The sequence below is a fragment of the Pyrus communis genome, chromosome 3 (assembly GCF_041283825.1).
Source record: "Pyrus communis isolate YQ-2024b chromosome 3, ASM4128382v1, whole genome shotgun sequence".
NCBI lineage: Eukaryota > Viridiplantae > Streptophyta > Magnoliopsida > Rosales > Rosaceae > Pyrus > Pyrus communis.
The window spans coordinates 19,612,689-19,673,636 of record NC_142567.1 but is presented as its reverse complement, the minus strand read 5'-3'; the positions used below and the strand labels follow the sequence as shown (position 1 = coordinate 19,673,636).

Sequence of the window (60,948 nt, the reverse complement as noted above, 5' to 3'; positions counted from 1 at the left end):
GTTGCTGAGTCCGCTCCAAAAGGTCGGTGAGCAAGGTCATTTAGCACTCCCCAACGGAGTCAAGACCCTTGCATTGGAGAACTTAGGAGGCAGAGAGGGATAGGAGTATGGTGGGAAGTTTATTCCTGGTTACCTCAAGGTTTGACCCTCGAATCATTTCTTCCTTGGGGATTTGACCTATCCCTCGTTAGGCACCAACTTTTTTTTATATGTCCCTTGGCCTCCTCCTTAGTTTCCTTAGATAAAGCTTAATACAGATGATTTGTCTAAAGGAAATCCCGATTCTGCCCCGATTCTGCTGCTTGGGGAGGAGTTTTCAAGAATTGCCATGGTCATTGCAACTTTTTTTTTTTTTTTTTTTTGTGCATAATTATCAGTAATTATTAATGGTGTAGAGTTTGCATATCATCAGGGTTGACATTGTCTTTGGTTGAAAATTGATAGTTCTAGTGTTGTTTCTGCTTTTCAATCGTCTGATTTTGATCCTCATTGGCCACTTTGTACATAATGGTCTATTTGTTTGGATCGCACTCGGAAAAAGACTTTCTACACATCCCACATATATCACGAAGGAATCTTGTTGCAGACAATTTTGCTAACATGAGTTTGTCTTCTTCATCTTTAACATTGCATGATTCTCCCCTATCGGGGGCTCATGCTGCTTTGTTTTCAGACTATGTTGGCTTGCCTGGCTACCACTTCTCAAATTAATGTGCATCTTGGCATCCAAGTTTGTCTCACTTTTTTTTCTTCTAACTTTATGGTGTTGTTCGACTTGTTTTGCAGGTTCAGAACTTTAGGTTTGGTTTTAGAAGAGTTAGGTTTCATGTCCCCTCCCCCCCCCCCCCCCCCCCCCCAAAATCTTTTCTTTGTATCCTTCTTGTTTTTGTTTCTAGAAGAGTAAGGTTTATGTCCTTCCTTCTTTTTTGTGTATTCTTTTTTGTTGTTTCTGTTTTTTGACCTTGACTAAGTGTAACTTATTTTTTTTTTAATCAATAAAATTTTCTTTGTACCATTGAAGTTTCTCAAACGAAAAAAAAAAAAAAAAAGAATTAAAATACATGACTTAATTAATAACAAAACACATGTGGATTACATGCACCTATAAACAATGATCAAACTTAACATTAGTGTTTTTTTTTTTTTTTTTTTTTTTTGAAGAAAAAATCAATAACACGTGTTGAGAGTATATATATATATTCATTGGATAAAAAGAGAATTTGCGTTTGCTTATAAAGAGTGAGTGAGATTATTTTATATGGACCCGGCTTCTTTGCCCTCCCACTTTCCATACACTTCCATCCCCTTCTATTCTGTGCGGTCACGGTTAAGTCACGTCAACATTTTATATTGATTTTTTTTATAGAGATAATAAGATAAAAAGCAATAGTAATATAAAATGTTGATGTGGCTTAACTGTGACCGCACAAATAGGAGGGGATGAGAGTGTATGGGAAGTGAGAGGGCAGAGAAGCCAGGTCCATTTTATATATCGTCAATTATTGTTGGTCGAACTACAGTAAGTGATCAAGTAGTAAGGGTGCGGATTGTGGCTCCCGAATAAAACAAAAAATTATGGGAGATCCTGAGTTTGATACTTTGAGCTAGTGAGTCTGCTTGACTGTGACTACGAGAACCTCTCCGGCCCAAAAGAAGTGCAATAGTGGAGCTACTAAGGCCATCTCCAACCCAGGGCTGGCTAGAGGGCTCGTTTTAGCCCTCTGGCCCTAAAAGAATTAATATTTTAATGAACAGTACAGGGCCATATTTGCCTCCGTCTCCAACCGAGGGCCAAAAGGCCATAGGGCTCGTATTAGCCCTGCCACAAAAAACCGTCTCCAACCAAAGGCCATAGGGCCAAACATAATTTATTATTTAAAAACTACAACTTAAATTCAAATCCAATGGCTAAGTGACGTCAGCTAGCCATTAGTAGTTGACATCATGCTGACGTCAGCTAGCCGTTGGATTTTAATTTTTCTTTTGCTATAAATAGAGTGGATATTGGGCTATAATTCACACAACTTTGAATTCAATTTATTTTAATTCAATCTCTTTCAATTCAAGTTTGCAAAAAATTCCAACTTTAGATCCTCTTCGGATTCCAACTGGGAGTCCTCATCCAATTCCAAATTGGAAGCAAAATGGGCTTAAATGAGACAAGAAGATAAGGAGTCTGATGAAGAAGTTGAAGTAAGGCGCAACAAAGAAAATAGAGTAGCAACCATGGCTGCAGCCATGGTGTGTCAGCCAACTGAGGAACAACCTCAATGGGGTGGCTCTATTGCTGGTCGCTCTTACAAACCACGAAATAGAGCGATGTCGCATGCCAATGTGATGAACAACTACTTTAACCCTAACTCAATGTACACAAAAGAGGATTTCAGACATCGCTTCCAGATGAGGCGTTATGTCTTTAAGCATTTACTTCATGATGTCCAGCAGGTCAATCCATACTTTCAACAAAAGGGAGACAGAGCAGGCTGCCATGGTTTCTCACCTCATCAGAAGGTTACTGTTGCACTTCGAATGCTGGCCTATGGCTCCCCAGCTGATTCGATGGATGAAACCCATGGTATGTCTGAGTCTACATGCCTTGATACTCTTGAACAATTTTGTGACACAATTGTTCAGGTTTATAAAGACGAGTACCTGTGCGAGCCAAATCAAGAAGATCTGAATCAGCTCCTTCGCAAAGCTGAAAACTGTGGGTTTCCGGGCATGATATGGTCATTAGATTGCATGCATTAGGATTGGAAGAACTGTCCCACTGAATGGCAATGAGGCTTTAACGAAAGGTCGAGAAAGCCAGCTATTGTGCTAGAGGCGGTTGCCTCATATGACACATGGATCTGACATGTTTTCTTTGGAGTCCCTGGATCCCAAAATGACATTACAGTTCTTGGGTGTTCACCCCTCTTCAATAACTTGATGGAAGGTAAAGCACCTCAACTTGACTACTACATCAACAACCGTCAATATAATATGGGGTATTACTTGGCAGATAGCATCTACCCAAAGTGGGCAACACTTGCCCAAGCAATTCCAAACCCTAGGAATGACGTAGAAAAGTTGTTTACCTTACACCAAGAGGCATACCGGAAAGATGTTGAGAAAACTTTTGGTATTCTACAAACACGGTGGAAGATCGTTAGCAAACCAATAGGAGGGTGGAGTCGAGAAAATTTGGACTCCATCATGATGTCTTGCATCATATTACACAATATGATAGTGGAGGATGAGGAGGATGAGCGAGATAGGTATATTGATGGAGAGTCCGATGACGACCAAGAAGATCCAAATAGGTCAAGAAGGGCTGGTGCAAAAATATATGATGGGCCTAATTTGCCTTTCAATCCAAGAACTGGTAGTATCTATAAATGAGTACATGAGGCGCTATAGAATGATACGTTCTCGTGCCACAAACAAGTACCTACAATAGGATCTTGTTGCACATCTTTGGGCCAAAAGAAGCATGGAGTAGTCGTTTAAGATTTATGTTGTTAAATGTTTTTAAAAATATTGTTTAAGTTTCATGTTGTTAAATGTTTTTTTTTATGTTGTATAATTTGTAAGTTGGTTAGTGTAATTTAATGTTGTTTCATATTGTTTAATGTTGTTTCATGTTACTTAATTTAATTTAATGTTGTATAATGTTGTTTCATGCTACTTAATTTCATGTTACTTAAATTTGTTTTGTTTAATTTTCGAAGAGGAAATTGGGTGAGAGCTTTTGGAGCTCTAGAGAGACTGAGAGTGTAGAGAGAGAGAGAGAGAGAGGAACTTCAGAGAAAAATGGAGAGAAGTGAGAAAGATAAGTGGAAAGAGAAGGAGTGACGTGAGGGAGTGGAGAGGTGCACAGGAAATTCCAAACAATTGTAAAAAATATTATTATTTTATTTACCTGTTGCCAGGGCTATTCAAGTGTAGGGATGAAGATGCAAAAGGCAATTACTGTTCATTAAGGGCAATTATTGTTCACTAGGTGGATTAAATAGTGGATAGCCTGGGGAGCCTTTCCCACGGTGGGACTGCTCTACGGTTATTGACCATACAAAATGAGCAACTTAGCTTCAATTAATATGGAACTGATCATAGATAAAATAAAATAAATATAAAAAAAAAAATAAAAAAAGGGTTCATGATTAATTAATTACTTGCATTGGTCACCTAATTAGGTTTTTTTTTTTTTTTTTTTTTTTTTTTTTTTTTTTTTAATTTTTCGAATGATTAGATATCTATTACAAGATAAAAGAAGATAATGAAAAAAAAGCAGAGCTAGAAGAAGGAGATGATCGATACTGGAACAATTTAATAGAAGAAGAACTACACAACAAAGATAAGATGATGGAAGCCTAGAAGAGTTGAAAGCAGATAATCAAAAGTTGAAAAAGCAAATAATAATGCAACAAGTGGGGAATATGTCACAACAGCACTGTGTAAAATTACATACAATAACTCAAGCATTAGACAAAAATATAAACATCACTGTGAGACCCACCATAATAAATGGAATAATGACATAAGAGTAAATAAAAAAATGTTTTATCCATTATGGACATTTTCCACCAAAAATTCCCTTGTAATTAAAAATAAAACTGAAAAGGGCTTTCATTAAATTCCCATCAAGGTCTAAAATATCGATATTATCGGCAATTTTTGAGAGGGTGATATTTTCACACTTATCCACTAAATTATCATCAATATATCGATATTATCGGAGACGATATTTTTAGCATTTGAATGCATATATTTGGGCAAGATATCGCGATATTATTGATAATCGCGAGATGAAACCCAAAAATACTTGAAAAATGCTGAGAAGTCTCAATCTTGTGCATAGAGGATTCGAATCCCTCCCTTTGTCAACCACGCACCAGGGCCTTATCCAACTCGCTACAGATGTGTTTGTGATTACATATTCAGCCTGTAATATTTATATGGTCGTTAAGATGTCTACAAGGCTTGCAAGCTAATATTTATTATCTAGGATAAATTTCTATATTTAAAAAAACACCATGGGGATTCGAACCCCTCCCATTTTACTCCTTCAACACCTTGACCACCATATCACTTATGTTTGCTAGCTCGGATAAATTTCTTTCATTAATTACTTGGATGAATTTCTTATCTAGGATAAATTTCTTTCATTAATTACTACATATTTTCTACACTCACAATGTTTGCTAGCTCGCTATATAATCAACTTAAATCAGTTAAATCCATCATGCAATGCATTTCGTTCTAATTTTTTTGTGATAAACTAATAGATAATTGACTAAATAAACATCCTGCAAAGTTTCAATAAAAAATTCCATGGTTTCTATTCAATTTTTATCAATATCGATAATATCCCGATATTTCCATTGAAATTTCCGTGTTTTTGGACTACCGATATTTCCGATATCATCGATATTTTAGACCTTGATCCCCATTTTGTAAATGATGAATAAAATATTTTGTAGATTCCATATTTTAATTTTATTTTTAATTTGAGAAATGATAATCAGAGTGAGACTATCCATGGACCCACTATCACCTCAAAATTGAACATTTATTCTCGTGCCAACATTATAAAATATTGTATAAAAAACATGAGGTGACAAAGAGTCGCTAGAGACTCCACCTTTTGAGAGAGCATTCTTAGCATTTCTCAAATTGAAAAATGCTAAAGAGACTCTCTCAAAGTGAGACTTTTTATGGACTCAATGTCACCTGACAGTTTAACGTTTCTTCTCATGCCAACATTATTAAACATCGTACCAAAAATATGACGTGGCCAAGGTTCTAAAAGACGCTAAACGCTAGTCGGACGGTGGCCTAGAGACTAGCGCTAGACGGGGCCTAGGAGGATTTACGTAAAATCGTATAAACAAATGCTCATTTATACTTTAAAAAATATATAATTGTACTGAAATACATAGATTACAAAATAAAGTAACATATAGATTGTTTTAAGTAAATTTATTACATATATGTATATATAATAATAATAAAAATAAAAATAAAATATGACTTATGTGCAAAAGTTGAGGAATATTTCTTTTGGTTTTGCAACATTTTTTCTTGGAATGGGATCCTGTCCAGATCACTTCCTCCTAATCCACCAAGTTCGGAGATCTGGGCCATTGAAATTTGATCTAATGGCTACAAACAGGGGCCCATTTTAAAGGTTATAATAACTTTAGATGTTTGATCAAATTTCAATGGTCCATATTTTCCGGATCCCTTCCCTTTTTTCTTAGCCTAATATGTTTTAATCATTGTTGGGCCTTACTTTTCATTAAAAAAGGATTGAGCCTTGTTTTCACATTAAACAAATAAATAAATAAAAATTTATTCCCTAATTTTAAAAGAACTATCAGCCAACTTTAAAATCTCTAACTTTAACCCTAGCCAACATAAACTTTGCGTTGTCGCACTTCTTCTTCTACGCAATTATAGATTTTACAGAGCTCCCTTTCTCCCACTCTCGCTTCTTCTCTTGTCAAATGTTTTATGTCGACTCCTCTTCTTTGTACATAGAGGAGGGAATAGGCACAGCAACATGATGGCTACCTTTGCAGTGATATTTTTTTCTTGAGTTACAGAACCGCCTGGGGGTTGCCGAGGCCGCCTAGCCATCCCAGGAGGCCGTCTAGGCACCGCCTAATAGTCTAGTTGACTTGTTGAACGATTTTGGTGAATTCATGGCGATCAGCCGCTGTTGAGCACCTAGGTTAATTTTTAGAACACTGGAGGTGGCAGAGAATCTATAGAGAGTCCCACTTTTTGGAGTCTCTTTTGCACTTCTCATATAATTTTTGGAAAGAATTATTTTTTGGGTACAAATTTCTAGAAAGATATTTTTTGGAGAGTGTTATCCACGCGCCTATTTTTACTTCTCACACACCCTTCTTAATTTCTTACCGTCAGATCAAATGAATTGAAGAAGATCAACCAGAAAAAATTAAAAAGAGTTTGTGGGAGGTAAAATGGGTGTGTGAATAGCACTACTTAAAAAAAAAATTAAAAAAATTAAAAAAAAATCCCAAAGTAGCTTGGATTCAGTAAGTGGGATGAATTTTTATATGTTATTGGGTAAATTACATAAAATCTCAACTATTGGTCACACGACACTATCATACCTCATTTTTTATAATTGACAATGTCATACCTCATTTTTAGAATTTGGTCCAATGGTATGCCTCTGTCAATTTGTTTGTTAATTTTTCTATTAAATGCTGACGTGGCTTGAGAGGGGACCCACTTCCTAGCCAAGTGGATAAAAATATTAATAAATTAAAATAAATTATTTTATTATTTTTATGTTAAAACATGTGGGACCCACCCCCCCTATAATTCTCACCCTTTCTTCCCCTTTTTCTTCCTAATCCGAACCCATCTCTCACCCGCCTCTTCTACACCAAATCCTCCTTCGACGACGACCCATCTGACCAAAAGGACCCTTCTGACCCAAAGGAACCCACAGACCCAAATCCCCAATCTCACTCTTCCTCTTGCTCTTCCTATTTCAGAGACGTCAAAGCCAGCCTTAGGCAACACCAACAACACCAACAATCGCCACCACCGGCCGAATAGAGAAGACCCACTCCTCAAAATCCATCATATACAAACCTTTCCCCTCTAGGATCTCCAAAGTTGCTTCCTTGGAAGAAATCTGCAAAAACCTCTCGAGTTTCAGCGCCGATCCTCCGTGCCGAACCCCACTGAACCAGGCCCTACATCCTCGTCACCTCGCCGACCTTATCCCCAGGCCCGACAAACTCGTTACAAAAAAAAAAAAAAATCTGGGTTTTTTTGGTCCAAATTTTTTTCTAAATAAAAAGGTGAAGAATGGATGAAGGAAGAAGGTGAAAAATGGAGGTGACGAATGGATGAAGGTGAAGAATGAAGGTGAAGGTGAAGGTGAGAAAGATAGGAGAGAGAGAGATGGAACGCATCAGAGAGCTGAAGGTTTGGATCATGGATCTCTGCCGCGTACTTGCCCCACGGTCTTTGTCGGGCCCCTTGGTAGTGCTTCTTCTTCTCTTCGTTTGAACTCACTTTCTGAACCGCCACTGGCTTCACGGTGGCTTGGTTCAAGTTGGCAAATTGGATCCACACAGTTTTGTTGGGAAGTGAGATTGTGAATGCAGGTTTTCGGACCGGGTTGGCAGGTTTAGGTTGCAAGGAGGGCGGGGAGAGGTGGGTTTAGCGGGGAAATGTGACGTGGGTGGGGAAGGGGTCGGAGGTTGCAGGAAAGGGGAAGGAGAAGGAGAAAGGATCTGGGTTTTGGAATTGGGTTGCAAGGAAGGGGAAGGGGTCGGGGAAGATGGGTGTTTGGGTTTTATTTTTTTTTATTTTTCTTTAAGGGTACATTGTTATTTTGAATATTTTATTAATTTTTTAATAAAAAGTGGATCCCAAATTAACCCACATCAGCATTTAACTGAGAAATTCACAGCCAAGCTAACGGAAGGTATAGCATTGGACCAAATTCTAAAGATGAGGTATGACATTGTCAATTTTAAAAGATGAGGTATGATAGTGTCGTGAGACCAATAGTTGAGATAGTTTTTTGTCATTTAACCTATGTTATTATATTTAGGAAGTGCTATATCCATACTCTTTTTTACTTTCTATACACCCTTACTAATTTTTGGTCATTAATTTTCTTTAACTCATTCAATTCAACCGTCGAAAATTGAGAAAAGTGTATAAAAAAATACAAATGAGTATGTGGATAGCACTAACTTATATTAGTAGCATTGAAGGACGTAACCATTTGCTTGCCGATTTTGCTTTGTTTTATAGTGTTGAACGACGCAACCATGTGCTTGCCAAATTTGCTGTGTTAGTTTAGACAGTCTCATATATATTCCAATGTCGGTGGGCTGATAAGTTTTGACCATGCTTTCTTGCTTAATTTCCTGCCCACGTCGTGTACCCGCAGGAATCTCACGATTCCAGGACTCCTCGCAAGTCTTGAGAGCGCAAAATATAGCCATAGATAGAGATCCCAGCCAGATTTCACCCTATCATATTCTAAGGATCCGAAAATCTGAACTTTTGAAATTTAATCCAACAGTTAAAAACAGGGAATCCTTCTAAAAATAATTTGTAGCAGTTGAATCAAATTTTCAAAAGTCTAGATCTCCGGATCCTTAAGACTTGGTGGGGGGATCTAGTTGGGATCTCTGTCCTACATAATTTTCATAAAAGGTGGATTGGACAACATACACGTTGATTTATAGCTATATTTTAAGTTAAAAGCCATCATGTCATGGAAGACCATGGGTAATGCTACACTTACCATAATATTGTACCAACACTTGTATCATATATCTAATAGAGGTGGGTCTGCCAACGCATGTGAATCTCATCTTTATTAGAAAAATAATATAAGTAATGATACAACTAGATGATGAGAATAACATTTTTGCATAAAATATGATTGATATTTTGACTTGCATAAAATATGGGTGATGCCGGTGGCGCTCTCAAGACTTGCGAGGACTTCTGGAATCGTGGGTTTGAAACCCGTTGCTGGTGTGGAAGCTAGACTTGTGGCTAAGGAGAGGCTGAAATGCCTCTGTGAGTCTTCCTCCAAAAATGATGGATAATCGTGGCTTGTCATCAGTTTTCCTCATTTTTAAAATAAAAAACATTGTTGAAAAGGAAGAACTGATCTTTGATTATCAAACTGATTGGATACTCTTGTAGACCTATTATATAACTCTTATAGACCCATCATTCATCTCAGAAACTTCATTTTGAAATTGATTAGTTTAGTACTTAAATATATTGTAGAATAATTAGATAGCTAAATTATCAAAACAAAAAAAGAAAAAAACTACTTAATTCTTGTAGACTGGTCATTTCAATGTTATTTGTTTATCTCGGCAAGTATGAGATGGTTGGCCACCGACACCAAATGAATTAGTGATTCCTAAGGCTGACTTCTGGATTTGGACCCCATTTGTACCCTTTTTGTGATGATCCTAAGAATTAAATTTTATGCGATAATCGTTCATCATGCGATCAGAAATTATTTTGATTTTTTTATTTAAAATTAAATATAGTGCCTAACAAAAACTAATCGCATAATGTACGATGAACAAATAAAATATGAGAATCCTCACAAACAAAATCCGGAGAAGATCCTCATCCCTTACTTCTCACCACAAAATATCGCCATACATAACTTTCGTAAAAGGTGGGCTGCACAACATACACGTTGATTTATAATAAGGATTATGAACACGAGAAATTTGATGACATACGTTCCAGCTTCTCAGTGTCTACCTAGCTCTATAAAAAGGAACCATTTCCTTCATTTATCATCACAAAAGTTTCATCTCTATATTCTTTTTACTCATCCTCTTCTGATATACATAATATTCTCCGAGTCCTTGAAATTTGAAGGTATGGCTCCAGTTGCTACTCAAACCATGGATGTAAAGAGCATCAAATCACTTGCGGAATCACCCGCTCTCAGCTCTGTTCCTTCTGCTTATGCCTTCAACATAAATTCCAACGATGAAGCAGATCCAAACGATCCCGAATTTGCAATCCCCATAGTTGATATGTCTCTTCTCACCTCCGGATCTCCTGATCAACGGTCCAAAATAGTCCACAACCTCATCAAAATTTGCCAAGAATGGGGCTTTTTCATTGTAAGTAGTTTAACTAAGTACTAACTACTTCAGTTATTTTTTAGGAGAAATATTTGAGTGACGGTTGCTAGTGTTTTAGAGTTACTTGTAGCAATTTGATAAAGAAAACAACAAAAATGATACTTTTGTCACATTTTCAATAAAATATTTGTATCATCTCTCTAATAGAGATCAGTCCCATATGCGCATTTATTGGAGAGGTGGGATAAATATGGTATGAAAAATGTAGTAAGCATAGCATTACTCGAAAAAAAAAAAACAGAAGCAAGCTAATTAATCATGATCACGATTATTCATTGCAGGCAATTAACCATGGAGTCCCAGAGAGTCTAATGAAGGGGATGATTGACGCGTGCCATGGATTTTTCAGCCTCCCAGACGAAGAGAAGGAGGAGTTCAAATCCGGAAATGATGTGCTGGAGATGTTTAAGTACGGAACCAGCTACAATCTTGCATTAGACAAAGTCCTTCTCTGGAGGGACTTCTTCAAGGTGAGAGTACATCCCGAGTTCTACTCCCTCTACAAACCGGCTTGCTTCAGTGAGGTTTCAATGGAGTTCAGCAAGAGAACAAGAGAAGTAGCATTGGAGATAACACGTGCAATCTCCGAAAGTTTGGGACTGGAGCCCAACTACATACATGATGCGATGAACATGGATCGCGGCCTACAAATGCTCGCCGCCAACTACTATCCGCCTTGCCCTCAGCCAGAACATGCAATTGGTATACCACATCACACTGATCATGGCCTTGTCACCCTCCTTATCCAGAATGAGATGAATGGTCTCCAAGTTGAACATAACGGCAAGTGGCTCACCGTCAATGGCCCTGCCAACGGTTTCTTTGTCAACCTCGCTGACCAAATGCAAATTCTTACTAATGGCAAATACAAGAGCGTGATGCATCGGGCAACTGTGAACAGCAAAGCTACGAGGATATCTATTGCCATACCACATGGACCATCTGTTGATACACTTATCGCACCGGCACCGGAGTTATTGGAAAAAGAAGGCCAAGCTCCGAAATACATTGGAATGAATTATAAGGAGTATATCCAGCTTCAACAGAGCGGCAAGAACTACATGAAATCCACCTTTGATCACATACTAGCGTAACTGAGCTTTATACAGTCCCATGGCTTGGTCACACTTCAAACGATCTCAACCATATTGAAAGAGCTGCAGCTTCCTTTTGATTTCTTTTTCTTCGAACTGTTTTTAGTCTAAATTTCTCTTCTTTTGTTTCAATGATCATGTCATATCGGAGTTGGCTTGATGTGCTATTAGCACCAAACAGCCTTTTAGTTCAATAATATTTAAGGAGTTTTAACGAAACACTCTCGGTACTATTCACTTTTAATGAAAATCCATATTTTTACTTTTTTCTAGTACTATTTACTACACCTTTATTTATCATTTTTCATTAAAACAAAACTTTTTTTAAAATTTTCGTTAATATTTATATTATCAAACATCGCAGACTAGCAGCCAGTTTCGATTTAAAATAGGCTTCGGTTTTCAGGGGATGGGGCTTTCAATATATTTGGTCTTTTAAGCCAATGATTGATTTGAAATTGAGCATAGAAAATAATACTCAATATAAATAAATAAACAAACAAATAAATAAATAAAATATGAATTTGTATATATTTGGTTCAATTCAGTTTTGAACCATCAAAATCGGAATTGAACCAATAGTTTTGGTTTGGTTTTCTAATTTTGATTTGGTCTTTCTCAGTTTCAGTACAGTGTTCAGTCCTTTTTTTCGGTTTTCAGTTTTCCAAGCCCACTCCAAATATATATACACGTACAACAAAACAACTTGATAATGTAGAGTTGAATTTATACAGTTTCCTAAGTTATCTCTCATTAAACGAGAAAAGAGTAACAGATTGTTTAGTTTTCTAATTAACTTATCAATACGTGCTTTTGGCCATCACCGGATTGTGGTACAGCTTCCCCGTAATCAAATTCCGTTAGAGGTTAGATATGCCGTACGTACATTTTGTTAATTAGATTATCAATTCCATTAGTTTTACATTAATTGTTGTAAAATTAACCATGTGCTTGCCTTGTATATTATTATATGTCGAGGACTTAAAATCATAGTATAAAATCTAGTTAAAAGAAAAGAGCGTACAATTAAAAGTGACAATGTACTTGCCCGATTGCTTTCATTTCCTTATGTCATTGATTATCTCACAATTCAAATGTTGGTGAATCACAGCAAGTAGTTAGTGGTATGGGCAAGAACTACGGCTTCCTAATAAAAAAAAAGTGGGAGGTCCCAAGTTCGTTGCTTCGAGCTGATGAGTCTGCTTGACTATGGTCACAGGCAGGGTGAAATTCCCTATAGCCTCTCTGGGCTCGGAAGTGATGGATAACCGTAGCTTGCCACTAGTTGTCTCATTTTTAGAGAGAAAAAAAAAAAAGGAAAAAAATGTTGGTGGGCTGTTCGGTTTGATTACACTTCCTTTGCTTTCCAAGCATCCCACGACAAAGAAAATATGCAGTAGATCCATAACCATATGAGAGGGACCCAGACTATCAAGTGACAAATCAACTCATTAGATTGTTAATCGATATACATTTAGACTCGTTTAGTTTGATTTTATCATAATAGGATGGTGAGATTGATAGGGGAGATGGCGGTGTAATATCTTATTATGATGAAATCAAACTAAATGAGTATTAATAGTTTCCGTTAACGTCCAATGAGTTGATTTGTCAATCTATTTAGCTAGCTATTCTAGAAGTCCTTGAAAGTCTTGAGCGCAACACCCCACTTGTCAAGATACATGTGCGATATAAGTTGGGATATTTGGAAATATAGCCATTTTTGAAATGTTGAAATATAACCTACATTTTCTAATTTTATAAAACTAACCAAAATTAGAATTAAAAAGACTTAATTACCCTTAACCTTCTCTTAACACTCATGTGCTGTCTCTAGACTCCTCATCTCCATTGAAACACCACCACCAAACTTCTCTTTACTCAAATGTAATTGAACCAAGTGATCCCGCCAAGCAGTAACTGCAATACTGGATGAAGAAACAGTCAAAACTAACAAAAGTTTTCTGAAAACTTATTCGTGGTGTGGCAATGAACCCAGTTGAGCATCCTCACGGAGGAGGTAATCACCACATATTAGATCGGCTACAAGAGTATGGCGTAACGCTTCTCCTAGGAAGAAGGTTGGTTTCATTGCTGCTAGGTGGACTGGTGGTCTCAGAGGACAAGTTGCTGCAAACGTCTCTAAGGCAGACAAGTGATGAGATTACATTTTCGATTTTTTCTATATTTGCCGTGTTTGGACTGTTTATATTTTATTCAAAACTAGTTTGGAGCGTTTTGTGGAGGAAATTTTGTTGAAGAAAAAAAAAACAATTGGGACGAAGATTTAGAAAAGAAACACCACGATTCTGGAAGCAGGGAAGGTTTTAAACCTAGGGCAATAAGACTTTTTGACTTCAATTTTGGTTAGTTTTATAATAAATGAAAAATGTAGGTTATATTCCAATAGGTGATCTCTAAAATTTCCAAGTTTCCCAAATAAGTTAAGGCTTTCAACAAAAGTTTCAACTGACTATTGTGTTTGTTGAACTGCATTGCTGATTCTAAGGTTATTGACCAACTTAGCTTGAATTAATATGGAATTGAACATAGATAAAAAGGTCATCATCAATTAGTTACTTGCATTGGTCACCTAATTAGGTATTTTTTTTTATTTTTTTAGTTTTGCGAATGATTAGGTATGCATCTTAATAAAAGAAGGGGGGTGTGCTATCCACACATTCCTTTTTACTTCTCACACACCCTCTCTTAATTTCTATTCGTTGATCTTTTTCAATTCATCCAATCCGATAGTCGAAAATTAAAAGGGTGTGTGAGAAGTAAAAAAGGATGTGTGGATATCACACCCTTAAAAGAAAATGTTACACTTTGTTTAGGAAAATTATGAGGTTTTCCACCACGCATTAATATAAGAGTAATTTTCATCTTCATGCAGTCTCAGTACTACATGAAGTGCGTGATGGCGTACTTTTAGCTCCTAGGTCAAATGATATGCCAAAATAGAAATGAATTTATAGGAGTTCGAACTCAAATTGAGAGTTTTAGATCTTTACTCACTTTCCACTAGACCAACCCAGTAGAGATGCATACCCACAGCCGACTGATTGATTTGAAGGTTGATATTGGTAGAACTGTATTTCCAAATCTTGATCTTCCCAGATCTCCTCAAAATTTCAAATTCAATTTATATATTCTTCTTCACATCCTTTATTCAATCTTCATGCATGAACGATGCACATTGGAGTAAAACAAAACCACCTTTGATCATTTATATGCTGTTTGATCCCTGTTGAAAAAATTAATATTCCACCACACAATAATTTTTATTTTCTTAAAAAATAAGACAACTGGTGGCACTACTACAAATTTTTACATACATGACGCATTTTATGGGTCATGTTAAAAGTTTAATGACACAAGGGTTTAGCGTCATCTTTGTGGGTGTCATTAAAGATATTTTTTATGACGTTGAAAGAGTGTCATGTATTACTTTTAAGGACGCCCAATAAGTGTCATTAATTTAAGAACTTGTGTCATCTATTACCATTTAAGACACATAATAAGTGTCATGAACATAGGAATGAGCGTCATGGTATACTAATCATGACATACGCACAATGTCATTGAATTAAAAAAGTGTGTCATCTATTTCAATTGGAGACCAGAATATGTGTCATAAACAGAGGAATAAGTGTCATGGTACAGTAAACATGACACCTGTATAACGTCATGTACTATAACACTCCAACGTCATTGAATATTAGCAACGACACACAAAGCGTGTCATAAACAATTTAATACATGTCCTGAAATATGTATGATGACATATATAAAAAGACTTAACATAATTCATCGAAGAAGCAAGATATTAAATTAAACAGTATTGCTTCATAAATTTGTAATTCATCAAGTACCGAAGTATTACAAAAGACAATATAATGTGTAGAGTTTCCTACCAAAATAAAACTATAAGTTCACTTAATTTAAAATTTCACAAACTAGCTAATCTAGTGTTTCATCTATTGGGATGAAGTCATCAACATACTCAGCCCACTCTATTCTTAATGCATCAATTTCCTGTTGAGTGTATGTAGCTTTTTCTTTGAACTGCAACAAATCACAACCAAAGAGAGCATGTTACAACAAAAACTAATTTCAATCATTAACTAATAAGGAAGTGGTCAATTAGCATCAACTAGCCCAGAAAGAACAAGGGCTCTGTACTCGCTGATGTGTTTTTTTTTTTTTTTTTTTTCTCACTCGATATAGAGCTAATAAAATGTCAAGCGAATACACCTGCTTAAGTGCTCTTTGTAACAGTAGTACTAACCTTGGTAATAATTGAGCAGTTCGGATCATCAACGATTTCCTTCATGTATTTCATCACATAATATCCACATTCTACAGTTCCTTCTTGCAAAGGGCACTGCATATAAAAATAAAAAAAGTATAAACAAAGAACTTTAAAAGGATGTAAGATATCATGACCATAGCAATTCAAATAATCATTTCCACATATCGTTTGGCGTAACATTTCAAATTTTGTGCTCCTACATACAAAACGCAAATAATTGTCGGCAACATATCCATACATACAGTCTTGTCCAGAACACCATTCAGTATTCCAGAACACCACCAAAATATTATCAAGAATAATGAGAAGCTTACAGGCATGCCGATCCCGTGAGACAAAGATTCCTTACCTTTACTACTTTCCAATTAATATTTTTTCGACCCTTTATTCCCTTTTGAGCTTTAAACATCTTCAATGCTCTGCACGTAGAGGATAATAACACATGAAATATATACAAATCTTGAAATGCATTAAATAAAGACAAACGTATATCCAAATACTTACAGTTCAACAATGTTCTTCATTCCAGGATCTATCTGTATCCAATTAAGCGAGTCCATATAATACACTAATTCCTCATAGGGGTCAATAATAGCCAACAACCAATGAAACCTACAAAACATAAATAATTGCATTCTTTATCACACAATGGTCAACTACTGATTTGTTAGGAACAAAAGTTCAAAACACATAGTACTAATAACCCTTTGTTATACGGAGCAAAAATTAATTGTCCTTTTTTGCAGTTCTGTAATCTAAGAGCCAGTGCATTTGATCTTTGTTCCTTTTTGCCAGCCTTCTGGGAAATTCTGCCAGGATCTACAAATCCAAACATTCCATCAAGATTGTTCTTCTTCAACGTTGACCAAAGTTGCCTACAAAAAATGTGGCAATTAGTATCTTATCATTACCCAATGTGGGTGCATGCAATAAACTGTATTGTATATAAATTTAAGATTATGTCAAACCTGATGTAAATTGAAATGCAAACAGTCGATATTTCAGCCATGGAACAAAATTGAATGATGTCATCTCCACCAATAAATGTTGTGTGCTCATTTCCGAATAGGTCAGATTCCATAATGATAGGTACAGTAACATCCTTATGCATGTTTTGAGCTATGAGCATAAGTGAACGCAAAGCCAAAGGTTGTTTTTGGGATCTTTGCCTGAGGGGTGGATTCGTTCTCAACTTTGCATAGATAGATAAATATGGTGAAATGAGACATATTAGTACTATAAATTTTTCCACATATTCATAAGAAAATCACATAGGAGTACCTCATCATTTATCACGACAAGATGTCGTGGCCAAGCTACGTGACTCCCAATTGCTTGTTTGATATTCACAGCTTCACAACTAGGTATTGGAAGAAGAGCATCTTCTTTAATTGCTAAATCAATAGAAACACGTAGGTTCTTAGGCCCAAGTGGAATTCCATGTATTGGCCCGTCTAATGGGATGACTGATCCATATGCAACAATGTTCTTAGCAGTGTCTATAGCGAGCTTGCACTGTTGTACCTTAAAAACAATATTTCATTAATCAACTATTGTCGGGATTATAGCATAAATAGGAATTGTAAAGGGCATGTACCTTCTTGATATCAGATATTTTTTCCATGGAATTTGTAATTTTGTTTGTCTTATCGTTGATGTTCACATCATATATGTTCTCTTGGTCACTTTGCTTTACCTTGGAAAATTAAATTAATTAATAATCGCTACTTAAAATAGCCAAAAAGAACAAATACTACAATGACTATGTACCTTGAAATGGTTCTTGATATCACTTTCTTTTTCGTTTGAATTTGCAATTTTGTCCGTCTTTTCCATGATGTTCAAATCAAATATTTCCTGCATATCCTTTTGCTTGACCTAAGAAAAGTAAACTTAAATTAACATTGCTACTTATTATAGTTAAGAACGAAACTTGCATGACTAGTACATACCTTCTTAGCTTCAATCTTATCCATGGTTTTAGTATTCTTGTTAACCTTTTGTTTCGCTCTCTTCTTAGACATGAATTTCGGCACATCGTCATGTTTTGCTCTCTTCTCAGAAATATGATTGGACTGTACCACATTATATTGGACCAACTCTTGCATCTTGCTCAACTGATCTGGAGTTAACAAAGAAGCAATCAAATTGAACTTCTTATTTAACTCCTCAATGTGTAAACTTTGCTGCTCCAAATGTGTTTGCATCATTTGTTGTTGACTCGATTGAGTTTTGCATCTTGGAGTCTTGAAGTACATTCTATGACTGACACCAGTTCCAACACCTCTTACACGACCCGAATATTCAGGTGTTTCCAAAGCAATTGTCAATATGTCATTACTACCAGACGTTGGTAAAGTCCCATCTTCAACGGCCTTAGTTACTTCATCCTATAACAGTTGGCGTTAGTATGAAATACATCAATTAAGTATCTTTCCCAACCTTACAGATAAAACTTACTATTTTATCAGCGCGTACTTTCACCATCTCATTCGTATAGTTTCCTTTTTTATCAACACGTCCAAGCTTCCAAAGCACTGATCGATCAATGTCAGCAGTGATTCCATAAGCTGATTTCTATTTGGATGAACGTATCAAAATTATATCAGATAGTTTTTATTTGCATGATAATTAAATGAATACAAAAGTAACTGGACATTACTATTTGTTCTTCCAATCTTGCATAGCCTTTTCTAGAAAGTCGATGAGGGTACTTATGCTTAGCTCGCCTCCTCGATTGTTCTTCATGGATTTTCTATCAAATGCAATCCAATAATTAGTCTTTAATAATTGCAAAACATAATATGTACCGGATGCTTCGTACTTAATTTTGAAATCATATATACGTACCATATGCTTCTCAGTTAATCTCGACCTCACAAATTCATCCCATACTGGCTGACGAATGAAATCATAGATCTGTGGTGGTTTCTTTAAGACTTCAGGTTGATCTTTGAACTTTAATATGTACTCGCATGTTAGACTACTCTTGAATGTTCGCCATGTCTTTGCAGCACTCTTCAAAACATCCGCTCTGCTATTTGAATGTACTATAAAGGCTTTCTACAAATGCATAATAGAAATTGGTCATTACTTTCACAAAGTCATACAGATGTAAAATTTTTTTTTTTTTGTTTAGTTTTTTGGAGATATACCTGAACCATGTCCCAAATCTTTTTTTTTATAAGATGACTCTACTTCTTTCCAAGCTGGAATTGTAATTGGAACTGTGGTACGCGCCATAACACCAATAAAACTTGCTAGTTTTGCTCCTGCAAGTCCACACGGTTGTCCCTTACTGTTATATCCAACCTCTAACCGATCCCCATCACTTCTACCTTGCACCAAGTCTTGCAATTGAGTTGCACCTCTTGGTTTCCTTGTTACAAAATCTTGGTCATCTTCTTCTGAATCTGTCATTTCATCAATATATTCTGCAAGATTCATTTAAAATCAAGACAATGATCAAATTAGTAAGGAAGAAAGAAATATAAAGAACCTTAAAGGTAATGTTTGGTTCATTGAATGAACCTTAAACGGATAGGCTCATGCCAATAGTTGGTTGAGGAAGTAAGGAAAAATAAAGAAATAGGGCAATTGGCCATTCTCCAAAATCATAAAACCAACCTTCATTCAATTCAATTCCAATGTTCATTTCAATAAACAAATACTCCCTAAGTGACAATTGTCAATACTCAAAAAAAAGAACAATATGAATTGTCAATACTCAAAATAAAGTCGTAATGTAATTTAAAAATATGCATTCAACATAGCATTCAATAACATATGAAATAGAGTAGATATTCCTCTGAGTGATATGACTATGTATTTTCAACCCAAATGCCTTCGCAATCATCCCGCATGTAGATATCATCAGACTCCTCAGTTAGAACATCAAATGACTCAATGGGTGGCAATTTAGTAGTAAGACATTCGCGTTCAATTATAGTATCTCCTAGCTCATCATCATGTAGCCAATCATACTGAGGCCCAGGCAGTACAACCGACCACCTTGAATCCTCTGGATCTGGAATGTAAAATATCTGCTTCACTTGAGTAGCTAAAACAAAACTATCTGACTTATGTCCAATTTTGTTGAGGTCAATTAATTTGATCCCAAACTCTTCTAATCTGATGCCACTTTTATTTTCAACCCAATCACATTTAAATACTACACGCATGAATGCGTTATAATTAAGTTCCCATATCTCTTGAATCACCCCATAAAAAGTCATATCTGAGATAATAGGATTCTTATCCTTAGCGCTTGAAATTTGCATCGTATTGGCCACTAAGCTTACTCCACTGTTTTGAGTGACTTGTGAATCATCACGAGACTTGGTGTGAAAATTGCAACCATTAACAGAATATCCAGAATATTTTGTTACTTCATATCGAGGGCCATGTGCTATCCATCTCAAGGTTTCTGATATGTGATTATTAGGGACATTAAGCTCATCCTCAACCTGCATATGTTGGCATAATTAGTTTGAGTTCATAAACAAAAATGTTAGTGCATAAGTACAATGCGAGTTTAATACCTTTTTTTGCAGCCAATAAATGAAAGTTCGATTATGTTCATCCTGAAGCCACTTCAAATTTTTTGATTTTTTGGGGTGCTCCTTAATCAAGGATTTCTTATGCTCCCTGATAGTTTTTTTAATTAGGTAACATTGAGTTGGTCAAAAGGATAGGAAATGTTGTAAGTAAATGAAAAAACAATGAGTTAAACTATATAAATGAGTATGAATGGTTAAACTTACTTGATATAAGGTTCCACTTCAGGTGTGTTATCCAAAACATAGTGATGTGCTTGCTGCCAATGCTTTTTATCCGCCTTCAAAAATTTTCCAGCCGATAATGGATAGCCAACATCTTTATGATGTGAACGAATCTTCAATGGAATTCCAATTGGGTCTACCCCTGATAAATACTCGCTACAAACCTTTATAGCTTCTTCTGCAATATAACATTCAACCATACAACCCTCTGGACGATATGTATTTCTCACATAACCCTTTAATATTTTCATGTACCTTTCAAAAGGGTACATCCAACGAAAATAAACCGGTCCACATAAGCGAACTTCCCTAACCAAGTGCACTGTGAGATGGACCATTATATCAAAAAAGGAAGGTGGAAAAATCTTTTCAAGCAAGCACAAAGTAATCACCAACTCACTTTGTATTTCATCTAACCTTAAAACATCCACTGTTTTGCTGCATAAGTGGCTAAAGAATAGACAAAATCTGGTGATAGCATATCTTACATGCTTTGGCAGTACTGCACGAAGTGCCACGGGAAGTAGTTGCTGCATAAGTATATGACAATCATGAGATTTAAGATTAAACAGTTTTAGCTCCTCCATTGACACAAGGTTTCTAAAATTTGAAGAATATCCTGATGGGACCTTGAGTTCGGACAATGCTTTGCAAACTGAAATCTTCTCAGCCTTAGATAATGTATAAGGTGCTGGGGGAAGAAATGTTTTGTTATTTCCATGTTCTGGTGCCAAATCTGTACGTAGACCTAAAGCAATTAGATCATTCCGAGCTGCCACACCATCCTTTGTTTTTCTAGGAATGTTAAGTAATGTACCATATATACTCTCACAAACATTTTTCTCAATGTGCATAACATCTAAACAATGTCGAACATGCAGTGACTTCCAATATGGTAAATCAAAGAAAATTGACTTCTTTTTCCAGCGAGTTTGAACATCAGCCTTTTTGTCTACTTCTTTTGCCTTCTTATCTGTTTCTTTTGTGTTCGCTATTCCACTCCTCACCTTCCTTTTTCCAAGAAGCTTTGTATTCTTTGACATAATATTTCCTTTGTTTTTGTTTTTTGATGGGAGATCTACATTCTTCTTACCCCATGATATTTTGATTCCTTCAACTTCATGCAATATTTCTTCCCCGCTCAACGGAGATGGAGCTGATCCAAACTCTTGAGTACCATCAAATGGTTTTTTTTGTTGTCGGTAATGATGATTTTGTGGTAGGAATCTTCTATGACCAGTAAAGATTACCTTTCTCCCTAACTTTAGCCATTTAGAAGATGTTCTATCACCACATATAGGGCATCCAGAGTATCCTTTCACACTACACCCACATAAGTTTCCGTAAGCAGGAAAGTCATTGATAGTCCATAATAACACAGCCTTTAACATAAAGTTCTCCTTATTGTATGCATCATAAGTTTCAACACCAACCTCCCATAGAGTTTTTAAGTCATCAATAAATGGTGCCATATAAACGTCGATATCATTACCTGGTTGCTTAGGGCCAGATATCAACAGTGTTAACATCATAAATTTTCGCTTCATGCATAACCATGGTGGAAGGTTGTAAGTGACCATAATCACTGGCCAACAACTATATCTACTGCTTAAAGCGCTATGGGGATTAATCCCATCTGTTGAAATTGCTAGTCGGAGATTTCTTGGGTCACCACCAAATTCTGGCCACATGTGGTCAACAAGCTTCCATGAGGGAGAGTCAGCCGGATGACGCAACTTACCATCAACTTCTCTATCTTGGGCATGCCATATCAAATTCTTTGCTGTCTTGCTGTTATAAAACATTCTTTGAAATCTTGGAATAGGGGGAAAATACCATAATACCTTTGCAGGTACCCCCTTACTAGGCTCCCCAGAACTTTTGTTAACCTTCCATCTAGAAAAACCACATGTAGGACATGCAATTGCATCTAAATGCTCTTTCCTGTATAGGATGCAATCATTGGGGCATGCATGTATTTTTTCGTACTCAATTCCGAGAGAAAACAATGTTTTTTTTGCTTCATACACAGAGAGGGGTATTTCATTCTTCTGTGGGAGCAATACTCCTAAAAATTCTAGTAAATCTGCAAATAGTTTATCACTACACCCATTCTTTGCTTTTATATTGTACAATCTGACCAAGGTTGATAACTTTGTGAAGTTTGAACCAGGGTATACAGGTTTCTCTGCATCCTCTAACAACTTCTCAAATTGTTCAGGATTTGAAGCAAAATGATCATAAGCTGCTTTCACCATCCCGATAATGTTATCTTCAACTATTTCTTCCCGATTACTCATTTTCTCATTTTTACTATCTGGAACAGCTTCTCCATGCCAATACCATCTACAATAACTTTGATCTATACCATTGAAAAAGAGATCCTCTCTTATCTCTTTAACCGTCCTTGATTTGATGTTACCACATTTTAGGCACGGACAACGTATGTAGTTAATATCAGTAGCGTGAAGCATAGCATAATTCAAAAAGTTTTCAACCCCTTCAGAATACATTTGTGATCTTCTATCCATAGACATCCAAGATTTATCCATTCTAAAATAGTTATATTGATTGATATTAGAATAACACATATAATGAGATTGCACAATATATAAACTATTGCAAGCTAAAGATAAAAAAACAGAAGCAGAGCTTATGAGGAGTTTTATCAAACACGTGATGTGCTATAAACAGAAGCAGAGCTTATGAGGAGTTTTTTTCTATATAAACAGCGTTCTACACACACATACACACACACCCATGCGCACACATATATATGTATATAAAATACATATACATAACTTCAATCTAAATAAAAATAAAAATAAAAACAATGATCATGGCTCAACTACAATTTGTTCAGAAACTACTTTAGCAAATGACAAGGCTAAACTAAAATCTATCCAGCCACATAACTCAGACTAATCAATACAACTTCACAAAACAGATTAATATAGAAATTATTTTCTAGAAAACCCATAACCATTCCAACAAACTTACCTTACACAATTAGGTTTTGAGGGAAATTTGAGGAAAACAATCAATCTGGTTGATGAAAACTGTGGGCGTCCCAGAAACCCTACATTCCCAAACTGAAATTAAAAACCAGAACAAAACCGAAATCACACTAGAAACAAAGGCGAGAAGCGGAGAAATCAAAAGCGGAGAGAAATTACCAGAAGTGGAGGATGCGACGGGAGGAGGGCGAGGAAGAGCGGAGGGAATCGGGGTTGGAACTGCAAAGCGAGAGAGAAAGAGAGGAGAATGAGAGCTTTGATGTTTCATTCTCGGGAGTTGGCTGAAGGGTAGTGGAGTGAATGAGTCGTGAGGAAGTTGTGAGTTCGGGATCTTCGCTCTTTTCTGAAAGTTTAAATCCTTCCGTGGATTTTTTTTTTTAAGTTGCGTCATTGATTTAGTTTAATAACATTTTTAATAAATAAATGTCATTAAAATTTTTAATAAGTGTCATGAAAGCTCTATTTTGTAGCAGTGTGGCAAGCCATAGTTATCCACTCTTAAGCCATACCACATGGACAATCTGTTGATAAAATTATTGTAGTGGAGCCGGAGTTGCTGGAAAAAGAAGGCCAAGCTCCGAAATACATTGGACTGAACCATAAGGAGTATGTCCAACTTCAACAAAGCGGCAAGAACTAAATGAAATCCACCTTTGATCACATACTAGCATAAAGGCTGGTTTGGTATTGCTGTGCTTTGAAAAAAAAAACTGTTTCTGCTGTGTTGTGAGAATAAGCAGCTGTGAAATAAAGCAGCAGAGTGTTTGGTAAACTTTTTTGTAAAAGTGCTTTTGAAAAAAAAGAAAAAAAAAAACAGTATTATAGTGTTTGGTAAACTTTTATGTAAAACAGATGTGAAAAAAAACCGGTTTTTCAAAACTGGGTTTTGCAGCTTCTTGTTTTTGGCTTTTTTTCATCCAAAACTGTGAAAAAAAACTGAAGCTGAATGTTTACCAAACACAAAAACAGCTCCCAGCTTTTTTTTATATCAGTTTTTTTTCAGAATCATCTCATACCAAACCAGATATAAGCTATATACACAGTCCAATGGCTTGGTCACAGTTCAAGCGATCTCAACCACATTGAAAGAGCTGCAGCTTCCTTTTGTTTCAGTGATCATGTCATATTCTGTGTTGGCTTGATGTTTTATTAGCTCCAAACAGCTTTGTACGTAGTTCAATAATATCAAACAATCTTAGACTAGCAGCCAGTTTCGAGTGAAAAAGAAAGATAACGGATTCAAATCAAGTTGTCCGTCATCAAGTCAAAAAGAAAATAAGCTTCATGAGCACGATAGCAGCACATCAGTTTTAATATATAACCCATTAAAATAAGACAGAAGAAAGAAATATCAAATCAAGTGCAACTTTTGGAATCCACAATCACCATAAACAGCCCCAGACACCGAGGAAGACATAATCAACAAGAAATATATCAAACAGATGGATAAATCCTTTGCATTTAAGAGACGGATTTACAGAGAAAGATAAAGAAATAGAAAGAAGAGGGGAGAGAAGGAAGAGGCAATGAGAAAGAAGGTGGCAGAGAAGGAAGGCGGGAGAGAAGGAAGAGGCAAAGAGAAAGAAGGTGGGAGATAAGGAAGGCGGCAGGGAAGAAAAAAAAAAAAAAAAGAAGAAAGAGAAAGGACATGAGAGAAGGATGAGACGGCAGGGGAAAAAAAAAAAAAAAAAACCTAAAGAAAAAGATTTTAAAATTTTCAAAGTTAACTAAAAATTCTTTAATAACATTATTTAATGGTTAGGACAAAGCCTTAAGCCTGGCAAACGGGTCGTGTTTGTCGTGTTCGTGTCGTTTTCGTGTAACACATGTTATCTTAACAGATCGTGTCGTGTCACACGCTTTATCTTAACAAGCCCTTAACAGGTTGGGTCACTTTACCCAACCGGTAAAGTGACCCAACCCGTTATGACCTGTTAAGAAAAATATTTTTTTTTCCTTAAATTTGCACATACTACACATTGCCACATAAATATTACTTCAAAATATTAAAACACATTTGTCGTTTAAGTACTACATCTACACTCGAAAATAAGAGTCTAATAAATAAATATTCATACACTACTAATCTATTACAAAATATTAAAGGGAATTGTTATTGGCACTCCAAATTTCTCATTCTACACTCCAAACTTTCTATATTTAGAAAGAAAAATACAATTATGAGGAGTGTAGAATGAGATTTTTGGAGTGTCAATAACACTTCTCATATTAAATGTGCAAGGATATGCAAAATGAAAGAGTTTTTGTTTTCAAGGTTGTGCCTTTCTCAAAAGTTTAAACATTGTCAATGGAACTCAAAGCTTGCATGTTATTTTTTTTTATAAAATCCTCAATTTTCATCGATCATCATGACATAAGATTTTGTGGTACCACTAGTGTAAATATTTTAAATTGAAGATCGAATTCATTCATTGTATTCATATATGGTCAAGAAGTGTAACTGTAGAAAAATCATCAAAATCGGAATTAAAATAACTGTTAAATCATGATTTTTCGTTGATAACCGTAGAAAAGTTTTGTCCCGTTACTTGATCTCTTAATTTTTTTTTTTTTTTTTTTTTTTTACGATTTTTGGCGTATGCGATCTTGAAGCATATACAAACAAGTTTGACAGTTGGATCGTTAAAATTGGTTTTGCAGAATGCGTATCCTATCAAAACGATAGATTCACTAACACTTAGAGTTTATTTATACTTTTATTAAGTATAATATAAGATTTTTGTGGTTTCCGCTAGTGTAAATATTTTAAATTGAAGATCAAATTCATTCATTGTATTCATATAGGGTCAAGGAGTAGCTATAAAAAATCATCAAAATCAGAATTAAAATAATCGTTAAATCGTGATTTTTCTTTGATAACTATACAAAAGTTTTGTCCCATTACTTGATCATAGAATCTTTTTTTTTTTTTTTTTTTTTTTTGCGATTTTTGGTGTATGCAATCTTGAAGTATATACAAATAAGTTTGACAGTTGGATCGTTGAAATTAGTTTCGTAGAATGCGTATCCCATCAAAATGATAGATTCACTAACACTTAGAGTTTATTTATACTTTCATTAAGTATAACATAAGATTTTGTGGTATCCACTAGTGTAAATATTTTAAATTAAAGATCGAATTCATTTATTGTATTCATATAGGGTCAAGGAGTGTATCTGTTAAAAATCATCAAAATCGGAGTTAAAATAACTGTTAAATCGTGATTTTTTGTTGATAACCGTTGAAAAGTTTTGTCCCGTTACTTGATCTCTAAATGTTTGTTTTTCGCAATTTTTGGCGTATGCGATCTCGAAATATATACAAACATGTTTGACTATTGGATTGTTGAAACTAGTTTTGTAGAATGCATATCCCATCAAAACAATAAATTCACTAACACTTGAGAGTTTATTCATACTTTCATTAAGTATAACATAAGATTTTGTGGTATCCACTAGTGTAAATATTTTAAATTGAAGATCAAGTTCATTCATTGTATTCATATAGAGTCAAGGAATGTAGCTGTAAAAAAATTATCAAAATCGGAGTTAAAATAACCTTTAAATCATGATTTTTCGTTGATAACCGTCGAAAAGTTTTGTCCCGTTACTTGATCTCTGAATGTTTATTTTTTACGATTTTTAGTTTATGAATCTCGAAGCATATACAAACAAGTTTGACGATTGGATCGTTGAAATTAGTTTCGTAGAATGCGTATCCCATAAAAACAATAGATTCATTAACATTTAAAAAGTTTATTCGTACCTTCATTACGTATAACATAAATTTTTTTTGTATCCACTAGTGTAAATATTTTAAATTGAAGATCGAGTTCATTCATTGTATTCACATAGGGTCAAGGGGTGTAGCTATAAAACATTATCAAAATCAGAGTTAAAATAACCGTTAAATTTTGATTTTTTGTTGATGACCGTCGAAAAATTTTGTCCCGTTACTTGATTTCTGAAAGTTTGTTTTCTGCAATTTTTGACATATGCGATATTGAAGTATATACAAACATGTTTGACGGTTGGATTGTTGAAACTAGTTTCGTAGAATGTGTATCCCATCAAAACAACAGATTCACCAACACTTAAGAGTTTATCCAAACTTTCATTAAGTATAACATAAGATTTTGTGGTATCTATTAGTGTAAATATTTTAAATTGAAGATCGAATTCATTCATTGTATTCATATAGGGTCAAGGAGTGTGTCTGTAAAAAATCAATAAGATCGGAGTTAAAATAACCGTTAAATCGTGATTTTTCGTTGATAACCGTCGAAAAGTTTTATCTCGTTACTTGATCTGTGAATATTCGTTTTTTGCAATTTTCGGCGTATGCGATCTCGAAGTATATACAAACATGTTTGACAATTGGATTGTTGAAACTAGTTTCGTAAAATGCGTATCCCATCAAAACAATAGATTTATTAACACTTAAGAATTTATTCATACTTTCATTAAGTATAACATAAGATTTTGTGGTATCCACTAGTGTAAATATTTTAAATTGAAGATCAAGTTCATTCATTGTATTCATATAGAATCAAGTAGTGTAACTGTAAAAAATCATCAAATTCGGAGTTAAAATAACCTTTAAATCGTGATTTTTCGTTGATAACCGTCGAAAACTTTTGTTCCGTTACTTGATCTCTGAATGTTTGTTTTTTGTGATTTTTTGCTGATGCGATATTGAAGTATATTCAAACTTGATACAAACAAATTTGACGGTTGGATCGTTAAAATTAGTTTTGTAGAATTCGTATTTCATCAAGTTCAATGGTATATATATTTTTATTAAGTAGATTTAAATTTATTTATTTTGTACGTATAACACTTAAGGAATTGAATGATATGTATATTTAAGCCGATCCAATGGTCATCAATTTTTAATATTTAATTTAACATATATATATATATATAATTATTATAGTTTTTAGGGGTATAAAATTGTTAAATTAATATATATATATATAATTATTATAATATTTTTTTAGGGGTTATAAAATTATAAAATTAATATTTGTTTATCGTGTATCGTATTACTCACGTATATACCTGAACTAACCCATTATCTTAACAGATGTTTATCAGATTACCCGATAACAACCCAATTCGTTATCATGTTCACTCGAACACCTATTAATTTCGTGTTGGATTATAAGATCATGTTAGGAATTACCAGGCCTATAAAGCCTAACACTAAATTAGTTCAATTAAAATGACTCGAGTAATAAGTTTACTATTTTACCCCTAACAGCAAATGAACATATGCCGTCGCTGCCCCCTCTTACCTCTGCTGCATTCCTCCATTAATAAAAAAGGACAGTTGATTTTCTGACCCACATTACTCACACATGTCTCTCTCATATCATTATAGTCATGATATGACCGAATATATTTGTCAAAAATGCTATTCATATGTATATATTTTTTAAACTAAATAAATAAAAGAAGTTTTAACGAAACGCTTATATTACTGTTTATTTTAACAAAAAATTACATTTTTACACTAAAAAAATAATCCTAATACTATTCACTTTATCATTTATTTTGTCTTTATCATTAAAACTCAAAGTTTTCAAGTTATTTTCATTAGTTTTCCTATCAATAAATAATTGTGACTAATTTGAAATTGTTGGATATAATTTTTTTGGGAAGTGTTATTGTCACTCCAAAAATCTTATTCTACTCTCCTCACAAGTATATTTTTCTTTTTTAATATAGAAGTTTGGAGTGTAGAATGAGATTTTTTTAGTGCTAATAACAATTTCTATTTTTTTACGACAAATTACAAATGGAGCTCAGAAAGGTTGCATATGGTATCACTGTTTTTGACACACCCCGACCCAAAAAGTCCACTTGGACCTTGAATCGAGCTGTGCTGGCCGACACCTGGAAGGTGACGAAGCAATAAAATGTGATAGTGTATAAAAAGTGAATAAATTTGAATCTAAAAGTGTCTAAGTACCAGAGTGCGCTACGAGTGGGAGCAAACCCATTTCACACGCGATGTCAGAGCATAAGTAAGGTACAGTAGTGTGGGTAAGAATCATACCCTGAAAAGTAGCCACCAAAACTAAGATTAGCTATATATCCTCGTGGATACGAACTCAGCAGTTAAAACCTGAAGGGGTACAAAACAGAAAGTGTGAGTAAGCAGTAAAACCAAGCTTCCCAAAACTATTACCTTTCTAACAGCAATAACCCCTCACTGTAATTCCTTTATCGTTTTCTATAGGACAATACAACATATATACATATATCCAAACCATACTCAGAAATGACCAAAACCACGGTTTGCCATCAACTCCACCATACATTAATAAGTAGGCCAAATGAACTTAATCAATACAAAGTGATATATCAGTCAGAGTCATCTAAAATGACATGTATGACTTATCCATATCTCGTCAATCATGGCTAGCATATAAGTCGGAGTCACCTATAGTGACATGTACGACTTATCCATATCTCATCAATCCTTGCTAGCATATAAGTCGGAGTCACCTATAGTGACATGTACGACTTATCCATATCACATCAATCATGGCTAGCATATAAGTCGGAATCACCTATAGTGACCTGTACGACTTATCCATATCTCATCAATCATGGCTAGCCAATAGCTCAATAAGTATACCTGCACACGAGTCGGAACCACCTAAAGTGGTCTGTACGATAGGACTGGGTGTAAATAAATAAACTCAAGTGCTACGATAACGTGAAGACTGTGCGAATAATCACGGGTCACCTACGAGTCGGAACCACCTAAAGTGGTCTGTACGATAGGACTGTGCACCTACCTTGGATCCAAGGTGAGCATAAAGTGCGGGAGGTGAACATCACATGAATGACTGTGCCCTGGCCACGGGCGGGAGCACTAACACCGGGGTGCAGGTTTATGAGCTCTCAATGCATCTCAATATAACATGTGCAACTCATGGCAACCAGTACGACAATATCGAAGTTGCCTAACACATAACTGTAGTCATGCTATAACTCAAGTGGTGGCATCAGCCATCGCTTTGCCGATTTATCGGAAAATCGAAAAGGGTGGCCGGAGCACTATTGATTTTCGTCAACTTTCGTGGCGTCAAACCGCCACACACCATGGTTAATCAAGGTGGTTCTTGGATGGGTTTTGTAGAGGGGAATGAGAGCTTCAAGATGGTGGTGGTGGCATCGAAAAACTCCACCGGAGTTGGCCGGAATCGGCCTTGGAAAATGGGAACTCGTGGTGGGTGCGGGTGGATGGGAAGCCACTTCCTTTGCCCTTTTTTTTTTATTTTTTATTTTTTATTTTTTTATTCTTTCTTTCTTCCATTTCTGATTGGGCTTCACCCCACAAAGTAGAGATTTAATTTAAATAAACACTAAACCTTGAATGACCAATTTCGAACGTCCGTAACTATACCGTTATAATCCGGACTCGCAAACGGCTTTTGCCTATACGTTCGTACCAATGAGTACTACGAGGATATGCTAAAAGAATAAGTCCCACATCTCTCAAGTCGATGGTCAACGGAAGTCAAAGTCCTTACCTCTAGGGCAATTTCGTAAATTCAGGCTTTTAAAATAAAATAAAAACGTAAAATTTGGAACGGGTTGTCACAATCTACCCACCTTAAGAAAATTTCGTCCTCGAAATTTAAAATCATCAGTCCAATGTAGAATACTCAAAATTAAAGAGATATATGTATGTAAATACATACACTAGGAAGACATCAAATTATAGCGACTACATAAAAGATGATGACATTCCATCATGATCGGAGTGTAGTGACTCTTCTTTCATGCCTCCAATTCCTACTTTCCTTTTTTTTTTTTTTTTTTTTTTCTTTCATAAACATGTTCAAAACGTAACGCACTTCGAAATTAAGCATGTAATATTTTTGGGTCAAGCCCAAACAACAATTAACGAATTAAATAAGTAAATACAAATATTAACGTAGAATAATCTACTTGTTTACTTGCTTAACAACCCAATGAATAAGTTATTAATATTACGGTCTGCACCCCACAAAACCGACAATTCACTGTTGTCTTGATAAGCAAGTAACAATTCCCGAGGGTGCAATATTACCATCTTGCCCCTCAATGGGAAATACACATACCAGCCTCGATCGTACTCATTCACTACCTTCTGAGGCAACATCGTCAATAACATAAATTTTCTACATCATAATCTCAATCAAATATTTGTTCGCAATAATCTGTTGTAAATCACAAGCTGCACATACAATATTTGTATTATATTTCGAAGGATACCATACTTCTAAACAGGAATGTAACCGTAGTTACTCATAATTCTAACAAAAGTATGCGTCCATTAAATATGCGCTGTGCGTAAAATCTCCATACATCAACTCCAATGATACCATAGTTAACCCGAAATTGTAACTGTGGTTACAAGTGACTAGAATGGAGATAAGGATATACTGCAACCATGCTACTGGTGCGACAAACAAGATGCAACTCGTCCACAAAGGTCTGAGTAACTCATTTCAAACTAATCGTTAATCTAGGGGTAAAAATGCAATACTGAACAACTTCTAATACTCAAAACCTTCATAACGACTTCCAAAGGCTTGGAAGTGAAACATGTAACACGATGAAATATAAATTCACCAAGATGATAATCTTGTCAGGTTTCTGTTTGCTGAATTTGTATAGAAGTCTAGGAGTAGTTTTCTCAAAAAGTCATCGTCCTCTGGACGCAATTAGAAAATTGTAGTTGCCCAAGGAAGTTTGAACTCTATATCCTCAATATCCCCACAACATTAATCAAAAACGGGGTGCATCTAGAGTGAGGATTCATTTAGAACACATCAAAGGGGCCTCGAATTTATCTCTTCCCTACTTTTACATTTGATCACGTCACAAAGAGAACTTCTAGATCACATCACCCAAAGAGGTTGACTACATCCCACTTCTATCTTAGTGGTCTTCACAAGTGTCTTGTTGTTGAAATTTCAACACCCATTTTAAAGAAATAACTATTGCCAATATTTCAATTTCTAGAGCAAGAAGAATATTGTCTTCTACTTAAGTAAACAACCACCAATTGGAACATCATATAAGCATATCATTGGTTTAGCATCACGATTAATGAATTTCACATTCTCTACATATACAACATATCTCGAACTGAGCATATACAAAGATACTTCCTAACTCCATTCATACAAAATGATTAAAATCATTTGAACCATTTCTTGATAGATTAAAGGTAACTCTCTATATCGATACTCATATTTCCCAACTAAATAGAATAGGACAGGCTGGAAGTGTGCGAGAATAGATACACAATAGTGCACTCATAGATGCTAATTTAATTCTACTATTGCCTCTGACAGAAGTAGCAACATGATGACTACCTTTGCAACGATATTTTTTCTTGAGTTACAGAACTGCCCAGGGGTTGCTAAGGCCGCCTAGCCTAATATGTTTTAATCATTGTTGGGCCTTACTTTTCATTAAAAAAGGATTGAGCTTGTTTTCACATTAAATAAATAAATGAAAATTTATTTCCCAATTTTAAAAGAACTATCAGCCAACTTTAAAATCTCTAACTCTAACCCTAGCCAACATAAACTATGCGCTATCGCACTTCTTCTTCTCTGCAATTGCAGATTTTACAGGGCTCCCTCTCTCCCTCTGTCTCTTCCTCTCTTGTCAAATGTTTTAGGTTGACTCCTATTCTACGCACGTAGAGAAGGGAAAAGAAGTAGCAACATGATGACTACCTTTGCAACGATATTTTTTCTTGAGTTACAGAACTGCCCAGGGGTTGCTAAGGCCGCCTAGCCGTCCTAGGAGGCTGTCAAGGCGCTGCCTAATAGTCTAGTCGAATTGTTGAATGATTTTGGTGAATTCATGGCAGTCAACCGCCGTTGAGCGCCTAGGTCAATTTTTAGAACACTGAAGATGACAGAGAGTCTATAGAGAGTCCCACTTTTTGGAGTCTCTTTAGCATTTCTCTTATAATTTTTGGAAAGAATTAATTTTTGGGTACAAATTTCTATAAAGATATTTTTTGGAGAGTGCTATCCATGCGCATATTTCTATTTCTCACACACCCCTCTCAATTTCCCACCATTGGATCAAATGAATTGAAGAAGATTAATCACAAAAAATTAACAAGGGTTTGTGAGAGGTAAAATGAGTGTGTGAATAACACTACTTTTTTTTGTTTTTTTTAAAAAAAAAAAAAAATCCCAAAGTAGCTTGGATTCGGTAAGTGGGATGAATTTTTACATGTTATTATATTTAGGAAGTGCTATATTCATACTCATTTTCACTTTCTACACGCCCTTACTAATTTTTTGTTATTAATTTTCTTTAACTCATTCGATTCAACGGCCGAAAATTGAGAAGAATGTATAAAAAATACGAATAAGTGTGTAGATAACACTACCTTATACTTGTAGCGTTGAAGGACGTAACCATTTGCTTGCCAAGTTTGCTTTGTTTTATAAGAAAACTAATGAAAAAGGGCTTGAAAACTTTGAGTTTTAACGATAAGGACAAAATAAAAGGTAAAATGAATAGTACTAGGTTTGACTTTTTAGTGTAAAAATATGGTTTTCATTAAAGTGAACAGTACCGTGAGCTTTTCGTTAAAATTCCTTTGTTTTATAGTGTTGAAGGACGTAACCATGTGCTTTTCAAATTTTCTTTGTTAGTTTAAATAGTATCATATATTCCAATGTGTTGTAAAATCGACGATGTGTGTACAATGGAATAAATAAAACAAGACACAAAATTTACGAGGTTCCTCTATAGTCAGTGTAACTGGAGTACGTCCTCGGGCAGCAGTAGTGCTTTCATTATAATTTTGAATAATAAGAATACAAAGATAACTCTATTTATTCTCTCCTCTCCTCTTCCTCTCTTTCTCTTCCCTCGTCTCTTTTTCTCTGTGCTCTGTCTACATTGATAGTAGTCGGAGTGCTCTATTTATAGAGCAACTCCGTATTATTACATTTTGAATAATTACACCACACCTTTAACAAATGATCTCCACATATCAATATTCTGCCAAGGTTTTCAATAATGTGGCAATGTTTTCAATGCTATGACAAGGTCTTCAATATTGTGGGCATTCATTACCCACTAGTATTTTCAACACAATGTCGGTTTTCGAGTAAAAATAAAACAAAAAACATTCAAATGTTGAGGTTTTCAATAATGTGGCAATGTTTTCAATGCTATGACAAGATCTTCAATATTGTGGGCATTCATTACCCACTAGTATTTTCAACACAATGTCGGTTTTCGAGTAAAAATAAAACAAAAAACATTCAAATGTTGGTGGGCTGATAAGTTTTGACTATGCTTTCTTGCTTAAGTTCCTGCCCTCGTCGTGTACCCGCAGGAATCCCACGATTCTAAAAGTCCTCGCAACTTTTGAGAGCGCAAAATATAGCCATACATAATTTTCATAAAAGGTGGACTGGACAACATACACGTTGATTTATTGCTAAATATGGTTGATATTTTAACTTGCAAAATATACGGGTGGTGCCGGTGGCACACTCAAGACTTGTGAGGACTTTTGGAATCGTGGGTTCGAAACCCAATGGTAAATAATTGATTACCAGGCTTTTTTAAAACAAAAAAAATGGAGGTTTCAGGTTTGAAACCCGTTGCTGGTGTAGAAGCCAGATTTGTGGCTAAAGGAATGCTGAAATTCCTCTGTGAGTTTTCCCGACTCTCAAAAGAGATGAATAACCATAGCTTGCCACCAGTTTTTCTTATTTTTAAAATTAAAAAAAAAACATTGTTGAAAATGAAGAACTGGTCTTTGATTATCAAACTAATTGGATACTCTTATAGACCTATTACATTACTCTTATAGACTCATCATTCCATCTCAGAAACTTCATTTTGAAATTGATTAGTTTAGTACTTAACTATATTGTATAATAATTAGATAGCTAATTTCTCAAAAAAAAAAAAAAAACCAAAAAACAAAAGAACAAAACAAAAATACTACTTTATTCTTGTAGACCGGTCATTTCAATGTTTTTTTTTTTATTTTTTTTTATTTTTTATCTCGATAAGTATGAGAAGGTTGGCCACCAACACCAAATTAATTAGTGATTCCTAAAGCTTACTTCTGGATTTGGACCCCATCTGCATCTTTTTTATGATGATCCTAAGAATAAATCTTATCCAATAATCATTCATTTTGCGGTAATAAATTATTTTAAATTATTTATTTAAAATTAAACAAAAATAATATCACAAACAAACTGACCGCATGATATACGATAAACGATAAATAGATAAAATATGAAGATGCGCACAAATAGCATATGGAGAAAATCCTCGTCCCTTACTTCTCACCACAAAATATAGCCATACATAACTTTCAGAAACGGTGGGCTGGACAACAAACACGTTTAATACGGATTTGGAACACGACAAAGTTGATGACATACGTCCCAGCTTCTTAGCGTCTAGCTAGCTCTATTAAATGGAACCATTTCCTTCGTTTATCATCACAAAAGTTTCATCTCGATCGACTTACTCATAATTCTTTTTACTCATCCTCTTCTGATATACATAATATTCTCTGAGTCTTTGAAATTTGAAGATATGGCTCCAGTTGCTGCTCAAACCATGGATGTAAAGAGCATCAAATCGGTTGCGGAATCACCCGCTCTCAGCTCCGTTCCTTCTGCTTATGACTTCAACATAAACCCCAATGATGAAGCAGATCCAAACGATCCTGAATTTGCAATCCCCATAGTTGATATGTCTCTTCTCACCTCGGGATCTCCTGATCAACGGTCCAAAATAATCCATGACCTCGTCAAAATTTGCAAAGAATGGGGCTTCTTCATTGTAAGTAGTTTAACTAAGTGCTAACTACTTCAGTTATTTATAGGAGAAATATTTGAGTGACGGTTGCTAGTGTTTTAGAGTTACTTATAGCAATTTGATAAAGAAAACAACAAAATTGATGTTTTCGTCACATTTTCAATAAAACATTTATATTATCTCTCTAATAAAGATGAGATCCACATGCGCATCTATTAGAGAGGTGGGATAAATGTGGTATGAATGTAGCATTACTCGAAAAAAAAAAACCAAGCTAATTAATCATGGTCACGATGTATTCATTGCAGGCAATTAACCATGGTGTCCCAGAGAGTCTAATGAAGGGGATGATTGACGCATGCCATGGATTTTTCAGCCTCCCAGACGAAGAGAAGGAGGAGTTTAAATCCGGAAATGATGTGCTGGAGATGTTCAAGTACGGAACAAGCTACAATCTTGCATTAGACAAAGTCCTTCTCTGGAGGGACTTCTTCAAGGTGAGAGTACATCCCGAGTTCTACTCCCTCTACAAACCGGCTTGCTTCAGTGAGGTTTCAATGGAGTTCAGCAAGAGAACAAGAGAAGTAGCATTGGAGATAACACGCGCAATCTCCGAAAGTTTGGGACTGGAGCCCAACTACATACATGATGCGATGAACATGGATCGCGGCCTACAAATGCTCGCCGCCAACTACTATCCGCCTTGCCCTCAGCCAGAACATGCAATTGGTATACCACATCACACTGATCATGGCCTTGTCACCCTCCTCATCCAGAATGAGATGAATGGCCTCCAAGTTGAACATAACGGCAAGTGGCTCACCGTCAATGGCCCTGCCAACGGTTTCTTTGTCAACCTCGCTGACCAAATGCAAATTCTTACTAATGGCAAATACAAGAGTGTGATGCATCGGGCAACTGTGAACAACAAAGCTACGAGGATATCTATTGCCATACCACATGGACCATCTGTTGGTACACTTATCGCACCGGCACCGGAGTTATTGGAAAAAGAAGGTCAAGCTCCGAAATATATTGGAATGAATTATAAGGAGTATATCCAGCTTCAACAGAGCGGCAAGAACTACATGAAATCCACCTTTGATCACATACTAGCGTGACTGAGCTTTATACACAGTCCCATGGCATGGTCACACTTCAAACGATCTCAACCATATTGAAAGATCTGCAGCTTCCCTTTGATTTCTTTTTCTTCGAACTGTTTTTAGTCTAAATTTCTCTTCTTTTGTTTCAATGATCATGTCATATCGGTGTTGGCTTGATGTGTTATTAGCACCAAACAGCCTTGTAGTTCAATAATATCAAACATCACAGACTAGCAGCCAGTTTCGATTGAAACCATTTCCTTACCAGTTTTGCTTTGTTTTATAGTGTTGAATAGGCCTGGCAATTTCTAACACGACCCGATAACCCAACACGACAGAACACGAAATTAACAGGTGTTCGAGTCGACACGATAACGAATCGGGTCGTTATCAGGTAACCCGATAAGCACTTGTTAAGATAACGGGTTGTTCGGATATACACGTGGGTAACACGATACACGAAAAACAGAATATTAATTTAATAATTTTATAACCCTACAAAAATACTATAATAATTATATATATATATTAATTTAACAATTTTATACCCCTAAAAACTATAATATATATATATATATTAAATTAACTATAATAATTATAATAATTATATATACTATAATAATTATACCCCCAAAATATTAACTATAATAATTATATATATATATATATATATATATATATTAAATTTTAAATTAAATTTTATACCCCTAAAAACTGTAATAATTAATATGCATCATGCCACTTTTTGAAGAAAAAGGGAGGGAAAAATGAAAATTATAAAAAAAGCTGAAAAGGAAACAAAAAAGAGAGGGAAAGATGGGATCTAGTGGTATTTTCAATTTTTCTTGCTACTAGTAGGGTGGGTTTTTCCACCGTGGTCTCTCAAGTGTGCACTTATTATTGTTAGGATAAGATCCAACAACTGTGTTCCTGACACATGTACGTCATTTACCTCTCTCTCTCCTTTTTTTCTTGAGAAATTTTTCATTGTAACAGGAACACAAATAGTACACCATGTGTTTTAATAGAAGTGGTGAGAATTTTTATTTTTTTAAGTTATTAACCTTTTATTACACATATCCCACTATTTTTATAATGACACATGATGTACTACTCTGTGTGCCAGTCAATTAGACGTACAAAATAAATAGACTTAAATCTACTTAATAAATATATATACACACACACCATTGAACTTGATGGGATACGCATTCTACAAACTAGTTTCAATGATCCAACCGTCAAACATGTTTGTATATACTTCAAGATCGCATACGCTAAAAATTGAAAAAAAAAACATTCTGAGATCAAGTAACGGGACAAAACTTTTCGACGGTTATGAAAAAAAAAATTACGATTTAACGGTTATTTTAACTCCGATTTTGATGATTTTTTAAAAGTACACTCCTTGACCCTATATGAATACAATGATTGAATTTGATATTCAATTTAAAATATTTACACTAGTGGATACCACAAAATCTTATGTTATACTTAATGAAAGTATAAATAAACTATGAAGTGTTAGTGAATCTATTGTTTTGATGGGATACGCATTCTACGAAACTAGTTTCAATGATCCAATTGTCAACACATTTGTATATACTTCGAGATCGCATACACCAAAAATTGCAAAAAACAAACATTCTGAAATTAAGTAACGGGACAAAACTTTTCGACGGTTATAAAAAGAAAAATCATGATTTAACGGTTATTTTAACTCCGATTTTGATGATTTTTTACAACTACACTCCTTGACCCTATATGAATACAATGACTGAACTCGATCTTCAATTTAACATATTTACACTAGTGGATACCACAAAATCTTATGTTATACTTAATGAAAGTATAAACAAACTCTTAAGTGTTAGTGAATCAATTGTTTTGATGGGATATACATTCTACGAAACTAGTTTCAACGATCCAGCTGTCAAACATGTTTGTATATACTTTGAGATCTCATATGCCAAAAATTGCAAAAAACAAACATTCAGAAATCAAGTAACGAGACAAAACTTTTCGACGGTTATCAATGAAAAATCGCAATTTAACGGTTATTTTAACTCCGATTTTGATGATTTTTTACAGCTACACTCCTTGACCCTATACGAATACATTGAATCAACTCGATCTTCAATTTAAAATATTTACACTAGTGGATACCACAAAATCTTATGTTATACTTAATGAAAGTATGAATAAACTTTTACGTGTTAGTGAATCTATTATTTTGATGGGATACGCATTCTACGAAACTAATTTCAACGATCCAACCATCAAACATGTTTGTATATACTTCGAGATTGCATACGCCAAAAATTGCAAAAAACAAACATTCTGAGATCAAGTAACGGGAGAAAAGTTTTTTATGGTTATCATTGAAAAATCATGATTTAACGGTTATTTTAACTCCGATTTTGATGATTTTTTATAGGTACACTCCTTGACCCTATGTGAATACAATGAATGAACTCGATCTTCAATTTAAAATATTTACACTAGTGGATACTACAAAATCTTATGTTATACTTAATGAAAGTATGAATAAACTTTAAGTGTTAATAAATCTATGATTTTGATGGGATACGCATTCTACGAAATTAATTTCAATGATCCAACCATCAAATATGTTTGTATATACTTCGAGATCGAATACGCCAAAAATTGCTAAAAACAAACATTCAGAGATCAAGTAACGGGAGAAAAGTTTTTGATGGTTATCATTGAAAAATCATGATTTAACGGTTATTTTAACTCCGATTTTGATGATTTTTTACAACCACACTCCTTGACCCTATGTGAATACAATGAATGAACTCGATCTTCAATTTAAAATATTTACACTTGTGGATACTACAAAATCTTATGTTATACTTAATAAAAGTATGAATAAACTCTTAAATGTTAGTGAATCTATCGTTTTGATGGGATACGCATCCTATGAAATTAATTTCAACAATCCAACCGTCAAAATTGTTTGTATATGCTTCTAGATCGTATACACTAAAAATCACAAAAAAAAACATTCAGAGATCAAGTAAAGAGACAAAACTTTTTGACGGTTATCAATGAAAAATCACGATTTAACGGTTATTTTAACTCCGATTTTGATGATTTTTTTACGGTTACACTCCTTGACCTTATAGGAATACAATGAATGAACTCGATCTTCAATTAAAATATTTACATTAGTGGATACCGTAAAATCTTATGTTATATTTAATGATAGTATGAATAAACTTTAAAGTGTTAGTGAATCTATTGTTTTGATGGGATACACATTCTACGAAACTAGTTTCAACGATCCAACCGTCAAACATGTTTGTATATACTTCAAGATCGCATACGCCAAAAATTGAAAAAAAAAAAATTCAGAGATCAAGTAATGGGACAAAACGTTTCAACGGTTATCAACGAAAAATCACGATTTAACGGTTATTTTAACTCTAATTTTGATGATTTTTTACAGCTACACTCCTTGACCTTATATGAATATAATGAATGAATTCGATCTTCAATTTAAAATATTTACCCTAGTGGATACCACAAAATCTTATATTATACTTAATGAAAGTATAAATAAACTCTAAGTGTTAGTAAATCTATCATTTTGATGGGATACACATTCTACGAAAATAATTTCAACGATCCAACCATCAAACTTGTTTGTATATGCTTCAAGATCGCATACGTCAAAAATCGCAAAAAACAAACATTCAGAGATTAAGTAACGAGACAAAACTTTTCAACGGTTATCAACAAAAAATCACAATTTAACGGTTATTTTAACTCCGATTTTGATGATTTTTTACAGGTACACTCCTTGACCCTATATGAATACAATGAATGAATTTGATCTTCAATTTAAAATATTTACACTAGTGGATACCACAAAATCTTATGTCATGATGATCGATGAAAATTGAGGATTTTGTAAAAGGAATAATATGCAAGCTTTGAGTTCCATTGGCAAAGTTTAAACTTTTGAGAAAGGCTTCACAACCATAAAAACAAAAACTTTTTCATTTTGCATATCCTTGCACATTTAATATTTTGTAATAGACTAGTAGTGTATGAATGTTTGTTTATTAGGCTCTTATTTTCAAGTGCAGATGTAGTACTTAAACAAAAAATGTGTTTTAATGTTTTGAAGTAATATTTATGTGGCAATGTGTGGTATGTGAAAATTTAAGAAAAAAAATACATTTTTCTTAACGGGTCATAGCGGGTTATAACGGCCGGGTCACTTTACCTGTTGGGTAAAGTGACCCGACCTGTTAAGGACCCGTTAAGATAACGGGTGTGACACGACACAATCCGTTAAGATAATAGGTGTTACACGAAAACGACACAAACACGATAGACACGACCTGTTTGCTAGGCCTAGTGTTAAAGGACGTAACCATGTGCTTGCCAAATTTTCTTTGGTAGTTTAAATTAAGCCTGGCAAACGGGTCGTGTCTATCGTGTTCGTGTTCGTATTCGTGTCGTTATGACCCGTTAAGAAAAATATATATTTTTTTTCTTAAATTTGCACATACCATTCATTACCACATAAATATTACTTCAAAACATTAAAGCACATTTGTCGTTTAAGTAACACATCTACACTCGAAAATAAGAGCCTAATAGGAAAACATCCATACACTACTAGTCTATTACAAAATATTAAATGTACAAGGATATGCAAAATGAAAGAGTTTTTGTTTTCAAGGTTGTGAAGCCTTTCTCAAAAGTTTAAACCTTACCAATGGAACTCAAAGCTTACATGTTATTCCTTTTACAAATTCCTCAATTTTCATCAATCATCATGACGAAATTGTATTGGAACTTTGGCTTTATCTATTGCCTTCAAGAGTTATGTTGATGATGTTTTCAGTAAGGTTTTACACATTAGAACTCTCTTCCGCATAAACTAAGCATAGAAAAACCAAACATTAAAAACCATTCAAATTATGACAAGTTTACCAAAATAATTATGAAAAGAAATAAAACAATAGTACTATACCATATAAAAATATATTACCTCCTTTTCCAAATAGCCAATCTCATGTGCACAACAAAGTTTGAACTGTTTATGGTAACAATGAACTACGATACTAATCTAGTACTTGACCCCCAATACTAAATACAGACTCTGATGCAACAGTTAAAATGGTAATTGTTAACACATCTCGTGCTAACTGGGAATTATTAACATATCCATTTCAATTTCAATTTCACATATCCATATCCATTCAAATTCACATATCCATTTCAATTTCAAATATCCAATTCAATTTCACCTATCTATATCCATTTCAAATTCACATATCCAATTCAATTTCAAAATCCAATTCACATATCCACAAATCACAATCCAATTCAAATTTACTTTCAAATTCACAAATCAATTAAAAATACCTTGCACTTGCAGGTTGCAGCCTTACTTAATTGCTTTGCTTGTTCAAAATCTTCTAGTAAATAGACCCCTAATGAAACATAGATACAAATGAACTCATGGCGTTCACAATAACAAAAAAAAAAAAAGAAAGGACTTGCCTGCCAATTGCCAATACTTAGGACAAATAATTAATACATTGCACCTAAAACAGCAAAACAAAAATAGGTGGGGCGTCACTACTTTGTCGTTGCCTGCCTCACAGGCCACTTGAATTCTAACCTCCCCAGTCCCTTGGTAACGTATCCCAATATAAATATATATATATATGACATTAAGTAATGAATCTCACCTACGACTTACAATAAGACTAAATGACATGACATAATAAAGTTAATTTACAGAACTTCATCTATACTCCCAAATTTCAATGCTTGATTCTATTTCTGCCTTGTCCTTTTGTGATTTTCAAGTTTACAAAGGCAACGCGAAGCACACTTGCTCGATTGCTGGGTTTTTTGAATGTTTGCAAACATGCCCCAACCCAGAAACTCCAAAATCTCCAAAATCAGAAAACCGCAGAAATCCCCAGCCATTAGTTTTAATTTTAACGAAAACCCCCAAATCACTAGTTTTTGGAAAAAAAACACAGAATACCCAAAAATACTAAATTCATACCTTTAGCGTGTGCTTGCCTGTGTGTGGTTTTCTTGTGGTTGCTGGAGTTGAGTTGAAGGAAGTGAACGGAGGAGGATGCGAGAGAGATGCAGATTAAAGAGACGGCACGAGAGTAAGTCTGGACTGGAGATATCAGAGTGAATGAGAGAGAAAAGAAGAATAGCCTCCAACCTAATGTACAATGGACGGCTGAGATTAAATCTTAGTCGATCCAATGGTCACCAATTTTTTAAATTTAATTATATATATAATTATTATAGTTTTTAGGAGTATAAAATTGTTAGATTAATATATATAATTATTATAGTATTTTTTTTAGGGTTATAAAATTAATATTTTGCCTATCGTGTTACCCACGTGTATACCTGAATCAACCCGTTATCTTAACAGGTGCTTATCAGGTTAACCGATAACAACTCGATTCGTTATCGTGTCAACCCGAACACAAAACACTTGTTAATTTCGTTTGGTGTCATGTCAGGAATTGTTAGGTCTAGTTTAAATAGTCTCATATATACTTGTTAATTTCGTTCCGTGTCGTGTCGGGAATTGCTAGGTCTAGTTTAAATAGTCTCATATATACTTATTAATTTCGTTTCGTGTCGTGTTGGGAATTGCCAGGTCTAGTTTAAATAGTTTCATATATATTCCAATGTTGGTTATCGAGTAAAAATAAAACAAAAAACATTCCAATATTATTGGTGGGCTGATAAGTTTTGACTATGCTTTCTTGCTTAATTTCCTGCCCTCGTCGTGTACCCGCAGGAATCCCACGATTCCAGAAGTCCTTGCAAGTCTTGAGAGCGTAAAATATAGCCATACATAATTTTCACAAAAGGTGGATTGGACAACAAACACGTTGATTTATGGCTATAATTTAAGTTAAAAGCCATGATGTCATGGAAGAAAGACCGTACGGGTAATGCTACACTTACCATCTTGGTGTCCCATCACTTATATTATATCTCTAATAAAGGTGGGCTTGCCAACGCATGTGAATCCCATATTTATTAGAAAGAAGGTACAAGTGATGATATAACTAGATGATGAGAATAACATTTTTGCATAAAATATGGTTGATATTTTGACTTGCATAAAATATGGGTGGTGCCAGTGGCGCTCTCAAGACTTGCTAGGACTTCTAGAATTGTGGGTTCGAAACCCAATGGTAAAGGACGGATTACGAGGCTTATTTAAAACTAAAAACTGGAAGTCTCGGATTCAAAACCCGCTACTAGTGTGGAAGCCAGGCGTGTGGCTAAGTGAGTCTGAAATGCCTCTGTGAGTCTTCCCGACCCCTAAAGGGGTGGATAACCATTGCTTGCCACTAATTTTTCCCTTTTTAAACAAAGGGCCATAAAGTCTTTTTCACTTCAATTTTGGTTAGTTTTATAATAAATGAAAATGTAGGTTATATTTCAGTAGGTGATCTCTAAAATGGCTATATTTCCAAGTTTCCCAAATAAGTTTAGGCTTTCAACAAAACTTTCAACTGACCACTGTGTTTGTTGAACTGCAATTGCTGATTCTAAGGTTATTGACCAACTTAGCTTGAATTAATATGGAATTGAACATAGATAAAAGGGTCATCATTAATTAGTTACTTGCATATTGGTCACCTAATTGGTTTTATTAAGGTATACATCTTAATAAAAGAAAATGTTACACTTAGTTTAGGAAAAATATGAGGTTTTGCACCACACATTAATGAAAGAGTAATTTTTATCTTCATGCAGTCTCAGTACTACATGAAGAGCGTGATACTTTTAGCTCTTAGGTCAAATGATATGCAAAAATAGAAATGAATTTATAGGAGTTCGAACTCAAATTGAGAGTTTCATATCTTTACTCGCTTTCCACTAAACCAAGTTCCAAATCTGTACTCACTTTCCACTAGACCAACCGAATAGAGATGCATACCCACAACCGACTGATTGATTTGAAGGTCGATATTGGTAAAACTGTATTTCCAAAGCTTGATCTTCCCAGATCTCCTCAAAATTTCAAATTCAATTTATATATTCTTTTTCACATCCTTTAATCAATCTTCATGCATGAACGAAGCACATTGGAGTATTATACAAAACAAAACCAACTTTGATCCTTTATATGCATTTTGATACCTGTTGAAAAAAATTAATATTCCACCACACAATATTTTTTTTTTCTTAAAAAAAAAGAAAACTGGTGGCAAGCTACGGTTATCCACTCCTAAGCCATACCACATGGACAATCTGTTGATACAATTATTGTACCGGCGCAGGAGTTGCTGGAAAAAGAAGGCCAAGCTCCGAAATACATTGGAATGAACTATAAGGAGTATGTCCAGCTTCAACAAAGTGGCAAGAACTACATGAAATCCACCTTTGATCACAAACTTTGCGTAACTAAGCTTTATACACAGTCCCATGGCGTGGTCACAGTTCAAGCGATCTCAACCACATTGAAAGAGCTGCAGCTTCCTTTTGGCATATTTTTCTTCGAACTGTTTTTAGTGAAAATTTCTCTTCTTTTGTTTCAGCGATCTCAACCACTTGATGTGTTATTAGCGCCAAACAGCTTTGTACGTAGTTCAATAATGTCAAACAATCTTAGACTAGCAGCTAGTTTTGAGTGAAAAAGAAAGATAACGGATTCAAATCAAGCGGTCTGATAGGATTTTTAGTACCTGCGCAAATAGGGTTAAAATCAGTGAAAATACTTGTAAGAGTACAAGGTAATTGTAGTATAATTGTTCATGCAAGGTCGTTGTCCCCAAAGATTGTTTGACTAATTCGTAATTAAATTAACTCTTAGTTAATTATTAAAACAGATTTTTAACAAAGATTTGAGATTTTTGAATTTGAAAAGATTAAATTAACAATAAAAGAAATTTGAAAGTTGGGAAATAATGGTAGCAAAGAAGAAAAACGTGTTTTAAATTAAATAATTTTAGGAAAGACTAGGGTTTAGCCATCACCATTACAATCCTACGCAATTTTACCAATTCCTTATGAATTTCCACATACATGTTTTGAAGGTTTGGCTTTCCTAATGCATATTTTCCTCGTGATGTTCAAGCGAAAACATATATCTAACATGCAACCCACCTATGATGTTCAGATCAAATATAAATATGCAAGACTCATTAAGCTTTGTGAAAACCCTTTGAAAAACCATGCAACCCTTAAGAGCATGATGTTCGCCTTAAGTGAACTTACCATTACTAATCACAAGACGCCCTCTTCAATTTTAGGGTGATGATCCAACAGAAATTGCATCAAATTACTAGTCTAAATATCCTAATGGTGATCAATCATTAACATATATAGATAGTTTATTACAGTGATTAATAATTCAAAGCAAGCACGCATCCATTCACAAGCAAATTAATAAAATTACATATTCATGCTAAGGCTCATGGCCTAACCCTAGCAAAGGAATTAGTTATGTATACTCATAATAAAAATCAAAGAAAATATCATTTGTGGAGCCAAAAATAATCACAAGGTGACACGTGGATTTTTGGATATAAGAGGACAAAAATACCCTTGAGGCATACCGGGATTCCTACGCGCGAGCAGCGAGCAATCATCCCTCAACCAAATCAAAAGTGCCCAAAATAGGTAACAAATTCAAAACTATTTCATCCACCCTCATCCTATATTTTCAACAAGGTAATTATTCCATAACCCCCAAAACTTTTAAATTATGTTAATTAGTCTACTAATGGATTTATTATCTAATTAATCTATTAATGGCTAATTAACTACAAATTACACCTAAAAAATACCAAAAATGGCCGGTCCCTATTCTCCTAATAGGGCCGGCCATATCCCTATAAATAGCTCTCCATTCTCTCAAAAAACTACTTCCAAGTCTCTTGCAAAACTCTACAAAATTCTCCAAACACTCTTCCCTCAAAATTCTAACTTTGGCATCGGAGGTTCTTCGGCCAAACACCCCCCCCCCATTCATCATGGGCGCGTGAGGCTTTTTGGCCTAGACCAAAAGTGTGATTTGTTTTGTAGGTGCAATTTTGTCTAAGAAGGAGAAGGTGGAAATTTGCATCCACATCATTAACTAGAAAAGGATGAAAACACCTTGTAGGTAAAAGTCTGAAATTCTCCAAAGCTTTGCTAAGTTCTCTTAATGTTGCGTCATGAACCCTAATGGCTAAAATACCTTATTTATATTACTCCAAAAAAACAAAACCCTCACAGAAAAGGCCTTCTAAAACCTAGGAAATAAAATAATAAAAGGATAACTAGGAATTACATTCCTATTCTGATTAGGAAATCTGCCCAACAAAGAAATAGCCACGTTTCTGGACCTTCAAGGCTCCAAAACAGGCACAAAATGACTCGAATTAAAGATTAGGTCCTCCTCTTCAAGTTCCAAGAAGAGTCCAATTCCAAAATCCATCTTCCAGCCCAAAAGTCGCAAATAAGCTCTACAGCCCAATCTGCAAGCACTGCACGCTGGGCATAAATTAATTCGCCACAATCAGATGTTTTTAGATAAAATTATGAAATTTTGATACAACCTTCTTGACAGATTCACGAATCCGCTCCAATTGAAATCACTTAAAAATTTCACCGTTTGGTTACTTTATGCTCAGAACAAGTTCGCATATCCTACATTAAAATCACATAACAAAGCATCAAAATCTCACAAAAATAATAACTAAAATATACCTAGAATAGAAAATAAAATATAGTATAAAATCGACTCATTATAATCGGTCGTCAAGTGAAAAAGAAAACAAGGTTCATGAGCACAATAGCAGCACATCAGTTTTAATATATAACCCATTAAAATAAGACAGAAGAAAGAGAAAGAAATATCAAATCAAGTGCAACTTCTGGAATCCACAATCACCATACGCAACACGCGGTTTTCAATATATTTGGACTTTGAAGTTGGATTTACATAGTTTTGCGTTGAAATTAAGCTAATGATTGATTTTCTTTTTTGAGTACATCGATATTTTTATATGAAAAAGAGGAATAGTTCGGCAAAGTCACACAATGGACAGCCTAATTTGGTATCGAATTCGCCATCCATGAGATTCAAACCGAAGACCTCTCACTTTCGAGTAATGAGAAATACTACTAAACCGTAGTACTGAGTAGCAGCTGATGATTGATATTGAGTTTAAAAAAATGAACGCTCCACATAAATAAATAAATAAAATATTAATTTGTGTATATATTTTTTCTGAGAATTTATATATTATTTATTTTGGTTCAGTTCAATTTTTGTACCACCAAAATTGAAACCGAACCAATAATTTTTAGTTTGGTTTAGTTCGGTTTTCTAGTTTCGATTTGGTTTTCAATTGGTTTGGTCCTTTTTAGTTTCACTTTAGTGTTCGATTTTTTTTTGCGTTCATTTCCTTTTGTCATTGGTTGTCCAAAAATGGTACTCTTATCATTTATTTATACTATTATTTGTGTCATTTTTCTAATAGAGATATGACCCATATATGCTAGTAGGCCTTATTTCTATTGAATAGATGATACAAATAAATGATAAGTGTAACATTACTCTTGTTCAAGCATCCCACACAATAGATCTAAAAACAAATGAGAGAGACCTAGAGAACCATTAGGTTGTTAACGGAAAAATGTTTAGACCGTTAATTTGATTTAATCATAGAGAATTATTATTAGCACTCTAAAAATCTCATTTCACACTCTAAACTTTCTATAATTAGAAAGAAAGATGCACTTGTGAGGAGTGTAGAATTAGAATGAGATTTTTGAAGTGCTAATAACAATTCTCTAATCATAATATGGTGGTGAGATTAGCAGTGGAGATGATGGCATAATACCTTATTACGATGAAATCAAACTAAATGAATCTTAATTGTTTCTTATTAACACTCAATGAGTTGGGTTGTCAATCTATTAGCTAGCTATTCTAGAAGTTCTTGAAAGTCTTGAGAGCAACACCCCACGTGTCAAGATACATGTGGGAAATAAGTTTAGGCTTTCAACAAAAATTTCAACTGGCCACTGTGTTTGTTGAACTGCTTTGCTGATTCTAAGGTTACTGACCATACAAAACGAGCAACATATTGATCATAAAAAAAAGGGTCATGATTAATTAATTACTTGCATCCGTCACCTAATTAGGTTCTTCTTCTGTTTTTTATTTTATTTTATTTATTTATTTATATATAAAAATTTTGCGAATGATTAGATATCCATTACAAGATAAAAGAAGATAATGGAAAAGAAGCAGAGCTAGAAGAAGGAAATGATCGATACTGGAACAATATAACAAAATAAGAACTACACAACAAAGACAACATGATGGAAGCCTAGAAGAGCTGAAAGCAGATAAGCAAAAGTTGAAAGAGCAAAATAATAATGCAACAAGTGGGGAATATGTCACAATAACACTGTGTAAAGTTACGTACAATAAGTCCAGCACCAGACAAAAATATAAACATCATTGTGGCACTCGCCATAATAAATGGAATAATGGCATAAGAGTAAATAAAAAAAATGTTTGATCCATTATGGACATTTTCCACCAAAAATTCCCTTTTAATTAAAAATAAAATTGAAAAGAGCTTTCATTAAATCCCCTCTTTTTATATGCTGAATAAAATACTTCGTAGATTGCATATTTTAAAGTTAATTTTAATTTTAATTTGAGAAATGTTAAGGGAGCCTTACTTATAGAGACATAAATACATATCATATTTCACACAACTCCACCCCTTTTAAACCATTACAAGGAGGGACAAAAAACCCAACAAAAAACCAAGCCTAACCCAAAAAGAAATGGATTGAGTAAATTACGGCCCGTGCCACTCTATTATAACCGTTAATAAATGGTCACGTTAACCACTACACAACAAAAATCATAAACACTAACCGGTTTCCTTTCCCTTTTCCCTTATTCAATACCCATGGTTTCCTCTTCCCCAAACCTATCATTTCAAATTCCTCTCATGCAAAAGATACTTCCCAAAAAAGAACACTAAAATCTCTATAGTTCACGACACTTTGAAGCTGGATTTTCAGTAAATGATTCACAAAGTTCAGCCGGATTTCCAAAAAGATCAGTGTTTCAAAGGTTTTCCTACCACTTAAAATCGTCATTTTGCATGATTATATTTTCAAACTTTGTAAAAAAACGAATGCATTATCAAGTGTTTTTGCACCTCTTTATTTATTTATTTATTTTTTTTTATTTTTTGCCAAAGACATTTTCAAAACTGTCAAAAACACATGCATTATCAAGTGTTTTTTGCACTTGATTTTACAAAAAATTCACTGTTCCAGTTCGAGAAAAAACAATTTCAGTGTTTTAGATGTTTCAGTTTTGCTTTTTTAGTTTATATGTTACTGATTCTTCAACATCTGAAAAAGAAAAATGAATATGCGTCTAAATTTTGTGAGTAAAAACATTAACCGTCTAGCTTCGATGATACACTTTGAACTAATGTTGCACTTTGTACTGATGCTGCACTTTGTAAATTAATTCTGGTTCTACTTTCTGTTTGTAAATTGGTTTTGCATATAAATATGTTATAGAAAAATAAAAAAAGGAATCTGCATCAAGCTTGTGTTAAAACAATTATGCATCTACATTGTGCGTTAATAACCAATTTTACATTTACCTTGTTTGCTAATTAATGTTGCATCTATTTGTGTGCTAAGTGATACTGCATCTACTTGTTTGCTAAGTGATGCTGCTTATAGCTTGAACGCTAAGTGATGCTGCTTATAGCTTGAATGCTCAGTGATGTTGCATCAAGCTTGTGTTAAAACAATTATGCATCTACATTATGCGTTAACAACCAATTCTGCATTTAACTTGTTTGCTAAGTGACGCTGCATCTACTTGTTTGCTAAGTGACGTTGCATCTACTTGTTTGCTAAGTGATGTTGCATATAGCTTGCACACTAAGTGATGCTGCCTCAAGCTTGTGTTAAAACAATTATGCATCTACATTGTGCGTTAACAACTAATTCTGCATCTACCTTGTTTGCTAATTGATGTTGCATCTACTTGTGCGCTAAGTGATGTTGCATATAGCTTGTGCGCTTAGTGATGCTGCATCTAGCATGTGTGCTAAGCATCAAGAAAAGTACCAGTATATCTTCCCTTCAAAAACGTACCATCAAGGAACAATATTGGTTTACACCATAGTAATCCTTTAACACAAGCTCCAAAAGATATGAATAACCTTTCAAATCGTTTACTAGCATAAAATGATCCATCATTGGCACGCACGAACTCATTAAGGTAAAAAGGCAAAAATCCAAAGGAGAAAGCCTCATCACCATTAACCTCATTATATGCAATCTCTTTGCCACGCCAAGCTGCATGATATTTAACATCAATACCATAACTTTCCTTTATTTCTCTCATAACATCCTTTGCCTTAATAGACGGATTTGAACGAACCTTGGTAGCCAACAAAGAGGACAAAACAGAAGGGTCAAACCTTTTATTCTCCTTTTGACAAATACGTCCAATACAAGTATGAATATTATTTAATTTTTTAATGATAAAACAACCACTAGGCTGTTGCAAAACAGCATGAACACGACATTGACACCCCTTGCGACAGTTTCTTTGAGCAAACAGTGGTAACATGCTTCCAATCATTCCCAGTGAACTTGAAAACAAAACCAATCTCAATAGAGTATTGTGTAAGTTTTCTATGAAACTGAACTGTACCATCTTCATAAATTTGATAATCATAAGAAATATAACTATGCCACTCATTTGTTGCTTAATGGTGAGGTCCATAAGAGTCATACCCAAAAATTGGATCTCATCCCCAATACTAGTAACTTCACTTAGGCAAGACAACACACTACTAGTAGAAACAATAGACATCACCTTCTTAGCTTGAACATAAACATTAACAACTAGATTTGAAATCAAGTTATTGACCAATAGAAGGGTCTGAATATCTTCATTGCACTCTAATAAACAGTTTGGTTCACATCCGTATAATGAGTATTTCAACAGAAAGCATCTTGATGACAAACTTGGAAACTTCAAAGTTAATTGCCCACATAAATCCTCATAACTAGTATGCGGTTAAAATGACACAACTACTGCACGATTTTCATAAACACACTTCAACACTTTAACAACAGACATGATCTACATCAAAATAAAAAAAAATAATAATAAATAAAGTTAAACTAATGCTGCATAGAAATAATTGGATATATATATATATATATGCATTTTAAAATGTAAATATAATAATCAATAAAAACTAATGCTGCACAAATATTTGTAACACAGATGCAACACAAAAACGCCAAAAATGATTATAATCTATTAACTTGTTTCTAATCCATTGTCCTTTAAATAAATGTTTATATAAAACTGATATTGCACAAATATTACGTTGATTATATAAAACTGATGCTGCACAAGTATTATGTTGAAAATTATTAAATGCTTATTAAAGGGGGGGTTCCCCCCAACCCCCCCTAAAAAAACTTATGTCAACTGATTCTGCATGATTCTATGAACTAATGCTGCATAAATATTAATATATTTGTTTATATAAAACTGATGCTACACAAGTATTACATTGGAAATTATTAAATGTTCCCCCCCCCCAAAGAAAAAAAAAACTTATACCAACTGATTATGTACGATTCTATGAACTGATGCTGCATGAATATTAATAACCTTCGCCAAATTAAGGTTCTAAAAAATGGTAGGAGCTAGTCGGGCGGCAAGCTAGCGCCTACCGCCTAGGCGGCTAAGTGGGATCTAGGCGGATTTAGGTTAATTTCATGTATATCTTGTAAATAAATGCATATTAACATATAAAAAATTACACTTGTATGAAATCCTTGGATAAGATAACAAAAGAATGATAAAATACAAAAAGAGTATCCAACAAGTCTAAAATTTAAAAACACATTAAGCATATATGCCATATAACTTAAGACATTTCAAAGGATTATATCTAATTTTTAAAAAATAAAAGTAAAAATCTGACATAGTGGGTTGGGTGGTTAATAATAAAACTACTAGGAAGCCATGCTAGTTATCCCTTAACGAAACCACGCCCATTGGTATCATCCCCGAAATCCTCTCTTTTATTTATGATTTTATTGGTGTCCTACTTTGAACTTTGGAGCCAAGACTAGACAGAGCATGGGTATTTTATTTATGATTTTATCTGGGTTGGTGACACTTTCAACTTTGGAGCACCAAAACCGGTCAGAGCATGCATCCTTCCCCATTTCATATCAACCGGTCCCATCTCTCTCATGACTTTCTCTCACATCTTTTCTCTCTCTTTTTTTTACGCACAGACCCCACGTTCCCGTGCACTTTCCTCTCCCTCACATCGCTCTCTCCCTCTCTTTCTCTAAACCTACACACTCAACCACCAATTCTTATCATCACTCACACATCACCATCAATTTTTTTTTGAAAACCGGTTCTCTCTTCTCTCTCTCTCTGTCTCTCTCTCTTTTCAAACTCTCTGCCTTCTCTCCAAACCATCTTTTCCTCTTAGATTACAGCTCGCTCTCTTTCTTTCTTTCTCTCTCTCTCTCTCTCTATCTCTCTCTCTCTCTCTATCTCTATCTCTCTCTCTCTCTTCTCTCCTTTTGAACTCTTTGCCTTCTTTCTAAACCACCATAGCAAAAGAGAGCTCCAGGCACCATCACCACAAATTCAAATTAAATCAAGACCCCAAACCACCAAATACAAGACCTGCCCAACCTGGGGATCCCTATGGTACCTTTGCATGTTAAATTCTATGATGGAAAGTAGGAGAATCCAAGCAGGGGTTCTCGGTGATAGTTGCTCTAATGGAATTGAGCTACAACCTTTGAAAATTGAGCTTCTGGCGTGGAGCTCTAGCGAGGGACCTATCGAACTTGGGGTCCCATGAGCTCGAATTAGTCCCGTTCGAAACTCAGGTAGCTTAACCCATGCTCTGCATGTTAATTTCAAGTTTAAATTCGAGTTTGCGATTTTTGGTTTCTATTTGAAATTTCTTCCCAGGAAACCATTTCACTTCTCCTAGACAGCTGCCTAGACCGCCCAGGCCGCCTAAGAGCGCCTAACATCTCCTCGATATTTCTTAACGATTTGGACCTAATCGCATCGGCACACCTCCGCCCCAACACCTAGGCGCCCCCTAGGCCAATTTTTAGAACACTGTGCCAAATACTAAACTAACTCATAATACATTCCAATTCTAACAAATATATATGATAACTATACTACAAAAAACCAAAGGAACTTCAATGAAAAACAAAAGCAACACAACGAAAAATCACCTTCGCCAAAAACTTGATCAAATAATAAAAATCGAATCAAAATCTTCAAAACTAAAATACCGTGACTACAAAAAACAAAAACAAAAAAACTCAATGCGACCAATAAAAAACTGAAAAATCAGAGACTCTTTCAAAATCTAAACCGAAATCAATTCAAAAACACACAATAACTTCGAAAATCTAAATCGGAACACATAAAATTCAGAGAGATAAACTTGAGAGAAACACTTACCTTCGAACAAAACTTGAATGATTCAAAGAGAAATTATGGCGAGAAATAATTGAGGGAGATGACGAAGGATAAATCAGAACGGATAAACCTCAAAGAGAAAGAAAAACAGCAGAGAAACGAAAAAATAATTTAAATGATTCGAATCATTGCCGATCACTATTTAACAAAATACGTAACTCTGTTTCTAACGGAAAAACCGAACATGATGTCATCTTACGCGGGTTTAAAAGATGTCATTTCTTGAATTGTTTAAAAAGTGTTGTCTCAATATATAATTAAATATTGAAAGTATACTTTAAGTGTAATTTTTCCAAATGTTAATGGGACCCTCTCAGAGTGCGACTATCCATGGACTCACTGCCACCTCATAATTTAACATTTATTCTTGTGCCAACATTATAAAACATTGTGCCCAAAATATAAGGTGGCAAATAGTCCCTAGAGAATCCACCTTTTGAGAGACCCTCCTTAGCATTTCTCAAATTGAGAAATGCTAAGGAGACTCTTTCAAAGTGAGACTTTTCATGGATTGAGAAATGCTAAGGAGACTCTCTCAAAGTGAGACTTTTCATGGACTCACTGCCACCTCACAGTTTAACGTTTCTTCTCATGCCAACATTATTAAACATTGTATAAATCGTATAAATAAGTGCTTATATACACTTAAAAATATACATAATTGTATCGAGATACATATATTACAAAATAAAATAACATATAGATTATTTTAAAAAATTTATTACATATATGTATATAATATATGCATATATTATAATAATAATAATAATAATAATAAAAATAAAATATGACTTATGTGCAAAAGTTGAGAAATATTTCTTTTGGTTTTGTAACATTTTTTCTTAGCTTAATATGTTTTAATCATTGTTGGGCCTTACTTTTCATTAAAAAAGGATTGAGCCTTGTTTTCACATTAAATAAATAAATAAAAATTTATTGCCTAATTTTAAAAGAACTATCAACTTTAAAATGTCTAACTCTAACCCTAGCCAACATAAACTCTGCGCTATCGCACTTTTTCTTCTCTGCAATTGCAGATTTTATAGAGCTCCCTCTCTCCCTCTCTCTCTTCCTCTCTTATCAAATGTTTTATGCCAACTCCTCTTCTACGCATGTAGAGAAGGGAAAAGGCGTAGCAACATGATGACTACCTTTGCAATGATATTTTTTTCTTGAGTTACAGAATCCTTCAGGGGTTGCTGAGGCCGCCTAGCCCTTCCAGGAGGCTATCTAGGCACTGCCTGGTAGTCTAGCCGACTTGTTGAACAATTTTGGTGAATTCTCGACAGTTGGCCGCCGTCAAGCACCTATGTCGATTTTTAGAACACTGGAGGTGGCAGAAAGTCTATAGAGAGTCCCACTTTTTGGAGTCTCTTTAGCACTTCTCTTATAATTTTTGGAAAGAAATATTTTTTGGGTACAAATTTCTAGAAAGATATTTTTTTGGAGAGTGCTATCTATTGTGGAGCCTAAAATAATCCCAAAAATTCTAGAGACGACATGTGGACTTTTGCTCAAGAAAGACAAGATTGCTCTCAATATATGGGCAGGCTTCTTAGATGCTCCAACGTGCAGCTCACACCTCTAAAGGTCTCAGCAGTTGAATATAGTTGCCCACATCTCACTTGCCCTTGGCAAGGAAAAGTCAAAACATTAAAGATAAGGATTAATTACTCAAGTCCTGTCTTTAATACATTCCCATTTGAAGATTGACTCCAATCAAGTAAGTAATCCCAATTTAAATCAATTAGGGATAATTACTCCATTAGCTCAAGATATGATTCCTATTTAATATCTTGAGAATATTTCTCCATAAATCTTGGCCAATAGGATGCCGCCACGTGTAGGGTAAAACCCTAACACTACGGCCAGCCCTATCCCTATAAACACCCCATATTTTTCCAAATTTCAGAGGCTTTTGCTACACTAAAAAAGCCCTAAACACTTTATTCACTCAGAGAATTTGATTTGCAGGTGCATTTTCATAGAGACTGAAGACGGTGAAAATTTGCATCGACGTCCACGCGCCTATTTTTACTTCTCACACACCCCTCTCAATTTCGTACCGTCATATCAAATGAACTGAAGAAGATCAACTGTAAAAAATTAACAAGGGTTTGTAGGAGGTAAAATGGGTGTGTGAATTTTTATATGTTATTATATTTAGGAAGTGCTTTATCCATACACTCTTTTTTACTTTCTACACACCTTTAGTAATTTTTTGTCATTAATTTTCTTTAACTCATTCAATTTAACGATCGAAAATTGAAAAGAAAGTATAAAAAGTACAAATGAGTGTGTAGATAGCACTACCTTATATTTGTAGCGTTGAAGGATGTAACCATTTGCTTGCCAGTTTTGCTTTGTTTTATAGTGTTGGAGGACGTAACCATGTGCTTGCCAAATTTGCTTTGTTAGTTTAAACAGTCTCATATATATTCCAATGTTGGTTTTCGAGTAAAAATAAAACAAAAAATATTCCAATGTTGGTGGGTTGATAAGTTTTGATTATGCTTTTTTTGAGAAATAAGTCATCTTCAGATATCTTCCTCCTAATTCATCAAATTAAGGAATTTGTGCTATTAAAAATTAATTCAACAGTTGAAGTTATTATAATTTTTAAAGTGATTTTCTGTTTGTAGACGTTTGATCAAATTTCAATAGTACATGATTTCCTGATTTGCTGAATTAGGAGGAAAGAATCCAGAGAATATCTCTTTCCGTTTTCTTGCTTAATCTCCTGTCCTCATCGTGTACCCGCAGGAATCCCACGATTCCATAAGTCCTCGCAAGTCTTGAAAGCGCAAAACAAAGGCATACATAATTTTCATAAAAGGTGGAGTGGACAACATACACGTTGATTTATGGCTATATTTTAAGTTAAAAGCCATGATGTCATGGAAGAAAGACCATACGGGTAATGCTACATTGACCATCTTATTGGACCATCACTTATATCATATCTAATAGAGGTAGGTCTGTTAACACATATGAGTCACATCTCTATTAGAGAGATAGTACAAGTGATGATACAACCAGATGATGAGAATAGCATTTTTGCATAAAATATGGTTGATATTCTGACTTGAATAAAATATGGGTGGTGCTCTCAAGACTTGCAAGGACTTTTGGAATCGTGGGTTCGAAACCCAGTGGTAAAGGGCGGATTACGATGCTTCTTTAAAACTAAAAATTGTAGGTCTCATATTCGAAACCTGATGTTGGTGTGGAAGTCAGACTTTTGGCCAAAAGGAGGCTGAAATGAATCTGTGAGTCTTCCCGTTCCCCAAAAGAGACACATAATCGTGACTTGACACCAATTTTCTTTTTTTTTTAAAGTAAAGAAACATTGTTGAAAAGGAAGAACTGGTCTTTGATTATCAAACTGATTGGATTACTCTTATAGACCTATTATATAATTCTTAACTTAAATATATTGTAGAATAATTAGATAGCTAATTTCTCAAAAAAAAAAAAAAAAAACAAAAAAACAAAAAAACAAAAACAAAAACACTACTTAATTCTTGTAGACTGGTCATTTCAATGTAATTTTTTTTTTTGAGGAAAACTAATGAAAAAAATTTGAAAACTTTGAGTTTTAATGATAAGGACAAAATAAAGGGTAAAGTGAATAGTACCAGGATTGACTTTTTAGTGTAAAAATGTGGTTTTTTGTTAAAGTGATCAATACCGTGGGCTTTTCGTTAAAACTCCCTATTTTTTTTTTCTCTTGATGAGTATGAGATGGTTGGCAATCGACATCAAATTAATTAGTGATTCTGAAAGCTTACTTCTGGATTTGGACCTCATCCGGATCCTTTTTGTAATGATTCGAAGAATTAAATCTTATTCGATAATTTACGATGAATGGATAAAATAGGAGGATCTTCACAAACAAAATCCGGAGAAGATCCTCGTCCCTTGCTTCTCACCACAGAATATAGCCATACGTAACTTTCATAAAAGGTGGGCTGGACAACATACACGTTGATTTATAATACGGATTATGAACACGAGAAAGTTGATGACATACGTCCCAGCTTCTCAGTGTCTAGCTAGCTCTATAAAAAGGAACCATTTCCTTCATTTATCATCACAAAAATTTCATCTCGATCGACTTACTTATAATTCTTTTTACTCATCCTCTTCTGATATACATAATATTCTCTGAGTCCTTGAAATTTGAAAATATGGCTCCAGTTGCTACTGATGAGTCAATTTTATACCATATATTTTACCCTAATCGTAGTTATAATTTATTAGTTATTTTGGTAGAATTTTGATACTTTGTTATGTATTCTTCATGTAGGACATTCGACTTACTCTGGAGCAAAACATGATCAAACGGACGAATTTTAGAGTAATTCTAATTGGAGGATGTTAATGAGTCTGTTGTCCTAATTGTGTCAAAGTTTCATAATTTTATACCAAGCGGTTTATTTATGGTGATGAAATAAAGAAGCAGCGTGTAGTGCTGTCAAACTGACGTTTTGGGCTTCTTTGGGCTTTTTGGCGTTCAAGATGATGTCTTTTGGGTTCGAGACCTTCTGCAATTATGTTTGGGACATCTTAAGCTTTAATTCTAGCCTTTTTGAGCCTGTTTTGGAGCCCTAAAGATCTAGAAACATGGCTGTTTTGAGGCTGTGCAGATTTTTGGCGAATTTATCTAGTCAATTTAGGATTATATTTCCTAATTTATTTTAATTTATTTAGTTTCCTAGTATTATTCTAAGACCTTGTCCAAGTAGGATTTTATTTCCTAGTAGTATAATAAATAAGGCTTTTTAGCCTTTAGGGTTTTTTAGAGAAGACAGAGGGAGAAAACGCACGCACACTTTAGAGAGCTTTTAGATTCAAGTGTATTTTCAAGATGTTTCTATTCTTGTCTTTAATAATATTTCATTGTATGATTGCTAGTAACTAAATTCCGTTTGCTAGGGTGAGGCCACGAGCCTTAGCAAGAATATGTAGTTTCTTTTCAATTTGCTTATGATATTATGCATGCAGGTTTGAATTATTAATCACCGGTTTAAACTATCTAATTGTTTTAATGCTTAGCTACCATTAGGATCTTTAGAAAAGTAATTTGATGCAATTTTGGTCGGAAGTCGGTTCCTAAAATTGACGAAGGATTCTTGTGATGAATATGTGCAAGTTCACTTAGGATGAATACCACGTCTTGAGGGTTGTATGGTTTTTCAAAAGGTTTCACAAAGCTTAGTGAGCCATGCATGTTTAGATTTGATCTGAATACCACAAACGGGTTGCATGTTTGATATACACTCTATGTTGGGGGTCCAAGTAGGCATACTTTAGGAAAACCTAACCTTCAAAATATGCATGTGTAATTCATAAGTACGAGGAAGAACTACATATGATTGTTAAGGTAACGACGGAACCCTAGGCTTTTACAATTTAATTTTCAAAACTGATTTTCTTTTAGTTTATTTTATTTTATCACTTTATTTTATTATTTTCTATTAATTCGTTTTTATTATTTTAAATCATAAATCAACTTTTTCTCAAACTTTGTTT

General features: G+C 34.6%; 5 protein-coding genes, 1 long non-coding RNA gene and 1 pseudogene across 6 annotated transcripts; 3 read left to right on the top strand and 4 right to left on the bottom strand.

The window, feature by feature from the left end:
- Positions 1-2,319: 2,319 nt before the first annotated feature.
- LOC137714359 (uncharacterized) lies at positions 2,320-2,751 on the top strand. The gene has a single exon (XM_068453596.2). It carries the CDS (start codon positions 2,320-2,322, stop codon positions 2,749-2,751), a length of 432 nt encoding a protein of 143 aa, XP_068309697.2.
- A 7,570-nt stretch (positions 2,752-10,321) lies between these two features.
- On the top strand, positions 10,322-11,992 carry LOC137716522 (2-oxoglutarate-dependent dioxygenase 19-like). Its single transcript, XM_068455980.2, has 2 exons — positions 10,322-10,658; positions 10,961-11,992. The coding sequence occupies exons 1-2, from the start codon at positions 10,410-10,412 to the stop codon at positions 11,771-11,773; spliced, it is 1,062 nt and encodes a 353-aa protein (XP_068312081.1). The 5' UTR covers positions 10,322-10,409; the 3' UTR covers positions 11,774-11,992.
- Positions 11,993-15,709: 3,717 nt separating this feature from the next.
- On the bottom strand, positions 15,710-16,942 carry LOC148698098 (uncharacterized). The gene is made up of 5 exons (XM_088690254.1): positions 16,793-16,942; positions 16,593-16,700; positions 16,438-16,507; positions 16,065-16,160; positions 15,710-15,841 (listed from the first exon to the last, which is right to left on the bottom strand). The coding sequence occupies exons 1-5, from the start codon at positions 16,921-16,923 to the stop codon at positions 15,737-15,739; spliced, it is 510 nt and encodes a 169-aa protein (XP_088546380.1). The 5' UTR covers positions 16,924-16,942; the 3' UTR covers positions 15,710-15,736.
- LOC148698096 (uncharacterized) lies at positions 16,928-19,508 on the bottom strand (annotated as a pseudogene).
- Positions 17,697-18,138, bottom strand: LOC148698097 (uncharacterized). The gene is made up of 3 exons (XR_015960331.1): positions 18,041-18,138; positions 17,859-17,966; positions 17,697-17,784 (listed from the first exon to the last, which is right to left on the bottom strand). It is a non-coding gene; the product is annotated as an uncharacterized LOC148698097 (long non-coding RNA).
- A 326-nt stretch (positions 19,509-19,834) lies between the features above and the next one.
- Positions 19,835-23,421, bottom strand: LOC148698095 (uncharacterized). The gene is made up of 3 exons (XM_088690253.1): positions 20,852-23,421; positions 20,630-20,735; positions 19,835-20,554 (listed from the first exon to the last, which is right to left on the bottom strand). The coding sequence occupies exons 1-3, from the start codon at positions 23,419-23,421 to the stop codon at positions 19,910-19,912; spliced, it is 3,321 nt and encodes a 1,106-aa protein (XP_088546379.1). The 3' UTR covers positions 19,835-19,909.
- Positions 23,422-36,328: 12,907 nt separating this feature from the next.
- Positions 36,329-38,059, top strand: LOC137716179 (2-oxoglutarate-dependent dioxygenase 19). Its single transcript, XM_068455588.2, has 2 exons — positions 36,329-36,744; positions 37,029-38,059. The coding sequence occupies exons 1-2, from the start codon at positions 36,496-36,498 to the stop codon at positions 37,839-37,841; spliced, it is 1,062 nt and encodes a 353-aa protein (XP_068311689.2). The 5' UTR covers positions 36,329-36,495; the 3' UTR covers positions 37,842-38,059.
- The last annotated feature ends 22,889 nt before the right edge of the window (positions 38,060-60,948 follow it).

What these genes read in the sequence shown, in the direction of transcription:
- LOC137714359 (XM_068453596.2), top strand. Translation starts at nt 2,320, where the DNA reads ATGTCGCATGCCAATGTGATGAACAACTACTTTAACCCTAACTCAATG.
- LOC137716522 (XM_068455980.2), top strand. Translation starts at nt 10,410, where the DNA reads ATGGCTCCAGTTGCTACTCAAACCATGGATGTAAAGAGCATCAAATCA. An exon ending in AAGAATGGGGCTTTTTCATT is followed by an intron (nt 10,659 to 10,960) that starts GTAAGTAGTTTA and finishes TATTCATTGCAG; the next exon opens with GCAATTAACCATGGAGTCCC.
- LOC148698098 (XM_088690254.1), bottom strand. Translation starts at nt 16,923, where the DNA reads ATGTTTGGATTTGTAGATCCTGGCAGAATTTCCCAGAAGGCTGGCAAA. An exon ending in TTTGCTCCGTATAACAAAGG is followed by an intron (nt 16,701 to 16,792) that starts GTTATTAGTACT and finishes TATGTTTTGTAG; the next exon opens with GTTTCATTGGTTGTTGGCTA. An exon ending in ACTGCTCAATTATTACCAAG is followed by an intron (nt 15,842 to 16,064) that starts GTTAGTACTACT and finishes GATTTGTTGCAG; the next exon opens with TTCAAAGAAAAAGCTACATA.
- LOC148698095 (XM_088690253.1), bottom strand. Translation starts at nt 23,421, where the DNA reads ATGGATAAATCTTGGATGTCTATGGATAGAAGATCACAAATGTATTCT. An exon ending in GAAGTGGAACCTTATATCAA is followed by an intron (nt 20,736 to 20,851) that starts GTAAGTTTAACC and finishes AAAAACTATCAG; the next exon opens with GGAGCATAAGAAATCCTTGA. An exon ending in TTTATTGGCTGCAAAAAAAG is followed by an intron (nt 20,555 to 20,629) that starts GTATTAAACTCG and finishes CAACATATGCAG; the next exon opens with GTTGAGGATGAGCTTAATGT.
- LOC137716179 (XM_068455588.2), top strand. Translation starts at nt 36,496, where the DNA reads ATGGCTCCAGTTGCTGCTCAAACCATGGATGTAAAGAGCATCAAATCG. An exon ending in AAGAATGGGGCTTCTTCATT is followed by an intron (nt 36,745 to 37,028) that starts GTAAGTAGTTTA and finishes TATTCATTGCAG; the next exon opens with GCAATTAACCATGGTGTCCC.